The sequence below is a fragment of the Musca domestica genome, unplaced genomic scaffold (genome assembly GCF_030504385.1).
Source record: "Musca domestica strain aabys unplaced genomic scaffold, Musca_domestica.polishedcontigs.V.1.1 18, whole genome shotgun sequence".
In the NCBI taxonomy this organism is placed as follows: Eukaryota; Metazoa; Arthropoda; class Insecta; order Diptera; family Muscidae; genus Musca; species Musca domestica.
The window spans coordinates 12,411,631-12,483,719 of NW_026712238.1; the positions used below are offsets into that span (position 1 = coordinate 12,411,631).

General features: G+C 36.4%; 1 protein-coding gene across 7 annotated transcripts; it reads left to right on the forward strand.

Annotated features, from left to right (window-relative positions):
• Positions 1-19,772: 19,772 nt before the first annotated feature.
• On the forward strand, positions 19,773-25,742 carry LOC131801866 (uncharacterized). Of its 7 annotated transcripts, none has more exons than XM_059120942.1 (7): positions 19,779-19,895; positions 20,734-20,855; positions 20,919-21,011; positions 21,074-21,286; positions 21,559-21,921; positions 22,037-22,196; positions 22,335-25,733. In XM_059120942.1, the coding sequence occupies exons 1-7, from the start codon at positions 19,781-19,783 to the stop codon at positions 22,364-22,366; spliced, it is 1,098 nt and encodes a 365-aa protein (XP_058976925.1). In that variant the 5' UTR covers positions 19,779-19,780; the 3' UTR covers positions 22,367-25,733. The 7 variants fall into 7 exon arrangements, with proteins under 7 accessions (XP_058976920.1, XP_058976925.1, XP_058976923.1 ...); XM_059120940.1 differs by having other exon boundaries at positions 22,261-25,731; XM_059120937.1 differs by lacking the exon at positions 21,074-21,286 and having other exon boundaries at positions 19,773-19,895; positions 22,261-25,742.
• Positions 25,743-72,089: the final 46,347 nt, after the last annotated feature.

Genomic DNA, 72,089 nt, shown 5'->3' on the forward strand with positions numbered 1-72,089 from the left:
TGACGATGATTATTCATAGTTTTGTTTTGGAACGACGACTACGGCGACGACAATTATAACGACTGCTAAAGCAGTCACATGAATAAAAAAGGAATAAAAAGGGCGTTAAGTTCGGTCGTACCGAAATGTTGATACCTTCCAACATAGGGGAATAAAACCCATTTTTATATGAAATTTTGTAACTACTTATAATTATAATTACCAATACTGTTATAATATGTCTTTAAACCTTTAAAAACTCCGAATTTCGGGTTTTGTCGTAATATGAGGACTATATCGTAACATGGGTCGAGCACTTCATGCTACTTTGTTAAATATCAATGAAGTCAAAATTCAGATTGTAAATAAATTTTGGTTCGAAATGAAAAGCTACCCTTAAAAATACTTATAGTTGAGAGAAGCCTTCAAAGTACTTAAATCTGACGTAATCGGTCTATTTGGGAGCCATACCGAAATGAAAATCAATTTCAAGTTGACGTTCTCAATAAGAACCTAAAATGTCAAATTTTCAATTTAATGTTCTACAATTTTATGCCATTGAGTACTTTTGATTTCGTACCTTTTAGTAATCTTTGTACTCGTAAAGTACAATGTTCCGAAAATCCCTCCGTATCTCACATCTTGACACAAAGAGTGACCATCATACAATTTTCCAAAAATCGACGAATAACAGATTTGTACCATTTTGTAATGTTTAGTAAATTTCATGACATATTTCACCCCCTGCCCCAAAAGTCACCCTCACACAAAATTTCAAAGCTTTAGCTCTAATTTACCTTCAATAATAGAAAACGTAACGTACGTAGATTAAGATTGAAGATTGCTATTGAAAATGGGTTACATGGGCCACGTTTTGGTATAGCAACATATTTAAGGTATTTTGGTTGTTTTATTCACAATTGGCAGCATGTAAATCCATTATTTAAAAAAATCCTTGCATAGAACTGCCAATATAGCTCTAGGTTTTGATATAGCCCCCATATAGCTGTACCTCCAGATATTCGATATTTTGATGAATTGTGTCAAACTTTTCACCGAAAATGTTTCAAATTTGGAACTATATATAACGGTGGGTACTAAAGCCTATGCCAGAAAAACGGTCATGCATGTCTGGCTCTTCGTATATCCCCCATCGATTTGATGATTTTAATGATATTATTCACCAGAATTGATATACCCTACACCACAAGGTGGTCAGGGTATTATGTCTTTGTGCATTTGTTTGATGATCTGCATAGAATCACAATTTGAGTCGAGGTCCGTCCGTCCGTCTGTCCATGTATTTTTGTGAACAAAGTACAGTTCGCATTTAATACCCGATCCAGATGAAATTTTGCACAAACCATTTGTTTTGCCCAAGAACGAACCCTATTGAAATTGAAGATAATCGGTAAAAAATTAGATATAACTCCCATATATATCTTCGTCCGATTTGCCTTTTATTGTGCACCAAACGTGTAATATCAGCCAGAATAGAATGGAATTTTGCAAATTAGGCCTGAAAATAAGTATGCCAAATTTGATAGAAATCGGTTCAGATATAGCTATAGCTACCATATATATTGTTCATCCGATTTGTTATTTTTGTCCTCCACAGCCGTAAAATGCACTCTGTAACAACAATATTTGGGGAAATATATCAAATATAGCTCAGAAATACCTTTGCTAAGTTTTATCGAGATATATCTCCCATATATAACTTCGTCCGATTTACTTTTATTTTGTGCACCAAATGTCTAATATTTTTCCAAATGGGATGAAGTTTGGCACTTACGATCGTATTGAGTTTAGAAGCTAGTCAAATTTGGTGATGATCGCTTCAGATATAGCTATAGCTCCCATATATATTGTTCATCCGATTTGTTATATTTGCTACCCACAGCCGTAATATGCACTCCGTAACAACGATATTCAGGGAAATACATGAAATACAGCTCAGAAATACATTTGCTAAATTTTAGCGAGATCGGTCCAAATCTGAATATAGCTCCCATATATAACTTCGTCCGATTTACTTTTTTTTGTGCACCAAACGTCTAATATTTGTCCAAATGGGATGGAATTTGGCACATACGACCGAATTGAGTCTAGAAGCTAGTATGTCAAATTTGGTGAAGATCGGTTCAGATATAGCTATAGCTCCCATATATATTGTTCATCCGATTTGTTATATTTGTTACCCACAGCCGTAATATGCACCCCGTAACAACGATATTCAGGGAAATGTATCAAATACAGCTCAGAAATATTTTTGCCAAATTTTATCGAGATCGGTTCCGATTTGGCTCTCGGCTTTTGTACAATATCAAATTATGTTGCAAAGGTACTTTTCGTACCTTTACGAACTTCCAAAAATACTCTCACGCGAATAGTAATCCTCGTGCAAAATTTCAAACTTCCAAAAGCTTGTCTCACTCGGTCCTGGGGTTGATCCTCATATTTTTAAAAAAGTGGGGTACTTTCCTTTACTTTTCGTACCTTTAAGTGCGAATTTCCAAATAAAACACTTTTAACACATTTTATCGTTCTCACGCCTTCAATAACTGGCCCAAATGCCAAATATGAAGTTTTTAGCTCCTTCCGTCATTTCATCAGGGACCTGTTACCTTTATCTGAATTTCAGCAGAATTGTGTTCTGATCAGGAAAATATATATTTTATGGGGTCTCCATTGGATATATCGAGCCGGTGCAAATGGAATGACAATTTAATATAGCCCCCATCTTATGGTGGAGGTCATAAACATTTAGTTGCTACAAACTGCGAGCTTTGTGATATTTTTAACTTCCAACCAAATCTTAGATTTAGTGTATACTTTACTGGTCTCCTTTTTGTTGTTTTTGTTGTACTGGCTGGCAGCCACGACACTGTTGTTGTTCTTGCTGGCTCTGGCGGTGGTGGTGGAGTTTTAATTCAAAAACCAAAGAAATATAACAAAACTCAACTCCAAAAAGTAGGTATCTTCTTTGAAAACCGAATTCTTCATAGAAAGCAAACTTCTACTTGTGAATAACATTTTCTATAGCATGAGAGAGGTGTAAGAGGGGGGGTCGAGACTACATTTTCTACAGCAACAGCTTTGTGCCCAAGTCTGTTTGTTTGTATCCACACACAGAGAACAGAAACTTTGTGCGGTGGGGTTGTCATCAAAATCGTCGTGGCATTCGTAATGGTGGTTTTCTGTACGCTTCCACAACCAGTGAATTCTTTTTATTTTATTCCTCTTTGTTGTTGTTCTTGCTTTTGTTGTTTTTGCTTCTTATCACAAAATAGCAACAGAAAAATGCATTTTCATAATGTGCTGTAATTTAAAAACTATAAAAACGCAAGCAGGCTAGATTTTAGTGTTGCGAGTGAGTGAATATGTATGTGTGTGTGTAAGTATGTATGCGCGGACGCTCGTCTGTCTCCCCGACCCCATTTAGTTGTCCTATTACCGTTCGTCTGACTGCCTGTTATATCTATTCCGATTGTCCGTCCGTCTGTCCAACCATTTATTGTGCACACAACACTGGCTGGCTGGCTGGCTCTAACTAAGAGCGTCGTCATCATCATACAAACAAACAAACAGACAAACGTAGTGAGCTAGTCAGGCAGCCAGCCAGCCATCTAGCCACATTTGCCAAAGAGCCGCAGGCGGTAAACAATGGAAAAACGAAACTGGGGACAACTACAACAACAGTCATTCAGACAAGCTAGCCAAGCAATGGCAACAGCAGCACGGCAGTAGAAAATACAAAACTAAACAGCACCGCCACCACCACCACCGCCCGCCATCGCCGTTGAGAGACGACGGCATGATGTGATGACGATGGCAATTACAACGTAGCAACAAATAAACATGTTCGATGTTCGTACTACTACTACTACTGCTTGCTAGTCGATGGCGGCGTACAATCGCACGTACCCACTTGTAATTGTGTAGTATCCAATTCGTGCTATGTATTACTCTATCATAAAATAGGCGACTACTCTATAATTGTAGTGTTGCCAAGGCAGATGAATTATTGCAACGCAGGGTTGGAGCTGTGGGAGTCCTGTTGGTAAGGTCCTGGAACGACTTTAATTAATTATTTAAGAATGGAGTATTTCTAAAGTCGGCAAAACTTAAGATGTAAAAGTCGGTCAGGGCAGACCATGTGATACCCTAAACCCATCTATCTAAATGAACTCCTTGGGAGAATATCTCCAGACAAAAACAAGTGAAAAAGCATTAAGTTCGGCCTTTGAATACTCTCCACCATTTGAAAAGAACTGGCAAATTTTCGAGAAAGAAAACAAGTAAGGAAAAGTCAAAAGTCGGGTGGCGTCGACTATATGATACCCTACACCACTATGCATATTTAGTAGAGCTGCCGTAACAAAAGAATTTATTAGATGTAGATCATACCACCTATAAATATTTGGCTTTAGAGCGATTATGGTTTAGTGTCAGAGTGAACTAATATATGGGGGGCATATCCAATTCTTAATCGATGTTCACTAAATTTGACGGAGACATTTTATTCTTTTATACCAAATAACATTGCTATAGACTGCATGATATGACCTCGAGAAGGATTATATTAAAGAAATATATATCGGAGCCGAGTTCCACAAAATGGAAACCAACGTCCCTAAATTCACTCCATTTGGGCTGATATAAGCCATTATTTGCACAATAAACCTGAAATCGGATTTAGGATATATATGGGAGCTATATCTAAATCTCAGCCGTTGTCGATGAATTTTGGCAAATATTTTTCGGAGCTCTATAAGATATCTGTTACCAAATATAATTGTTTTCGAGTGTAAAATCGGATGAAACATATATGGAGTTATAGCTATATCTGCACCGATTTTCTCCAAATTTGATGTACTTGCTTCTAGGCTGAATTCGGTCGGATGTACCAAAAAATTAGGACTTATTGACAGATATTTGCCACTTGGGGCACAATTAACCCGAAATCAGTTGAAGATATAAATGGGAGCTATAACCTAATCTGAACCAATCTCGATAAAATTTGGCAAAGGTATTTCCAAGCTTAAAAACCAAATCGGATGAAACGTATATATGGGAGCTATACAGGGTGAAATAAAAAACTTCATCAAAGTCAAACGCCATAATTTTTGCATTTTATTTAAATTTTATTGAATAAAAAGAACCAAAAATGTCGGAAATAGCATCAAATTTTTTTTTGTTCGAATTGGTCACCTTTGGCACGAATTATGGCCTTCAAACCACCAATGAAACCGTCACATTCTGCCCTAATGTTGCTCTGCGGTATTTTGGCCCATTCCCGGCGAAGCGCCTGCTTCAGGTGATTTTGGTATTTTTTAGTGCCAACCTTGCTTTCCAAAATACTCCAGACACAATAGTCCAACGAATTGGTATCCGGAGATTTTGGTGGCCATTGTGCGATGTAAATGAAGCGAGGATCCTCATTTTGTAACCATTCTTGGGTGGCGCGTGCTGAGTCCTATTGGAATGTCAAAGGTCTGCGGCCAAAATATTTGCGTGTCCAAGGCTTTAATACATCCTCCAAAATATTTTCGCGATAATATAGATAATAATACGAGCGGAGAGCGACCATCGGATGTTATGGCGGCCCACACCATCACCATGGCCGGCGCTTGAGTTCTGGTGGCCAACCGAAGGTGCACATTTTAAGCTGACCTATTTGGCAAGTAAACACGATCATTTAGTTTGCTTACAAAACTGCTGGACAACGAATGTTTTCTCATCGGAGACGGAGAAAACCAAATTCGGCAGTTCACCACTTTCGGCCAAGCGAATCAACTCTTTAGCTCTTTTGAATTTGTTTTCTTTATGTTCTGCTGCGGTGTAAGTTCATGCACTTTTTGGAATTTCAATGGCTTTGCCCCAAGCTCATTTCTCAATATTTGCCGAATGGAATATTGCGATATGTTCAGCTCACGAGCCATTTTTCGGCACTACGGCGAGGTTTTCGGTCAAGTCGCTTCTGTACTTTTCGAACCATTTCTGTCGATGTTGCTATTTGCTACCGTCCATTTCCTTGACGTTGGGCTACGTTATCAGTATCAAGGTGACGATCGAGGGTACGAGACAAATTTAAATGCTGGAGTGCTCTAACAATAGTCACTTGTGGTTTTCCTGCCAAATATAAAGAAATCACACTATGACGCTTGAATTCCATCACGAATATCTTTTTTTCTGGATAATTCCCACCAAAATGCTTTTACACGCGGGTAAACAATATAATATGCTTTCACTGGAATAATTTTAACAGCTGTCGGACGAGTGGCTTAGAAATGACAGCAGTCTGAAGTTGGTTACAGTTTTTTCATCTCACCCTGTATATTTCCTTCACTACTTCTCCTTTTAACAAATATGCAATTTTAATTCCATTTTTCAAAATTATTGCGCTATTATGGGGCCGGTTCCAGTAGAAGGAGGAGGCTGATAATTACCTGATTCGAAGGAGATAGAACGTTTTATATTTTAAAAATGCTGGCGAGAAGGAGTGAACCAATTTTGTCAATTTTCTAAGCCTACCAATGGCTAATTCTAATATTAGGATGTTTAACATTTGAACAAAATCGGATACTTTTATGCTTGTTATAAAGTACATTATTTTCTTTAAAAATGTTGACCAATTATGGGAGAGGTACCAGAAAGAGTAGGTCGTCTATGCCCCTGAATGAACTAGATCTAAGTTTAATAGGAATATAATGATGTATCAGCCCGATTTCTTCGAAAGTTATAGTACGCACAGCAGATTATTAAGGCCTATGCAATGAATTATACTCTCTGTAGTCATACAGGTGAGGGTATAAGAATATGACTAAATCCCCAAAAATGCCTTGGACCTGTATCACTTGGTTGGGGCCCCTCCGAAATGGTAAATTCTTTAAATATTTTTAGAGGATTTTCGATTCAAATTTCATATTTTTGGTTGAAGTGATTTAAAATGATCATTTTTGGCATATGGGCACCGCGGCAGTTCTTGACGAAGTGCATTCTGGACGTCCAATTTTTGGCCACTTTTTGGAGCACTGCTGGCCGTATGTCACGAATAACACGAACAATGCTGGCCTCCAAGGCGTCAATTGTTGCTGGTTTATCAGCATATCCCAGTGACTTCACGTAGCCCCACAGGAAATAATCGGGAGGTGTCAAATCGCACGACTTTTGAGGCCAATTGACAGGTCCACTTCTCGAAATCAACTTATCGTTGCGTTCGCCGTATGGCACGTAGTGTCATCCTGTTGAAACCACATCTCCTCCGGATCAATGCCATCCACATTTTTAAACAAAAAATCATTGATCATGGTAACGCTTGAAAACCGCACCATATGGTGGATGATTTTTCAGAGTATACTGAAACAAATAAAAAAAGTTTCATCAACATTTAATTTTTTTGTGTTAATTTTTAACAATTTAAAGTTCTATTTAGCTTGAAAAAACACCCTTTACATTCCAAAGGAGACTGTTCCGATCATTCTTTAATACCCCAAATAGAACTCAAAATGTCACGATCATCATAATATAGGATTCATAGCCAGAAAATAATCTTTAGATCACACCCTGGAAGGAGGAGGAAGGGAAAATTGTAATGAGAGCTTCAGGCCCATGATAACTTTTGCCGAACAGGCTGCACTTACCTTCTTTATATTGCAAAAGTCTTCTTGAGCTTTTTTCCTCTTCCATCAACCTGTTGTGAACCTTGACTCTTGATTTTAATTAGAAATATAAAATACGCATTTTTTAAAACTCGTACTTCATTATATCTATTCAGATGGCCAGCCACCGAGGATATTATCACCAGCAAAATCTGGGGATCGCCTGCAGTAAAGAGGGGTCTTATGGATTAAATTAACTGTGGTTTGAAAAGGTGCTGGCTGACTATAACTTTTGCATCGCAACCAGCAGTTTACATCCTCACATACTTATTTGAATCTACCTTGAGATAGGTATTGCGCAACTAACAAAAATTACGTTCTCAGTTAGTTAATGGGGTTCGACACAGTTGGAACATTCGCTTAATTGAGAACTAACATCATTTTGGTGTCTAACAAAATTGAGCTTCTGATAAATCTGGTGATCTTTCACAAGCGAAGAAGAACAATTTTACTTTCCTAGTTGTAGTCTTTTACCAGTTTTACATTGTAACTTTGGACAGTACATTCTTCGTGCCGGATACTGTCTTCTTCAAAATTTGCAGGATATATAAAATAGAAATTGGTTGTACCGTCATCAAGAACTCCCAACAATCGTCTCCTTTCCGAATTTTTTGAAAATTTTCAAATTCCTTTCAAATGGTGTAGGGTATTTAAAGTTCGGTCAAGGCAAACTTAGCTACTAATCCTTGAGAAGCTCTGAGACACATTTCGAAACAAAATCCCTTTTTTTAATTCCTATTCAGGTTGCATTCTCTTGATTTTATTCTATTTTGTTCAGAACATCTTCTCCCAGCAATTCTACAACAAAACTCTAATGGTAGGGCGTTATTAAAAATATAGTACCTAATCCATTTTCCTCCCAACATGGCAACTTTCGATTCCCAACAAAACCAACTCCATTGGCAAGTGTACAATTTGGTCTATGCCAAAGCCAAAAAATTGTCCAAATAAAGCTCGTCTTTAGCGAGAAATGGTTTCGGACGAAAATAGTACAGCGAAAAAATAAACAATGTTTATAACTGCGAAATACAAATACTGGCTGGCTGACTGGCTGGCTGTTTGGCTGACTGACTGACGCTTGTTTTCTATTTCGTTGTTTTGTTTTTCTGTTTTCGTAGCTGGGCTGTTTTTTTTTTCTGTTTCTGTTCAATATTCATTGCAAAAAAAAATACGTAGGTATATGTATATAAACATTGTATAAATAAATCGTAGTATTATTCACAATAATATTGTCACAAACAACAACAAATGACGACACAGCAATAACAAAACGTCAATAGGTGGCAAGAGATTTTCTAAGTTATTTACCTGGTTAGATGGATGGATCGATCGATGGTTGGATGGATGGTTTGTTTGTTGGTTGGTTGGCTGCTTGTTTTGCATGCCGGCTATTCCCCTCCCACTAACGCTGTACTGCCGCTACCACTGTAGCTTGTTAATTGATAACAACCAAGTTGACTTAGATACAAATGAAACAAGACATCGGCAACAACTAACTACACTTGGCCTGTAGTAAAATTAATACCAAAACAAATAAACAACAGTAACATGTCAGTAATAAACAAATGTATGCCTCTGTGTGTTTTACCTCTGAGAAGAGGGAAATTTTTATTTTTTTATGGCCTTCTGTCATATATTGAATCGATTCCGATTATAATCCGGGATTTTTGGTTCGATGAAAAAAGAAACAACTTAATTTGTCTGTCCGTGTATGTTTTTTTTTATCCAAAGGTTTGACATTCTGGGGAATCTATTGTATCAACGTCAATTGCATAAATTAATGAAATTCGAATTAAGTGCGCTGATGAAATTGCGTCACTTATTTTATTTTACTTCTTTTGTGGTCATGAAATCGCTTGAAATGTAGAATATTATATTAAATGTTATAAATAAATAAACCTTTAATAGAAATAAAATAGATAAAAATCCACGATTATTGTTTTGAAGTTTCATTGCAGGCAAAAACGTTGTAAAACTACAGGAATTTTGAAAAAAATCGTATTTAAAGATATCACAATTCAGTTTTTGCAAATTTTCACGACTATACATTTTTTAGAATTTTATGAAAAAAATTTACTCTGATGAGATTTTTGTAGGCATTTCATGCCAATGGAATGACCTGAACAGCTTGAGCCTTCTTCTAAGCCAGCCAGTATCCTATAAAGATAACCTATATTCGGTATTTTGACGATTTTAGGTATTATGTTAACCGAAATCGAAATTTCGTATTTGTGCAGGTCCAGATCTTCGTTTAGCCCCGATATAACGGTACCTCCCTATATTCGGTATTTTGATGATTTTAGCTACATTATTCTCCGAATTTTTTTCAAGTTTCGCATTTGAATACTGTAATGGCTTACGACAAAAATTACCTATGCAGGTTCACGTCTTTGCATAGAACCCAAATTTAACGGCTATATTCGGTATTTTTAAGAATTTAACAGATTTTTTAATGGATTTAATTTTTTTGAAAAATTCCAAATTAGTTCCCAATTATGGACGGTATTTAAAGTTCTACCCGGCCGAACTTATTGCTTTTTTACTTGTATACAATTCATAAATATCAGATATTGATGGGGAGCCAGCTTAGAGCCAGGGTGATATGAAAAAACTGCAACCAACTTGAGACAGCTGTCATTTCTAAGCCACTCGTCCGACAGCTGTTAAAATTATTCCAGTGACAGTGATGGTTTACAAGCGTGCAGAAGCATTTTGGTGAGAATTTTCCAGAAAAAAAGTGATGGATCTCGTGATGGAATTCAAGCGTGATAGTACGATTTCTTTATATTTGGCTGGAAAACCACAAGTGGCTATCGTTAGAGCACTCCAGCAAATAAATGTGAATACATCTTTTGTGTCTCGAAGCATTGCTCGTTACCGTAATACTGGTAGCGTAATCCGACGTCAAGGGAGTGGACGGAAGAAAACAGCAACATCAGTAGAAATGGTTCGAAAAGTAAAAAGGCAACTTGATTAAAACCCCCGTTGCAGTGGCTGAAAAATGGCTCGTGAGCTGAACACATCGCAATATTCCATTCGGCAAAAATTTAAAAATGAGCTCGGGATAAAGCCATTGAATTTCCAAACAGTGCAAAAACTTACACCGCAACAGAAAGAAAATAGAATCAAAAGAGCTAAAGAGTTGGTTCGCTTGGCCGAAAGTGTTGAACTGCTGGTTTTATCCGATGAGAAAACATTCGATGAGATTAGTTTTCAATTGTGGCCTATAGAGCGACTACAAATTAGAAAAAAATATTTTTTTTTAGTGCATTTGCACCTCTAAATATACATCTTACCCTAACCCTACCCCCATGCAAAATTTCGTAAGAATCGGACGATAATTGCGATATGCATATAATACCCTCAGAACGTAGTGTTGAGGGGAGTAAGAATTTAGAAAATTTACAATTCAAAATTTTAATTTTTTTTGTCATATTTTTTATCGCATCCGATTTTGTTCAATTTGACTTAAAATTTTGAATTGTAAATTTTCTAAATTTTAAGTCAAATTGAACAAAATCGGATGCGATAAAAAATATGACAAAAATTGCAAAAAATTCGACAAAAGATTTTCACTTTTTTATTGGTATATTTTTTCGCGATTTTCTTAGATTTTATCGTTTTCTGGCAAGAGACCATTCCGAATTGATGGGAATTGTGTAAATCGGCCCAGCGGTTCTTGATTTATAAGAAGAATAAATACGATCAATTCGTTTAAAATATATATTGCACCTATTCTTCTATGTATCCGATTTCTTGGCTATTAGCATCACTGTAATGGTCAGGGCTGGGATTGAAAATATTCGCGGTTTAGTGGACGTATTCCTATTTTCTTACTTAAAAGTTAAAGTCTATTTTACCCGATAATTATTGTCCGACGGATTTTTGGGCCAATCAAACTTAAAATGCCCCCAACACATATGACGTTTGACTTTGTTTTTTATCTCACCCTGTATACCCTCTGTAGCCATATAACCGAGAGTAAAAAAAAAATAAATAAATTGTAATTCAAAAAAATCCTCGATTATTTGTCTGAAGGTGCGGAAGTGTTTTGAAAATATATTTTGTATAAATTCCTAGTCCCAGCATCTTAAATATTCTCAAAGTTTGCGATATTGAAAACTCCCACATTTGGCATTTTTAATCTGTTGTCCCACTCATTTTCTTAACCACCCATGTGAATTGATAATTTTAAAAATCTATACCAAAATAATGATAATATATAACTTTCTCACCTTCTCCCCCAGCTAAAAATATAACAACAATTGTAAATATCGATAACATTTAAACTAATTTAACTACCATCAAATCGAATATTTGTCCTATTTATTTATCAAATTGATATTAAAACATTGTGACACACCGAGAAAAAGTGTCAAGAAATATTATTTCACTATGTAAATTTGTCGCCACATTAGTTAGATATGTAGATAATATATACATACATACATCCATATGTGTATGTATGTATATATATTCAACATTTACCTACCGGTCCATCTGTGTGTAGCATTATGTCTTTATATGTCAATGTCTCTTGGTTTGCAAGGCAAAATGATTTTTTTCTTTTTTCGCTTTTCGTTGGTGCGAACAATATTTACTTGTTGTGTTTATAAAACAGCAGAATATTCGACCGACCAAGAAGAGACGAATTCGATGATTATGCTTCGCTCTCTCAGAGAGAGAGAGAGAGCGCGCCCCCAAATGACGAGGTACTACATAGTAAAACGAATTTGCCAAAGTGAATGTAGTATTGAAAACGTCATGAACAAACTCTGCGAACCACAAAAGACTCTCGGAATTGTGTTCAGACTAAAACGGCTTATCAAGGTTTTTTTCGACATTATTATTGTTATTATTATTTAAAAGTCATTTACTTTGGGGTTTCAATAGAATTTGCTATTGTTGTTGTTGGTGGTTTTTGTTTCAATTTCTTATTTTTTTGCTGGGGTAATTTAACTTGGTATGTCAACAAAAACACCCAACGACTAATCATTCCCAAACATAACCCGCATACCTACAGACATACCAACATACAAAAACAAAAAATCACACGGCATATTTATTTGCTCACGTATGTAAATACGTAAACGCAGACAGTATATGCGTACATACTGTCATACATAGGTATGTATGTACACTCGTGCGTACATAAATTTCAATGTTTGTTTGCTGCCTATAAGTCAACAGATTATTTGTTACGAGGTCTTATCAACCATCCAGAAGTTGTTATTGTTCGATGTATTGTCCCACGGAACAATTCGTGGAAACCCCTTCTTCCTTTCGTTCTGCCTTTTGTCATCTTCCAAACAAAAGGTCTGTCGTCTTTCAGCGATAATTAAGGGATGAGATTTTATTGAGAGTAGAGAGCTACAATTTGGTAGCCCATCCGACCATAAGAACCTCAATTGATGTGTGTGCGTTTTGATTCTTTGTACGTCTGTGTAAACACTTCAAAGTCATAAATAATCTCAAGATATTCAGAGATCACCAATTAATAACATTTTATCCCTAATAAATCGTTGAAATCTCCAACATACGTTTCTTTTTGGCTATGATGATGAGAATGGGAGAGGGAGAGATGGAAATCCTCTTAGCCCGAGGTTCTGTCTGTCAAGGTTGAAAAGTTGACCTACAATTGATTTCTTTGACATTTAACTATTATTTTTTTATTTTGTTACAATGGGAGTATGTACAAAGTAATTAGTTGTAACAAAAAGCGAGTTAAATAGACAGGCATTATTTTTTTTGTTAACAATAATGAGTAAATAAATATGCGGAAACATGAAAGATCAACTGTGTGAAAATGACATATTCGAGATCAAATTGTATAGAAAAGTCAAATGTAATGACTATAAAATATCAAATGATATACTTAGTTGGTATAGGGTTGTGTCGCATGTCTTACAAATCAAATCTTATTTTCAATATATTCTGAATTTTTAAGGAATATTTTTTCAAATTCTATTCTATCTAGTCAAGCATTTTCTACGACGTAACTTTATGGACATTTTACAACCAAATTTTCATGGTCTGTTCGAGATTGCAATTTTGAAATTTTTAAAAATCTTAACTACAATTGTAGCTGGAAATCGGTATCATCGATTATTTTAAAGACTTTTTAACAACCGATTTCTCTGGCAAAAATGGAAGTAGATCCAATATTCAATCCCAATACATATACCTTACACAACATAGTGGTAAGGGCATTATGTCTTTGTGCATTTGCTTGTAACATGGAGAAGGAAGCGAGATAGACCCATAATTACATTTGAGGATCTTCAAAGAATCACTTTCTGAGTCGATTTATGCATTTCAGTCCGTCCGTCTGTCCATGTATTCTTGTGAACAAAATGCAGGTGGCATTTATTACACGATTAAGATGAGATATTTGTTTGGTCCAAGGACGAACCCTATTCAAATATGTGAGAATCGGTTCAATTTTAAATATAGCTCCCATATATATCTTCAACCAAATTTGGGTTAATTGTGCACTAAATTGCCAATATCAGTCCGAATAACCTGAAATTTATCACTTCACTTGAATTCAGCATAGAAGCAGGTACATCATATTTTTAGAAAATCGGTTCAGACATAGCTATACCTCCCATATATATGTTACATCCGATTTGGTGTTTAAATTCCTCACATGCGTAATATGTACTCCAGAAGAATGATATTTGGCACCAGATATCAGATAAAGCCCAGAAATACATCCGCCAAATTTTACCCAGATCGGTTCTGATTAGGCTCTAGCTCTCACATATATGTTCAACCGATTTCAGGATAATTGTGCACCAAATGGCCAATATCAGTCCAAATGACCTGAATTTTGGTACATCCGACCAAATTCAGTCTAGAAGAATTTCAAACGCCATAATTTTTCCTTTTTTTGGTTTTTTTTGGTATTTTGAGCCATTCCGGGCGAAGCGCTTGCTTGAGGTGATCGACACTTTGGTTCTTTTAGTGCCAACCTTGCTTTCCAAAATACTGCAGACCATATGTCCAACGGATTGGTATCCGGAGATTTTGATGACCTTTGTGCGGCCAAAAAGCGGCCTCTTTTCGCGATAATATTCGGAATTCATTCTGATGCCACAGTCGATTAATACGAGCGGTGAGCGACCATTGGCTGTTATGGCGACCCACACCATCACCATGGCCGGCACTTGAGTTCTGGTGGCCAACCGAATGTACATTTTCATCTGACCTCTTTGGAAAGTAAACACGATCATTTTGTTTGTTTACAAACTGCTGGACTACGAATGCTTTCTCATCAGAGAAAATCAAATTCGGCAGTTTACCACTTTCGGCCAAGCGAAGCAACTCTTTAGATCTTTTGAGTCTATTTTCTTTCTGTTGCGGTGTAAGTTCTTGCACTTTTTGGAATTTCAATGGCTTTACCTCGAGCTCATTTTTCAATATTTACGACATGTTCAGCTCACGAGCCATTTTTCGGCCACTGTGACGCGGGTTTCGATCGAGTCGCTTCTTCACTTTTCGAACCATTTCTGCTGATGTTGCAGTTTTCTTCCGTCCACTCTCTTGACGACGGGCTACGCTACCAGTATCACGGTAACGAGCGATGATACGAGACACACAAGATTTATTCAAATTTAAGTGTTTTCATCTCACCCTTTATAGTAGAATTTTATGACACATAATTTTGTAGATTTTTGGACGTTCAGTGGGAGATTTTAGCAGAATTTTCAAAAATAGGACCAAAAAGACACATATGGTGACTCCCTTGAGGGTTAAATTATCTTAAAAAAATATTATTCTTGTTTCCTTCTTTTTTTGTGTTGGACAGTGTAATTTTTTTCTCTTTATGTAAGGAAATCCAATTTTCTACCCATGTCCTTTTCATACATGGCACATACACATGCTGGCAGAGGAACATCATCAAGGACAATTTGTGATGTTAACCTTAAAGAGGTAAGCAGATGTTTCCCAACGAGTAACCAAGTAGTACACACAGAAGATACGCCAAGTGTGTGTGTGTGCTGTCTGTCGTTCAAACATAACCAACAGCAACTTACTATCAATCAGCAAGTTGTCTATGAACGAACCACCTTTTTGGGATGCCCACAAATCCTAATTGAAAATCTTGCTCCTTATATCTGAAAAAAAAGAGGCACTTTTCACCTTTCAAAATTTACCTGTCAAAGTGAGTGTGTGTGTGCGCCGCAAAAGGCCAAATGAATTATGAAAAAATATATGAACAAAAGATTTTGAGCAGATTCCTTTTTAATTTTCCTGAGAATATTCTTTTAAATGTGCCTCCTTCATTCATTAATAATTGAAATAAATATCTGGGAAAGAAGAACAGAGATAGGGATAAAGGAAAAGAAGAAAAAAGTGCAAAAACAAAGGCAAAGAAACCGTTTGAGGAAAATTTTAGTTTTCGGTCGTTGTTTTTTTGGCAAAGCCCCTCACACACTCGCAAACAATTTCCACAAAGGGAAAGGCAACAAACGACCAAAAAATTGTAATAGAGACGGACGGACAGGCGTGTTGAGAGCTCACTTGTAATTTCATTAAGTGACTCAAATTCAGATGTTCAGTGGCCAACAGACTTTGAGTATCCTTAAGTTACATTTTAAAAGGCCATTTAAAGTCAGTTAAATTTCATAAGGCAAAGCGATTCAATGGTGCTGGCTGGCTGACTGACTGCCTGTGTTCACCTTTGTGTACAAGGTGGCGGTGGTGGTGTGGATGGGGTGAGTATATCATACTCAGAGATAAACTACCGTTTATCCCTTAGGAAACAAACAAAAATCCGGTAGAACCACTATTGTGTGGTGGCCTTACTCAAAACTCTCGAAACCAAACAAGTTTGTTTTCTTTTTTTGAGAGAGAGAGACTCTCTTAATTTTCGTTTCTGGCCATGGTGTTCATTAAAACAATCTCATGGATACATTTCTCTTAGTTTGAATCCATAAGTTTGTTTGGACAACCTCACGGATACATTTATTTCTCTTCGAGTGCATCCGTAAGACACAAGAGCAAATTGTTTCCCACAATTGCATTATTTGCTCTCTCTCTCCCTCTCTCATTCTAATTCTCAATCTCTTTGTTAAAGCGGCATATTGGGGGGTTTCCTTAGGTTTTGTTGTTGCTTGTGGTGTATTCTTTTAGCTTGGCAGAGGTTAAAATACTCTTATGGTATGAAGGAAATTATAGGGGCTCTTTTCATTGGAATTTGTATTTATTTGCTGCTGTTTTTTTCTGTTATTTCTCTGAGGTTTTATTTTTCGGAATAAAATCCCCACTTTTCACTTCTTGCCCGCACCCTCTTGAACATATTGATTTCTCTGTGTGTAAATATGCCTTTGAGAGTATCTGTTTCGTTTGTATGGATGTGTGGCTGGCTGTGTGTTGATTTTTTTTTGTTTGGGGTTTGAAGCTAACTGAATTTAAACAGCAACAAGAACAAGAGAAAAAATAAACTAAATGACCCCAAAGATGTACCATATGGGACAACAAATGAAACCGTTTTGGAAAGGAGAGAAAAAAATACCAACAGCAAAAAAAACACTTGATGGTTACACGATTTTGAGTGGCTTAATTTTTTTATTTGAAATAATTATTTTTTAAAACGGTTGCAGTTAATTCATGTAAAGAGATTTGTTGTTGAGTTTTTCGGTGGTTTCTGTTACAATTTGATATTAAAGGATAATAGAGTGGCTGTAAGGATACATTTCCTTCCACCCTTTCTTATCACTCCTTCCTTTTAACCTAGATAAATGTAACAATTTTTGTGGTGATGTCAAGGTAATTGTCAGTAAAAAGGCACAGATAATTTTCAGTGGTTTCTATTACAATTTGATTTTAAATTGACAGACGATTGGCTATAAGGATACATTTCCTGCCAACCTTCCTTATCGCTCCTTCCCAACTCTTCCTGAAACAGATAACAATTTTTATTGCGATGTTACGATAATTCTCAATATATAGGCCTGTATTTTGGCAAATATAATGAATACATCAAAATCGATTACAGTGCGAATTCAAAAAAAAAAAAAAATACCGTTTCAAATAACCTGATGCAGGAAAAATACCTGAAGCTGTCAGCAGGTTGTGAGACATATTCATAATGTACTTTAGGAATATTTTATATTAAAATGGTTTCATGACTGTTGCCTCATTATTTCCAGTATTTAAGTCAAAGAAGGCATGAGCATTCACGAATTTTTATGTCAATATATTTTTTTTATTTTTTTTTTTTTTTTTCAAACCTTTAACACTTCAACTACTCTGCATTTTTTATTAGTAAATTTTAAAAAATTTATTTAATAAAATAATATTTAAAAATGTAAATGGACCAGAAATATTAAGAAAAATCCCATTTTAGTTCATCCTAGAATTTTTTTATATGACTCAAAGGCATTTATTTATACCCTACAACACCATGTGTTTCGGGGTATAGGTACATAAGTTTGATTGGCCAAAATATGATTTAACACCTCGAAACATTGGCCCTGCACGATCTTGCTATGTGTGTCCGTTCGTCTGTCCATGTTAATTTGTAATTATGCAAATATGGTGCGATCCTCCCGAAATTTAACATACAGGGTTAGGAAAAAAACTGCAACAAACTACTGGACAATGAATTTTTCTCATCGGAGAAATCCAAATTCGACAGTTCACCACTTTCGGCCTAGCGAAGCGAACCAACTCTTTAGCTCTTTTGAGTATATTTTCTTTCAGTTGCGGTGTAAGTTCTTGCAATTTTTGGAATATCAATGGCTTTTCAATATTTGCCGAATGGAATATTGCAATATGTTCAGCTCACGATCTATTTTTCAGCCTCTGCGCTTCTTTACTTTTGGAACCATTTCTACTGATGTTGCTTCCGTCCACTTCCTTAACGTCGGGCTACGCTACCAGTATCACGATGGCACGAGACACAAAAGATTCATTCACATTTAAATGCTGGAGGGCTCTAACCATAGCCACTTGTGGTTTTCCAGCCAAGTATAAAGAAATCACACTATCACGCTTGAATTCCATAACGAATAACTTTTTTTCTGTAAAATTCTCAGCTAGATGCTTTTGTACGCTTGTAAATAATATAATGAGCTGTCACTGGAATAAATTTAACAGCTGTGTCAAATACCAAAAATTGGGGAAATTATATTTTCCAATAGCTTATAATTTTCGATTTTTTATATTTTTCCAAAAACCACCAAAAAATCGTGGATTTTTAAAAAATATTATTCCATTTGGAACGAATTTGGAAATTTTAAAATAATAAAACCCGTTAAAAATTTTGTTAAAATCTAAAAATATTGGGGTTCATTCGACGACGTGGACCTGCATAGGCAACTTTTGTCATTAGCCATTATAATATTCAAATACGAAATTAAAAAAAAAAAAAAAACGGCGAATAAGGTAGCTAATATGGGGCCAATACGAAGAACTGGAACTGCATAAATAATTTTCTGACATATACTACATTTCCCATTACAAACTCTAAATACGAAATTTGAAACAACTCTGGTGAAAAATGTCGCTAAAATCATCAAAATACCAAATATTGGGATGTACCGTTATATGGAGGCTATACACTGATAGAAAAATGGCATTTAAAATTTAAGCCGAATACACTCAGATTTCACTAAAATCGCACTTAAAAAATTAAGTAAATTTCGTACTCAGATATTCTTAAAATTAGTAAAAATTTGGATAGAATTATAAAATCAAGTACGGAATATATAAGAATAAGTTTAGAATTCTTGACTAAAGTAAACAAGCATGATATTAAGTGAAACTTCGTACTTCATTCAAGAAACAATTTCTTATAATGAAGAGTAAGTCATGTTTTACTTGAAGTTAAAAAGAAAATTCTTAAAACAAGCTTTGAGAGAAGAACTTGAGCGCATAAAATTTTCACTCTCTCGGTCACTAATGAATAGTAAGCCGAATGTGACTTGAAGTTAGAAGAAAATTCTTAAAAGAAGCCTTGAGAGAAAAAAAGATGGAATACAAAAACTCTCTCGGCTGTCGTTTGTTCTTAGTTTGCCTTTGTCCCTTTCTAGCTTTGACACCGACAAATTTGAAAAAATAGAACTAGTCTGATTTGCGCGTGCCTGTGGTCGGTTGTGTTTAAAGTATTGATTGTTTTTTGTGTAAAAATGAGTGAAAGTGTTTTTTCAACTGTGGATGAGACGCCTCCCGTGGACGACGACTCCCGCCTGCGCAAATTACTCCAGGAGTTTCAATTGGAGTCAGTCTTTGATTATTTGAAGGGTGAGTATATAACAAAGATGTAAGTGAAAAAAGTAACAAAAATCGGTTTCGAATATTATCAAGTGATTATAAAAGTGTGCGCACGTGTTCTTTTTTTTTTTTTGTTATACGCATGAAATTATTTACTCTTGTTTCAAATTCATTGACGCTAGATACACATGTTCATAACGGTATTTTCTTGAAAAAGTGACAACAAAATGTGCAACGCACAAATCTCAACAACATCTGTTTGGCTTCGCAAACAGTTTGTGTGAAATATATATGTATGTACATACACACAAACCCCTACTTAGTATACACACATTTCCACACAACAAAAACGCGATCTTCAAAACGATAAGCAAAGCGCATAAATTCTTAGATAAAGAATAAACTTCTTGCATTTTTAACGCGCATATATTGTAAGTACTACCTATACTAAACATAAGTGAAACATACTTAATGTAAGTGGGAGAGACCGAGTTGAAGCCAACCCAAAATATTCACTCTCAATCATTCTCATTATATAGTTTTCGTTACCGTCTGTTACATAGGTTTTTTTCTTAAAGCTAGGAGGGGAACAGGGTTAAAGAAAACGCAAATTTTACACTCTTGTCTTTTCTCATTACATTTATTCGTTTGCGTGCTGGCCTCTTCGTATGTTTTTCTGTTCTGAGTTGTAAAATGCTATCAGTTATGTAGTTTCTTGTGTATTTATTAATATTGTGTCAAAGTGCATAAATGGTTTTAACAGAATTTCTTTGATATTGTTATTTGTCTTATCGTCGTTGCGCTTTATGACAATATTTGCATATTATCTTTTTCGTTTGACAATAACTTGATACCTTTTTGTATTTAGCTGCTCAAGTGTCGTATAGAAGTTTGCAATACATGCAAGCGGAAGACATAAAGGAAGCAATACCTCCTCTTGGTCTTCGAATTGAATTTCGAGAAAAACTTTTCACTTGGAAAAAAGTGCAGGTAAGAAGATTTAATAAATATACATTTTGGCGAATTAAAGTGATTTTTAATATTAAATCATAGTTTGGTATCGATGACGAAACAATTTCTGTGCAGTCCAAAGTGGACAATTGGTTGAAGGAAAAAGAATTCCATGGCAAACATGTTTTGAATAAGGTAAGATAAAACAAAAACGTATTTTATTATTTCGCTATCATATTATTATTATTATTCTTAAGAGTTTGGTCAATATTTTGAAAGAATATCCAAGCGCAAGACCCTTATTAGAACACAAGAACAAAAATAAGAATTTAACGACCGATCATAGGAATTCCCTTATAAAGATAATAGTCGAAGAAGCCGTTTCCAACCAAATTCCGATTAGAATTCAAGATTTTCCCATATTGTTAAATGAAATTGTGTCGGTATTTCCATCCGAAAAAGACGTACAGGTAAATAAATATATTGTTGTGACAGGTAGAATTTTAATAATTTTAACAATAATTACAAAAGAAGCGATATCTCATGAGCTTGTTCTTAGCAGTGACACAGAAAATTCAAACAATTTTTAGAATTCAATATCCAGTTAATAAATTGGTAATAGTTTATATTTTAATACTTTTTTGTAAAAACTCCGTGTCATATGTTTTAAGATAGTCAAGCTCTGAGGAATGCTTGCGCATTAATATAATATATTATAATTTATATCACTACTTTTTTATAGGATTATTATTTTATTCGGAGAGGTGAAAAGGGAAGTCCTAGCGGAAAACTGTACTCCAAGTATAAAAACTTCCGAGCTAAGCGATTAAAATATGACAATAAAGCTTCGATTGGGGATGCAAGTAATGAAAGAAAAAGCTCATCTGACCAATTAAGCAGCCAGATATATGAAAATATTGAAGTAGACGAATCGATTGCTTCAGCTTTAAAGGTTTCTTTGAATAGGGATTCGGCTGATTGGTCCGATGTTTGTGAAAAGTGGAAAAAAACTTTTCATCTTCGCCGCCAAGAATTGTCAGAACTAAACAGTGGGGCTTTTTTGGAATCTTGGTCTAAATTTTCTCACCAAAAAGCTGCTGATTTGGTAAGCATTTAATTAAATAGTGATTTGCAATAAGAGTAACAATTATTAAACTTCATTCCAGTTTAATTTGATACATTTACCACTATAGATTTCATACTCCGTATTATCCTTTCAGATCCAGATTGATTTCGAGCTTTTGTATCCAGGCAAGAGTCATATGTTGTTTTCCAAGTGGCAAAATTTCAAAGGAAAAATTCTGGGATACTACGAAAGAAACGTCACCAATGAAGCATGCAAGCAGCAAATTTCTAAAGCGAAGGAAACACAACAAATAGGTAAAGATCAGATCAGTTTTTATTTTTGTCTAAATTGTCCCTGATTTCATACCGATTCTTCTAGATTCCGAAGACTATCTGATAACAATTTTATTAAATTCAATATTTCCATCCTCCGCACGATTTAAAAACAAACAGGGCAAAAAAACTTTGAAGGTAACAATTGTTGACTCCCAGGATAGTTTCGTACTTCGCTTAACAACACTGAACGACTATCAACGGAAGATTGAAGAAACGGTAAACAAATACTATTCCGTAGGACTTACGCTGCAGCCATTCCTCATTTTGGAAGGTAATGAAATGGATGTAAAAGGTTTTTATATTTACTTTGATAAAAACTTAATCAAATTGGAATCATTTTTACAAAGCCTAGATGTGTGTTTCAAAATCTTTCATGTTCTCTCGTTAAAATATCCTATTGCATGTGAACAGTCTTGGCTTTTCATTCAAAAGTATTTTTTTGAAATTGAAACAGAATTTGATTTTAAGTCATCAAATGTTACATCAGTAGTTAACTTCCTGAATAACAACTAAAATAACCACAATGTATATTTGCTTTAAATGCCGAAAAGAACTTGAAACTCCAACTATCTTAATAAGACATTTTAAATCTAATCATTTGTTAACTCGACAATCTCTAAATATTCTTTGTATGCAAAATTCTTGTAAGCAAACTTTTACGAACTTTTCTTATTTTCGTATGCATTTAGAAAAAGTGCATACGAATGAAAGCAATACAAATAATTTTTCTGAAACTCCTAATACATTTTCTTCTTCCGAAACTGTGGCATCTACGAAAACACATTCTGTTATTACTGAAAAAATAACTCACGTTCCATTTACTATACAGGAATTAAAATATAAAGCGTTAGATTTATCCTTAAGCTTATACGATATGAATTCTATGCCAAGAAACCATGTTATTACAATTCAAAATACAATTTCTTCCTTAGTCTCATCTATCGCAGCTGCAGTTTCAAGTTTAGTTAAAGACGATCAAATTCAGAGCGATATAAAAACAATTATAGATTTTTGTAAAAATCCTTTCGAAGATATAGCCACAGAATATAGGATGATTAAAACATTGAAAAACCTAATGTTATATGAGGATCCAAAATTAATTGCAATTGATGAAAAAATCGCTGAAATAATATGCCATGGAAATCCCACTTTAGGAGTGAAAACATATGACGTTATTGTCATGCCTTTACAGTTTATGATCAAATCTATTTTTGAAATTCCCGATTTGTTAAATCAAACATTGGAAAATATCCAAAACAGTTTATCTGATAGCAACTATACCAGTCTGGCTAATGGAGAGATTTTCAAAAAAAAGGTAGAACAATTGGGGTCTACTTTCGTAATTCCTTACATATTGTATTTCGACGACTTTCAGATAAATAATGCTCTTGGCAGTCACACGTATTCCATATGTGGTTGCTACATACATTTCCCTTTAATGCCGAAATATTTATTGTCGAAGATTCAGTTTATTTTTTCCGCAGCTTTTATATCCACATCAAATCTTAAGGAGTGTGGCAATGAACGCTCGTTTTACCATTTCGCAGAAGAATTAAAGCAATTAGAAATGGGAATAGATGTCCTTGTAGGTGGTAAAATCCGAAAAATTCGCTTCATTTTGTGTTTAATAGTAGGGGACAATTTGGCCGTTAACAGTATTTTAGGCTATGTGGAGTCTTTTAACGCAAAAAGATTTTGCCGAACTTGTAGACGTCTGAAATCTGAAATGCAATTTGATAGCACTGAAATACAAGAAAGTATAAGAACTGATGTAACCTATCAAAACGATTTAGATGAAGGCAATTACAAGGAGACAGGTTTGAAAAGTTCATGTATATTTAACGATTTAGAATATTTCAATGTCGCTGACAATTTTGCGTTTGATATAATGCATGACGTGTACGAAGGTGTGTGTGAATACGATGTTTGTAAAATTTTAGTTGCGCTAATTAATGAAAATATTATATGTTTAAATACAATAAATAGCAGAAAAAAACTTTTTACATATGGAGAAACAGAAATTGGAAACACTTCTGCCCCATTAAATTTAAATAGATTAACGTCATGTAAGTTGAAAATGACTGCTAGTGAATCAGCATGTTTTGTGCATTTTTTACCACTTATGATTGGGGACTTAGTGCCTCCTGATAATCAAAATTGGCTTCTCTTACTTTTGTTGTTGGATATTATTGATTTATTGTTCAGGTCAAAGTATACGTCTAGTGACTTAGATAAACTGAAACTGTTAGTAAAAAATCATCACACCTTGTACACAAAACTTTTCGGAGCATTAAAACCTAAACATCATTTCATTGTCCACTACGCTACAGCAATACAAAAATGTGGACCATTAAGATACATATGGAGCATGCGCTTTGAAGCAAAACATAAGGATGCTAAAATTTATTTTAATAGCATTACATCTCGGATAAATCCACCATATTCCCTCGCAATTAAAAATGGATTAAAATTTGCTAAGTTTTTACTAGAACGCAGAACAGGCTTGGAGCCTATTTATGAATGTTCGTCTTTCAATACTGATACTACAGTTGCTACTAGCGATTATGTAGATAAAATTAATAAAATAGAAGATCTTTGTCTTGGTCGATACAAAATGTGTGCTGATTTAACATTTAAAGGGACGCGATATAAATCCTCATATTATTTAGGAATTGTATCAACTGATTTTGAACTATACAAAATCATTCACTTAATCGTAAGTTACAACGATAAAATTTTTATAATATGTAAAAAGATAAGACTTATACAATTTGATAAGCACTTTCGAGCATATGAAATTGGTTCCGTAACTAATGACATAGCCATAAAAAGTATCACAGAATTTAATACTCCTCCATTACATCTATATCCACTAAATAATGGAAAAACATATATCCGAGTAAAACATTTGTAAAGTATTATTTTGTAGCATGTAATAATATATAGATCTGAAAATGAATTTTGTTATTTTATTTATTGTTTGTAATTCTGTATAATTTTCTTTAAAAATCAAATAAACCATGTTTCATGTATACAAACTCATGTTTTATTTCATATCAAGCTCGGAAATGAGCTCGGAAAACTCAATTTAAAATCTTATAGGATCATTTCAATAACTGCATTTTCTTAAATCAATCTTATTTTTGAATTAAATCAAGCACGGATTCGGCTACCAATCAGAAAAAAAATCTTGAACCATGAATATTGTGAGATCATTTTGATCTATATAATTCTTAAATCAAGCCCACGTTGCTGTTGAATCAAGTTTTACTAAAAATTAAATCAATCCTAGCGATCTTTTTTGAAGTATATTTCGTACTTAGATCTAAACTTTTAATAACTTAAATTAATTCAGATTTTCTTAAATCGAGATTTTTTTGAGCTTATATCAAGCACAATCCGGCTGAAATGGGGCTAAAATTAAGAAGTCCACACTAGAAAAAACCGTACTTAAATCAAGTTTTTTCAACTTGGTGCAAGAAAAACCGCACTTACCGTACTTTTGACACCGCTCCGGCTTCATTTAAGTACGGATTACTCAATTTTTTTTATCAGTGTACGAAGACGTGGGTCTGCATATGCAATTTCTTGTTATATTACGAATTCTAAATACGACATTTGGAACAACTCCGGTGAATAATGTCCTAAAATCAAAATTTCGAATATCGGGGGTTACCGTTGTATATGAGTTATACGATATCGTGGACCTATATAGTCGTTTGTCTTCTAGGGATTATAGTGCTTAGAAAGAACTTCTAGTATGGATTTCTAGACAATTCCATTGAATTATGTAGCTAAAATCATCAAAATACCGAATATAGGGAGGTACCGCGGGATGTACAATATAGTGGTAACGTACTCCGAAGGTACTCATTTTGTGGACTTTCTGAACATTTTATTGAAAAAATTGGCTGCAATCATCAAAATTCCGAATATCGGGTTAGTTTGAGGGATATACAATATCGTGGACCTATATAGACAATACTTTCCCAGGGGGTAATGTACTCAGAAGGTACTCCTTTTGTGAATTTTAAGGCAATTTCCTTCGAAAATTTTGGCCACAATCATCAAAATACCGAATATAGGGGGTACCGTTATATGGGGGCTATACGATATCGTTTACCGATATAGCCCATCTTCGAATTTGACCTGCCTGCAGGCAAAAGTCTGATCTGTGAAAAATTGTAGCTTCGTATCTCTATTCGTTTTGACTCTAGCGTGATTACAACATACGGACAGGTCTAAATCTTGTTAGAATTCTATGCTGATCAAGAATGACGAGCTATGTATGGTGGAGGGTGTAAAAATAATAATAACAACAAAAAATGTGCCAAATATGACTGAATTCATTGTTCTCTTTTCTTCTTTCCCCTTTGCCCCATTATTATAATTTTTCAGGTATTTTTGTACGGAGAGGGCTAAAATGTAGTATTTTGTGTTCGAAGAAGGTATAAGTCTATCGTGTAGAAATATTTAGTATTTTTGTCCTTTCTCTGGGTAATTCGACCATTAGAAGATCAACTGCTTTGGCTTTGTTTAAGTTTTCATATGAGGGGTTTGTCATTGAAATAATGTATAAAATGTCCGTAATTATTGTAAAATATATTGACTCAGCTCTTAGATATATCGGTTGGCAAAGCCTGTTCCAAGGCCATAATTTAGAAATGCTACAAATTGTTATATCAAACCAATGTTTTTACTCAAAGTGCTTCCAAGTTTATTATTTATGTGTAAAACCCCACCACAAATTACATACGATAAGTAGATCATAAGAAACTTTCAATATTTTCACTTAACCACATAATAATTTCGGAACCTTGCTAATTTCCCCTTAAACCTTCAAATGTCCCCGTAAAACATTTGCATCATAATTCCACTGGTTTAAGTGATTTTTCTGAATAAAACTCTAACCCACACACATATGTACATACTTATCATCATTCCTACAAAAAATGCAAAAATTATTCCCCCCTTCTAGACATTTGACATGGTTTGACATGCTGTATAAATTTCAATCTAACGGGATAAATGAATGAAATATATAAATTAACAACATTGCAGAAGTAATCTGAGATAGGAGGCGCTATCTCTTTTATTTATCAGGTAACAACAAATTATGGCAACCTCAAAAATGAGTGCTAAAAACACTTCTTAAAATGGTAACAAACAAGCACACACACACAAACGGCAATATGCATACACACAGAGGCACGCACGCTCCCAAAAAAAAAAAAAGCGACACACACACACACCGACTACATATTTGTGGGGTCTTTTGTTGTTTTGTTTATTGTTTGCAATGTGAGAGCAGCGGAGAAACCGAATAAAAACTGCCTACAGCCGACGTTGATGTTGTGGCGTTGTTATTGTTTTTTTGTTTCGTGTTTGTATAATTTCATGAGAGCATAACAGAGAGTGTGGTGGAGATTCACAGATACATTTCTGTGAAATCCATAGGAAATGTATCTGTTAGTACGTGCTCTTTGCCTTATGGCGGAATTTATCAAAGAGAATGTGTGTGTGGACAGTGGCAGATACTTGGGGAAAAACAGATACTGAGACAGAGAGTAATGAAATTTCATTATTGAAAATAATACTGAGAGTTGTATTACTGTTTGCTCTGATGAGAGATTTTGGGGGGGAAATCTCTCTCCTTTTCTCTCACTCTCGTCGGCTAATGTCAACAAACCACCAAACAACAGTTCATTTTATTTTGCCATACTTCAGTTTGGTTCAGTTCAGTTCAAATGGCTGACAACCAACCGACAGACGTCGAACGACCGACTTTTTGTGTATGTATCTCAGAAAAATGTGCGATACGAAAATACGACAATGATGATGATGGTCGGTCGGTTGGTTAGCTGGCTGGCTGGTTGTTTCGTACTTATGGAAGCGGCAAATGGTTGCGAGTATTTTTTTTCGTTGGGTTTTGGATTCCCTCCTGATAAAGTGTGTGGGGAGAAGGGGGTAAATTTGTGTGTCGTCGTTAGAAACTAAGTAGGTAGGTAGGTTCATGCATGAAGAGCAACAAGGGCAACTGAGAGAGTAAGAGGTGCTATGGTAGAGGAGAAGAAGTTGTGGAATTGGGAGCCCTATATATCTTTAATATTTTCACACAAGTTACACTATTTGCTTAAAGTGCCGCACATTCTGAACTCCCTTTCCCCTCCTCCTCAAACATTTTTCCTGTGTTGTTGTTGGTTTTTCATGGGGTTACAGTATGTTTAATGTAGAAGATACTTGTTCTTGTTGCTTTATAAAACCGAATAGTAGTTAGTGTTTTTATACCCTAAACCCCATTGTGGCAAGGGTACTATGTCTTTGTGCATTTGTTTGTAACATGGAGAAGAAGGAAGCGAGATAGACCCATAGTTACTCTTGACAATTTTCATAGATCCATGTATTCTTGCTAACAAAACGCAGGTCGCATTTATTATCCGATTGAGATGAAATTTTTCAAACAATATTTGCTTGGTCCAAGGACGAACCCTATTGAAATTGGTGAAAATCGGTCCAAATTTAGATATAGCTCCCATATATCTTCATCTAATTTCGGGTTAATTGTACACTAAATGTCGAACATCAGTCCAAATGATTTGAATTTTGGCACATCCAACCTAATTCAGGCTAGAAGCAAGTACATCAAATTTGGAGAAAAAATATGTATCTTTATCCTGTTAGAACGTCCTAGGTCTGCGCCAAAATGTTTGCGTGCTCAAGGCTTTAGTGCACCCTCCAGAATATTTTCGCTATAATATTCGGCATTTATTCTGATGCCACGGTAGATTAATACAAGCGGAGAGCGACCATCGGCTGTTATGGCGGCCCACACCATCACCATGGCCGGCGCTTGAATTCTGGTGGCCAACCGAAGGTGCACAATTTTAGCTGGCAAGTAACCCCGGCCATTTTGTTTGTTTACAAACTGCTGGACAACAAATGCTTTCTCATCGGAGAAAACCAAATTCGACAGTTCACCACTTTCGTTGTAAGCTCTTGCACTTTTTGGAATTTCATTACCCCGAAATGATCATTATCAAGATCGGTTCTGATTTGGATATAGCTTCCATATTTATCTTCAACCGATTTTGTGTTAATTGTGCACCAAATGACTATTATCAGTCAAAAACTCCTGAATTTTGGTACATCCAACCGAATTCAGACTAGAAGCAAGTACATTAAGTTTGGTGAAAATCAGTACAGATTTACCTGTAGCTCCTATATATATGTTTCATCCGATTTGGTTTTTAAGTCCCCCACATCCCTGCATTCGGTCGGATGTACCAAAATTCAGGACTTTTTGACTGATATTGGCTATTTGGTGTACAATTACCCCGAAATCGGTAGAAGATATATATGAGACCTATATCCAACTCTGAACCGATCTTGATAACATTTGGCAGAGGAATTTGTGGGCTATTTCTGATAACTGGTACAAAATATCATTTTTTTGGGGGGCATAGATTCTAGATTTAACCAAATCTAGAAGCAAATACATAAACTTTTGAGAAAATCGGTTCAGATATAGCGGCTATAGCCATTTATATGTTTCATCCGATTTGGTGTTTAAGTCCCTCACATGCGTAATATGCATTCGACGACGATAATATTTTGTGCCAGTAATCAGATACAATCCAGAAATACCCCTGCCAAATTTTATTGAGATCGGTTCAGATTTGGATATAGCTCCCATTTATATAGTCGACCGATTTCGGGTTAATTATGCACCAAATATCCAATATCAGCCCAAGTGACCTTAATTTTCGTACATCCGATCGAATTCAGTCTAGAAACAAGTACATCAAATTTGGAGAAAATCGGTTCAGATATAGCTATAGCTCGCATATATATGTTTCATCCGATTTGGTGTTAAAGTTCCTCACATGCGTAATATGCATTCGACAACAATGATATTTGGTACCAGTTGTCAGATACATCCCAGAAATATCTCTGCAAATTTTTATCAAGATCGGTTCAGATTTGGATATAGGTCCCATATATATCCCCAACCGATTTCGGCTTAATTGTGCACCAAATAACCAATATCAGTTAAAAACTCTTGAATTTTGGTAAATCCGACCGAATTCAGTCTAAAAGCAAGTACATCAAATTTGGTGAAAATCGGTTCAGATATAGCTATAGCTCCCATTTATTTGTTTCACCCGATTTGGTGCTAAAGTCCCTCACATGCTTAATATGCATTCGACAGCAATAATATTTGGTACCAGATATCTTAAAAGGCTCGGAAATATATATAGTGGTGGAGGTTGTCATATAGTCGGCCCCGCCCGACTTTTGATTTTTCCTTACTGGTTTGAGGGATAAAACCAAGGAGCCGACCCCATGACTACAGGGTCCAAAGTTTATCATTCTAAGCCGATGATTTTTCCCCAAAAGAAATAAAAATCCCACCATATGTTTAGTTGTTGGATGATAGCCCCGGTTATTTTATTTGGTTATGGATACTTTGAGGGTGTTGTCGTTATTGTTGCTCTTAATGATTTGTGATGAGGTGTTGTTTTTGTTGTTGTTGCTATTGCTGTTGGCTTTCAGTGCTCTTTATTATCATTATCATCAAAACAGAGGATAATGAGGAAGAAAAAACAATATACCGCCAACACCACTGCCGTTTTAATGCTTTTGATTTCAGTTTTGCTTTGCGTGAGGTGTTTGGCTGTCTGTCCGTCTCTGCCAAACAAACGTTTGTCTGGCGTTTTTGTTTTTTTCCTCGCCTTTCTACTGTTTGCATTATTCTCTTAGTTTCTTTGACTTTTCATCGTTGTCGTCATCATGTGTTTGTATGTATGTAGCCAGGCTATGATAATCATTTTTGTGGCAACGACAAACGCAACGTTTCATTTTCACAAAAACTCACAAAAGTAATCCAATTAAATAGCGAGTATGTTATGATTCTTGGCTGCCTGGTTGGTTGGTTGGTGGCTCTGTTAGCCGATTCTGTTGCCGCTATTATTTATTGCTGCCACTGCCTCTGCTGCTACTGTCAGTTGTGTTGTTGTTTTTTTGTTGTTATTAAGTCTCAGAAAAGATACTTGTTAACAGTTTCATGCCTTGTGGATTGGCTGCATATCTGTCGGTGCATCGGTTTCATCTACTCTGCATTATGTATGTATGTATGCAGGTAGCTATTTTGTATTTCTCGCTCTCTTTGACTCAACAAATCTGCAATAATCATGGGCTCTCACTGTGTGTGCGTGTGAGCCATAATTTTGTTGTTGGTTTTATATTTTCAAATGTAGAATAAATACCCTGCTACCCCGAACTAATAATCAAATGCTGAACTCATACAAATCATTTATTGTGTTTTTTTGTGTCTGTTTGTTGCAACAAATTTGCAAACTCATAATTGCTCGTTCGCATTAGCGTTTATTCAATTATCATATCAAGTGATCTGAATTATAAACGGTATTATTTCTTTGACTTATTGTGGATCGAATAAGTGGATTGAAAGAAGTATGGATTTGAAGTTGTAAGGAGACAAAATTAGTTGGTATTTGCTTGCTACGCTCGCTAAAAGTATTCAAAAAAGGGGATAAAAGATTTACCTTTTATAACCAAAGAAAAAAAAATAAGAAATAATAATAATTACTGGAAAATAGAAAGTAGATTTTGAAATCAACCAACTTGAAATGAACTAACAACTAACAAGTAAAAAAGCTGTAAGTTCTTTGAATACCCTCCACCATTTGGAACGAATTTGGCAATTCTCAAAAACAATAAAATCCGTTAAAAATCCTGTTAAACTCTTACAAATGCCGATTGTAGCTGTTATATTAGGGTCTATACGACGACATGCAACTGCATAGGTAACATTTGTCATATGCCATTACAATATTCAAATGCGAAACTTAAAAAAAAAAATCGGTAACAATGTAGCTAAAATCATCAAAATACCGAATACAGGGAGGTAGCGTTATATGACGGCTATACGAAGACGCCGACCGGCACAGACAATTTTCTGTCATAGGCTATAGTATCCATTACGATCTTCAAAAAACAAATTTTAAAGAATTCCGGTAAAAAATGTCGCTAAAATCATCAAAATACCGAATATCGGGACGAGGACCTGCACAGACAATTTTCAGTTATAGGCTGAAGTATTTATTATGAATTTCAAATACAAAATTTGATACAATTCCGGTGAATAATGTCGCTAAAATCATCAAAATACGTCCATGCTATGGTGGAGGGTATAAAAAATTAGCTATTCCTGAATAATTTCCAAAATTTGGAAGAAATTTGCAAAATTAAAAACAAAATCCCTTACAATGATCGACTATCGGGTGCTACAGTGATATGAGGGCTATACGAAAAATGCGGTACTGTATACCCAGTTATGCGTCAGAGAAGGGGTGAGTTTTGCGAACTCCAAATACCAGTTTAGAGATAATTCCTCTGGAAAGTGTGAATACATTCGGCAAAATGGTGAATATCTTAAGGTACCATTATATAGGGGATATACCAGATTTTCCATCGTGGGAAGTGGTACCTATTACGAAATCGAAATACCAAATTTTAAATAAATCTGTCGAAAAATCTGACATAAAACATCCATATAGAGAATTTGTAAGGTCAAGTTAAAGGGGGACTATACGAAAATGTGGACCTATATGGATAATTTTCCATCAGAAAATATAATGTAACTACTGTTTGAGATAATTCCGTTGAAAAATGTAGTAAATTTCATAAAAATAACGAATAAATGAAGGTACCATTATATGGGGGCCATACGTACAAGTGAATATGCATAGGCAAATTTCTGTCACAGATGGTAGTACTAATTAAGCACTCCAAATACGAAATTTTATACAATTCCGGTGAATAATGTCGCTAAAATTATTGAAATACCGAATATTCGGAGGCACCATCATATGGGGTCAACAGGAAGACGTGGGCCTTTATAGGCAATTTTCTGTTCTAGGAGGAAGTGCCCATAACGAACTCAAAACACACAAATATGAAATACAGGATGAGATGAAAACACTGCAACCAACTTCAGACTGTTGTCATTTCTAAGCCGCTCGTCCGACAGCTGTTAAAATTATTCCAGTGACAACTCATTATATTGTTTAGAAGCGTACGAAAGCATTTTGATGAAAATTTTCCTGAAAAAAGTTATTCGTGATGGAATTCAAGCGTGATACTGTGATTTCTTTATATTTGGCTGGAAAACCGCAAGTGGCTATCGTTAGAGCACTCCAGCATTTAGATGTGAATAAATTTCTGTGTCTCGTACCATTGCTCGTTACCGTGATACTAGTAGCGTAGCCAAAGAAGTGGACGGAAGAAAATTGCAACATCAGCAGAAATGGTTCGAAAAGTAAAGAAGCGACCTAATCACAACCCCCGTCGCTGTGGCCGAAAAATGGCTCGTGAGCTGAACATATTGCAATATTTCATTCGGAAAATATCAAAAAATCAGCTCGGGATAAAGCCATTGAAATTCCAAAAAGTGCAAGAACTTATACCGAAACAGAAAGAAAAAACAGACTCAAAAGGGCTAAAGAGTTGCTTCGCTTGGCCGAAAGTGGTGAACTGCCAAATTTGGATTTCTCCGATGAGAAAATATTCGTTGTACAGCAGTTTGTAAACAAACAAAATGATCGTGTTAACTTGCGAAAGAGGTCAGCTGAAAATGTGTAGCTTCGGTTTGGCCAACAGAACTCAAGAGCGGGTCATGGTGATGGTGTGGGCCGCCATAACAGTCGATGGTCGCTCTCCGCTTGTATTAATCGACCGTGGCATCAGAATAAATGCCGAATATTATTGCGAAAATATTCTGGAGGGTGCATTAAGGCCTAGCGCTTGCAAACATTTTGGCCGCAGACCTTGGACATTCCAACAGGACTCAGCATCATCGCACTCAGCACGCGCCACCCAAGAATATTTACAAAATCTCCGGATACCAATCTGTTGGACTATTGTGTCTGGAGTATTTTGTAAAGCAAGGTTTGCACTAAAAAATACCAAAGTGTCGATCACGTCAAGCAAGCGCTTCGCCTTTTCGCACCGTTCTACTACCAATTTCCAAACATCCAGCCTTAATCCAACATAGATAAATTGAAAGAAAGCTCAAGATATTACCCGGTATGAAACGGTTAAGCAAATATCTTTATCTGTTATAATTTTTTTAGAAATAACAGATTTGAAAGCACCTTAATTGCTCATCAATCACAGCAAATAATTTTGATTTGAATTTCCGTAGCGATTGCAATTTATCATTAACAAGGTCACCGAAAAAAAGATTTTTGACAGTACATTGACTTCCTCCAATTGTTGTGTTCTCATTAATACTTTTTTTGTTGAAAATAGTCAATGTCATTTCATATGTGAGCGGAGAGAGTATTGTTCGTATTGTACATATACTCATACACAAATATGCACAAATGGGTGTGTACCTCTGGCTATTATATGACAACCTTGCCCCACATAGGCAATTCTGTTATATTTAGTATTTTCTCCAATACCCAATGAATTTTGTTGTCCTTCTTCCATCTTTTTTTCTTATTCCAACTTTCCGATTACAAGACTATCCCCCTCCAAGATCCAAAAATCCTCCAAAAAAATGTCACACACAATAAATAAATAATAATTTCAATCGTTAAACGCATTATTTAAATGTGACCACAATAACCCCCCCTTCCCTTCTTTCCAACAAAGAAAACTATGTGGCGTTAACATGGCCATGGTTCGTTATCAATAGTTTATTACAACGTTTTCCCACCAACCAGACAGATATCGATAAGCAGGAGCTCTCCGATGGGCTTGTTTTCTAAGGCATTTTTCTTATCATCGTGTGGAGCCCTGGTTTGTAAACGATTCTTATCGCCACGCTTACCATATATCAGAGAACAGAGAATTTTTTGACAAGCAAATGAGGAGCGAGGTTCGTTGACTTGCCGCGGAAGGCAAATGAAATGAAATTTAATTAGAAGAAGGCGGATGAATATGTCACCGCCGCCACCAACACGACCACCGGTTTGTTAGGCTGCCCAAAAATATGCCGCACACACACTCTCTCTCTCCCTCTCTCACACACACCCAGCCTCTAGCCATTCATTCACGCTAAAGACCTAATACACGCTAATCATTATCCATCAAATAATTTGCCCACAAAATTATTTCGAATATTTTTCTTTTGTTGTTTTTGTTTTTCGACCCGTTTTTTAAAAGAAATTAATTGAAAAACGACCACGAAAAGCAGCAGCAGCAACAGCAACTACAACAACAACAGCAATGCCACAGAGGCATTCAGAAGTGGCTACGAATTATATCCGATAAAAATACCACCAAATGAATGAAAAAACAACAAAACAAAACACCGATATGGTAGATACAACCCGGCTACAATAACAACATCAACAAGACATTACAAGAACATCAACAACATCATATCACAAAACGAAAAAAAAAAAAAAACACAACAAATGCCAATAAAACAAAAACAATCACACACAACAATCTCTTGTTGAGTGTTTAACGAAGAATAAATATCCCCCAACCTAACCTAAGAGATCGATCCCCCCATAATCATAACACAAGCAATGTGAATGGAAGAGTACTCATTTTGGGGGCCAAAGAGACTCATACCACACACACTCGCGCACACATACGCACTCATTGCAACTGTGAGAAAAGAGAATTAATGAAAACGAAAAGAAATCTGAACCACAAATCCATAATGATAATAACAACACACAATGAATTACCCAACGACCAAAAGGCAACTAGCCGGCCGGTCGACCGGCTGGCCGGACAGTCAGACAGCCATCCATCCAGCCAGCCAGTCACTAAGACACAGCCAATGTATGGGCCCGTTATATGGTTAAATGAAATACCCACTACTCGCAATCAGCCACTAACCTCAAATAAACTACGGCGTCCATAATCGCCGACTGTAATAACAAAAGAAACTGGTGTCTCTAATTTTATCATCGTCGAAATTGAATGAAAATATTTTCAGTTTTTTTTTTTTTATTTTGAATGCCTAGTACCTAAAAAACATGCAGAAATACACAAGTACACCATACAAGCCTGTGGTTTTATTATGTGCGAGGCACAGTGGTTTTGTAGGAGGAGAAATTGATTAAGAATTTTTAACTCCTGGAGTGTACACTGTAGATGGAAGACCTTGTAAAAAAATACTTCAGCGGGTCTCCTATACGCCGGAGACATTCTACTATTGGATTTACATCAGATATACCATTTAAATGGATTTTAGAAGCAGAACACATTTGTTAGATTTTCTAGAGACAAAAAACCTTTTTAGGGTCTTTTACAGATGGAGGGTATTATGTTTGGCCCAAAGATCGTCAATAGGTTTTCCATCGGCAGAAGTTGCTCTAAAGACCTCTTATGCATCGACGTCACACCATCTACGGATCTTTGATACCCAGATGAGCTTTGGAAAAAGTCTTATACGGATAAAAGAGTTTTAACGGCCTCCTACATACATGTAAATCCCTAAATAGCACACCATCTACAGATCTTTGATACGGATAGAAGGGTTTTTAACGGTCTTTTATAGACAGAAGAATTTTTGTCGGTCGCACACAGACGAAAGACTTTCTAAAGGCTACAGACAGAAGACCTTCTACAGGTATTCGTTGGACAGAAGACACTATTCACCGGAATTGTTTCAAATTTGGTATTTGACGTTCGTAATGAATACTACAGCCTTAAACAGCAAATTGTCTGTGCAGGTCTACGTCTTCGTATAGCCCCCATATAACGGTACATCCCGATATTTGGAATTTTGATGACTTTAGCTGTATTATTCACCGGTTTTTCTCTAAGGTTCGCATTTGAATATTGAATGGCTTATGACAAAAGTTACCTATGCAGGTCCATGTCGTCGTATTGACCCTAGTATAACAGCTACATTATAAGATTTTCAGAATTTTTAACGGATTTTATTGTTTTTTGCAAATTGCCAAATTCGTTCCAAATGGTGGAGGGTATTCAAAGTTCGGCCCGGCCTAACTTACAGCTTTTTATTTGTTAAATTTTATTGAATGAAAGCAAAAAGTGTCGGAAATAGCATAAAATTTTAGAATAAGTTTAGATTTGTTCGAATTGGTCATTTTTGCACGAATTATGGGCTTCAAACGGTCAATGAAACCGTCACACGTTGCCCGAATGTTGCTATGCGGTATTTTTGACCATTCCCGCGAAAAGCATACTTGAGGTGATCGACGGATTGGTATCCGGAGATTTTGGTGGCCATTATGCGCTGGAAATGAAGCGAGGAACCTCATTTTGTAACCATTCCTGGGTGGCGCGTGCTGAGTGCGATGGTGCTGAGTCCTGTTGGAATGTCCAAGGTCTGCAGCCATAACGTTTGCGTGCTCAAGACTTTAATATACCCTCCGGAATATTTTCACGGCATTTATTCTAATGCGATCATTGGCTGTTAAGGCGGCCCACACCATCATCATGGCCGGCGTTTGAGTTCTGGTGGCCAACCGAAGGTGCACATTTTCAGCTGACCTCTTTGTCAAGTAAACACGATCATTTTGTTTGTTTACAAACTGCTGGACAACGAATGTTTTTTCATCGAAGAAAAACAAATTCGGCAGTTCTCCACTTTCGGCCAAGCGAAGCAACTCATTAGCTTCTTTCTGTTGCGGTGTAAGTTCTTGCACTTTTTGGAACTTCAATGGCTTTACCCCGAGCTCATTTTTCAATATTTACCGAATGGAATATTGCGATATGTTCAGCGCACGAGCCATTTTTCGGTCACTTCGACGCGGGTTTCGATCAAGTCGCTTCTTTACTTTTCGAACCATTTCTGCTGATGTTGCTGTTTTCTTCCGTCCACTTCCTTGACGTCGGGCTACGCTAGCAGTATTTCAGTAACAAGCGATGATACGAGACACAAAAGATTTATTCACATTTAAATGCAGGAGTGCTCTAAAGGTAGCCACTTGTAGTTTTACAGCCAAATATAAAGAAATCACACTATCACGCTTGAGTTCCATCACGAAAAACATTTTTCTTCTGGAAAATTCTAACCAAAATGCTTTTGTGCGCTTGTAAACAATATAATTTGCTGTCACTGGAATAATTTTAACAGCTGTCGGATGAGTGGCTTAGAACTGACAACAGTCTGAAATTGGTTGCAGTTGTTTCATCTCTCCCTGTACAGCAGAAGATAATATTTCCCCCAAATTTACTAAAAACCGATTCTGATCATAACCATTCTTTTATATATAAGTTCCATCCTATTTTGAAGTTCGAACGCTTTGTGGAAGTAGTATCTATTCAATAAGGATCTTTATTGATACGATTTGGTTCAAAAAATACTCAATAGAAACATTTATTTGTTCCGGATACATTTTCCAAATTTGCATAGTTGTGTAGGGTGTCATACAGTCCACACCGCCCACCTTTTGACCTTTCCTTGCCGGTTTTCGAATATGACCCAAATAAAAGCAACTGTCTGTGAAGACACTCAAGATTATGGCAGTGGGCAAAGACAAAAATCAAAGCCAACTAAAAAAATAAGCCAAAGAAGAACGTTAAAATTGAAAAGAAAAAAAAATATATCGTCACAAATGCGAAATGTGAAAACGTATTGTCGGACAGTCAAGTCTGTCTTGCGTACATACCAACATACAGATGAAGAAATACGGTAAGATAAGTAGACGACGAAACTTAAACCAAATGAAATAGAGAGTGAAAATGCGATTTAACATTGTGATATGCGTGATGAATTCAAAAAAAGCCAAACAAAAAATTATTATGATCATCAACATTTCGACATAGCTACCATGCATACATACATTTAAACACAAATGTTGATGGTACCCACAAATGTACATTCAATTAAAATTAGGTACATCTCTTAAAAATAAAGTACTGAGCGCGAGTAATTAAATTTTGAGTAATTTAAAAAAATATTCCTCTAACAAATCAAACTCTTCCTCTCTAACAGTTGTTTCTCACAACTTCTCTTTTCTTCGTCTAGAGTTGGGTATTGGTTTTTGTTTTGATAACATTTTCAATTTCAAGACACAAAATATACTCCCCCCTCCCCACCATAACAACAAATTAATTTCTGTGTTTTTGTATTGAGTTGCAAAAACAAAACACACACACGAGCCCATCAAACACCCCCACAACCCCATCACCCAAAAAGCAAACCAAAACACAGAGAATAAATAAACACAAACTTTTGAACAGATTACTTGGGCTCTGTGAGTGAGCGAGAGAGAGAGAGACTGAGAGAGGAGTTAAGTAAATGAATGGTCGAATAATGAGGTAATTAAGTGCGAATAAACCGTAACGTAATGTAAGTCAAACAAACAAACAAACGAATGAATGAATCGTCAAGCATATATCCACCGAGCAACAGCAGCAGATGATGGAATGTGTGTCGTTCGTTTGCATGTTCGCTGCCTTATTGTTGATGTTGTTGTTGTTATTATTGTTGGTATAACCCCGAGTTAGTTCATTTCCTTGTTTATCGTTTAATGCTCTCTGTGGGTAAAAACAAAATATATTTTTGTGTAGGTATGTATTTACTGTTTTCAAATTGAAATACTTTTTTGGTATTTATACACTTGACGCTTTATTGATTGACATGCATAGCTTTGTAGATGTAAATAAATACAAATGATAGGATACATTTAAAAAAATATTTAATAGAGAACATACAATATCCTAACACACATTTAACGTTAAAGAACAAATAAAAATTTTTCTGAGTCAAATGAAAACCAGTAACGAAAGGGCTAAAATAATTTAAGTCATAAAAACTGCAATTCTTGCCTAAAGATTTATTTTATTTATTTAATGTTTCAAGGAGACTCTTGCAAATTTGTTAATTTAAGTATAGTTACAAGTCCTTCAAATTCCACTGCTCCACTATTTATACCCTACACCACATAGTGGTAATGGTATTATGTATTTGTGCATTTATTTGTAACATGGGGATGGAAGCGAGATAGACCTTTAGTTACTTTTGAGGATCTTCGTAAAATCACTTTCTGAGTCGATTCAGTCAGTCCGTGTGTCCGTCCGTCCGTCTTCATGTATTTTTGTGAACAAAATTGAGATTGAGATTTAATTTTCCAACAATATTTGTTTGACCCAAGGACGAACCCTATTAAAATTTGTGATAATCGGATCAGATTAGATATAGCTCCCATATATCTTCAACCGATTTCGGGTTAATTGTGCACCAAATAGCCAATATAAGTCCAAATAACCTGAATTTTGGCACATCCAACCGAATTCAGTCTAAAAGCAAGTAGATCAAATTTGGTGAAAATCGGTTGAGATATAGTTCCTATATGTATGTTTTATCCGATATGGCGTTTAAATACCTCACATTCGTAATATGCAATCGACAACAATGATTTTTGGTACCAGATATCTGATAGAGTTCTAAAATACCTCTGCAAAATTTTATCAAGATCGGTTCAGATTTGGATATGGCTCCCATATATATCTTCAAACGATTTCGGGTTAATTTTGCACCAAATGGCCAATATCAGTTTAAATGATCTGAACTTAAGCACATCCTATCAAATTCAGCCTAGAATCAAGTACATCAATTTTGGCGAAAATGGGTTCAGATATATCTATAGCTTCCATATATATGTTCCACATTTGGTGGTATTTAGTTCTTTTCGAACAATTATAGCACACATTTCCAAAACTATCTCCATATCTCAACTTTAGATTCCAACCTGACCTTAATATCAATTTTCATGAATTTAGCACTGTAATTTCTCCCATTACCAAAAATAGGTTATCCTCTTATTCACGTATCGGCTGTATGAGAAATATTTCAGATCAGTAGGTGCTGGATTAACTGAATTAAAATATGTGGACGTTTTTGGCAAGTGGAAACCGTATTTATAAAATGTAGGATATAATAAATTTGTCATTTCGTTGGTAACACCTCAAAATATTCGTTGGAGACCCCAAAAAAAAATATATATTCCTAATCTGATATAAATATTCCTAATCCGATTGTCTGTTTGTTTAAATCACGATAGAGTCCACATTATTTAATCTAGATTTGGCACAAAGTTTTGTATTATATGCAGACTAATTGATATTGAAAATGGGCTATATAGGTCCACCTTTAGGTGTAGTTCCTTATAAAAGTACCTCATTATTTTCGGTATTTTGAAGGTTTCTACCACAATTTTGAACCAAATTGGATGAAACTTGACATTTCAGGTAGGTCTATTCTCTCCTAACAAAACATGTTCGATTCAGGTCCACTAATTGGTATGTCCATATAACGGTACCTTCCCAATTTTCGGTATTTGGAAGGATTCTGCTACAATTTTTAACCAAATTAGCCGAAACCTGATAATTCGGGTCCTTGAATGGTCTATTCTCTCTTTGAGAAAGATGTTCGATTTAAGTGCAGTAATTGATATAACAGTACCACAATTTCCAGACAAATCAGTTGAAACTTGACTATTGGGGTTCTCAGTAGGTCAGGTTAGGTTGTAATGAAATATTCGCTCCAGATCCACATATAACGATACATCCGAATTTTCGATATTTTTGAGATTTGTGCCACAATTTCCAATCAAATTAGCTAAAACTGGACTATTTGGGTTTCCGGTAGATCTGTTTTCTCCTCGCAAAAATGTTTTATTCAGGTCCACTAATTGATACAGCCGGTACCTCCCAATATTCGGTATACAACACTCTAGACATTTTTATACGTATTTTAATACATAATTTTATACCAATTGTGGATTTGAACTTATTAAATCCAAAATTGAACGAAATATAATGCTGGAAATATTTCTAAATTTAAGTTGACATTATCATCATTTTTTATTACCGTCGGGTTCTGGGGTTAGTCCTGTTCCTTTCCGGACAGTAAATCGAGCTAGTTTGCTGTTTTTTTTTGTATTGAATGTCGATTTTGTCTTGTATCAAAAAAAAAAAAAAAAAAAAATCCAATAAATCCGTGATCAACTTTAAACCTGATTAATTTATTAATGACAACAGAATGTTAAAGGTTATTTAAACTTTTGAAGAAAGTACGTATTTCTCATAACTTTTTTTGAAGAACAATTCAAACATTTTCAACCCAGTTTAGAAAAAAGCAATGTCAATGCACAAAAGCAACTGATTTGGAACTTGTTGAGCCGGCAAAGCAAATAATAAATTAAAATAATTCAATTGTGATCAACTCTTAACTGCTTAACGAGTGAGTTTTAGTTCAAAACAAACACACACACAGAGAAACAAACAACGCTTGTTAGCTCGATAGCCAGCCAGCCAGCTAGCAAGCTAGCTAGCTTGCTATTGTGTGATAAGTTAAAAGGCAAATAAATAAATTAAACAAGTCCATTATGTGTGTGTGTGTGTATATATGTATTAATTAAAAGCCCCACCACGTAGTCGGCATTAATGGGCAACAATAGCGACAAAAGCTACAACAGAAACAACAACCAGTAAGGAAAGCTCAAAAGTCGGGCGGGGCCGACTATATGATACCCTACACCACTATGCATATTTAGTAGAGCTCTCGTAAAAAGGTTTATACAGGGCATTTCAGAGCTCTATGATATTTGGTACAAAATCAAAATCTATCTAATTTCATCGTGCATTTTACGAACTATAGCTATCTCTGAACCGGGTTTCTCCAAATTTTACGTATTAGCTTCTAGACTGAATTCGGTCTTATGTACGAAAATTCAGGTGATTTGGGCTGATATTGACCATTTAGTGCACATTTAACCTGAAATCGGATGAAGATATATATGGGAGCTATATCCAAATCTAAACCGATTTCGATAAAATTTAAAACAGCTATTCCTGTGCTCCATCTAATACCTGGTACCAAATATCACGGTAGTGGAGTGAATATCACGAATGTATGGGACTAAAACACTAAATCGGATGAAACATATATATGGTTGCTATATCTATATCTGAACCGATTTTCACTAAATTTGATATACTTGCTTCTAGGCTGAATTTGGTCCGATGTACTAAAATTCAGTCCATTTGGACTTATATCGGTCATTTGGTGCACAATTAACCCGAAATCAGATGAAGATATATATGGGAGCTATATCCAAATCTGAACCGATTTCGATAAAATTACAAACAGCTATTCCTGGGCTGTATCTTATATCTGGTACCAAATATCATTCTTGTGGAGTGCATATTACGAATGTGAGAGGCTTAAACACCAAATCGGATAAAACATATATATGGGAGCTATAGCTGTTTCTGAACCGATTTTCTCCAAATTTGCTGTATTTGCTTTAAGGCTAATCACATGTGCCAAAATTCGGGCCATTTGGGCTGATATTGGCCATTTGGTGGTCAATTAACCCGAAATCGGATGAAGATATATATGGGAGCTATATCCAAATCTGAACCGATTTCGATAAAATTTAAAACAGCTATTTCTGTGTTCCATTTAATACCTGGTACCAAATATCACGGTTGTGGAGTGCATAGTAGGAATGTGAGGGACTTAAAGATCAAATCGGATGAAAGATATATATGGGAGCTATAGCTATATCTGAACCGATTTTCTCCAAATTTGATATACTTGCTTCTAGGCCGAACTCGGTTGGGTGTACCAAAATTCAGGTGATTTGGACTGATAGTGGACATTTGGTGCACATTTAACCCGAAATCGGATGAAGATATATATGGGAGCTATATCCAAATCTGAACCGATTTCGATAAAATTTAAAACAGCTATTTCTGTGCTCCATCTAATACCTGGTACCAAATATCACGGTTGTGGAGTGCATAGTAAGAATGTGAGGGGCTTAAAGATCAAATCGGATGAAAGATATATATGGGAGCTATAGCTATATCTGAACCGATTTTCTCCAAATTTGATATACTTGCTTCTAGGCCGAACTCGGTTGGGTGTGCCAAAATTCAGGTGATTTGGACTGATAGTGGACATTTGGTGCACATTTAACCCGAAATCGGATGAAATATATATATGGGAGCTATAGCTATATCTGAACCGATTTTCTCCAAATTTGATATACTTGCTTCTAGGCCGAACTCGGTTGGGTGTGCCAAAATTCAGCTGATTTGGACTGATAGTGGACATTTGGTGCACATTTAACCCGAAATCGGATGAAGATATATATGGGAGCTATATCCAAATCTGAACCGATTTCGATAAAATTTAAAACAGCTATTTCTGTGCTCCATCTAATACCTGGTACCAAATATCACGGTTGTGGAGTGCATAGTAAGAATGTGAGGGGCTTAAAGATCAAATCGGATGAAAGATATATATGGGAGCTATAGCTATATCTGAACCGATTTTCTCCAAATTTGATATACTTGCTTCTAGGCCGAACTCGGTTGGGTGTGCCAAAATTCAGGTGATTTGGACTGATAGTGGACATTTGGTGCACATTTAACCCGAAATCGGATGAAAGATATATATGGGAGCTATAGCTATATCTGAACCGATTTTCTCCAAATTTGATATACTTGCTTCTAGGCCGAACTCGGTTGGGTGTGCCAAAATTCAGCTGATTTGGACTGATAGTGGACATTTGGTGCACATTTAACCCGAAATCGGATGAAGATATATATGGGAGCTATATCTAAATTTGATCCGATTCTCACCAATTTCAATAGGGTTCGTCCTTGGGCCAAAAAAATATTGTTTGGAAAATTTCATCTCAATCGGATAATAAATGCGACCTGCATTTTGTTCACAAGAATACATGGACAGACGGACGGACGGACGGACGGACGGACGGACGGACGGACGGACGGACAGACGGACTGACATGCATAAATCGACTCAGAAAGTGATTCTATGAAGGTTCTCAAAAGTAACTACGGGTCTATCTCGTTTCCTTCTCCATGTTACAAACAAATGCACAAAGACATAATACCCTTACCACTATGTGGTGTAGGGTATAAAAACTACAAAAACAGAAACATGCGAAGAAAACTGAAAATGAAATATTTAAAAACTACTTGAGTCGGAGGAGTAAGAGAAGTGTTAAAAATGAAGTAAAATGGAAATGAAAACAATCTCAGCTAAAGAGGATTGCCGTTTTAGATTTTGTTTTCTATGAAATTTTTATACCCTCAGCCATATGTCTGGAGAGGGTATATATCATTTGATACGGCCGCAAATGTGCCTCATTGAACTTGCGGTTTTGGCCTCTTTGGAAATCCGCTTCAGGACATTTGGAGTGGATCTAGTGATGTCCGTCCGACCATAGCTCCCGATTTGTAATATTACTATCAAACTTAGAACGAGTCAGCATTTTTAATATCCATGACGTCCCATTCCATTCAGGCTTGACACATCTCAATATTTCTATCATCACAAGATCTTTTAAAAAGATACTAGAGATAGGTTCTTTCTTTCTGATACATCCCCCACAAAGGATTTAAGTTTTGAATAACCAAAACAATTGAAAAATCCGAAATAAGCTTTCGGTTCTTTTCATATTTCACACTTTCCATTGTTTTTGCTAATACAAGATCTGCTGTGAAGATGGAATATATTGATCCACTCCTTCTGGTACCTCTCCCATAAAGGGTGAACATTTTGAATGTCCATGAAGCTCATAAATCCTCGAAATTAACAATCGATTCCATTCACATATTGGTACATCTCAATATTTCTATCAATACAAGATCTGTTATAAATATGGTAGAGATCGGACCATTTCTTCTGGTATCTCCCCCCACATAGGGTTCAAGATTTTGAAAAATAAAACGTTTGGCCCAAGGACGAACCCAATTGAAATTGGTGAAAATCACTCCAAATTTAGATAATGGCCAATATAAGTCCAAATGAAGTGAATTTTGACACTTCCAACCGAATTCAGCCTGGAAGCAAGTACATCAAATTTGGTGAAAATCGGTTCAGATATAGCTATAGCTCTCATATATATGTTTTATTCGATTTGGTGTTTAAGTCCCTCATATTCGTAATATGGATTCGACAACAATGGTATTTGGTACCAGATATCATGTAGAGCTCTGAAATACCTCTGCCAAATTTTATCAAGATTCGTTCAGATTTGGATATAGCTCCCACATATATCTTCAACCGATTTCGGGTTAATTGTGCATCAAATGACCAATATCTGTCCAAAAGTCCTGAATTTTTCAGAAATACATTTGCTAAATTTAATAGAGATCGATTCAGACTTGGTTATAGCTCCCATATATATAGCTTCGGCCGATCTCAGGTTTGTTGTGCATGATGTGCAGATGGTTATTATCAGTCCAATTGGAGTTGGTCACCTTTGGCACGAATTATGGCTTTCTATCGGCCACAGAACCCGTCACACGCTGCCCGAATGTTGCTCTGCGGTATTTTGACCAATTCCCGGTGCTTGTTTGAGGTGACCGACACTTTTCTGGAGTGACCGACTCCAGAAACAATAGTCCAACAGATTGGTATCCGGTGATTTTGGTGGCCATTGTGCGCTGGAAATGATGCGCGGAACCTCATTTTGTAACTATTCTTGGGTGGCGCGTGCTGAATGCGACGGTGTTGAGTCCTGTTGGAAAGTCCAAGGTCTGAGGCCAAAATGTTTGCCTGCTCAAGGCATTAATACACCCTCCAGAATATTTTCGCGATAATATTCGACATTTATTCTGATGCCACGGGCGATTAATACGAGCGGAGAGCGAACATCGGCTGTTATGGCAGCCCACACCATCATCATGGCCGGCGCTTGAGTTCAGGTGGCCAACCGTAGGTGCACATTTTCAGCTGACCTTTTTGACACGTAAACACGATCATTTTGTTTGTTTACAAACTGCTGGACAACGAATGTTTTTTCATCGAATAAAAACAAATTCGGTAGTTCTCCACTTTCGGCCAAGCGAAGCAACTCTTTAGCTCTTTTGAGTCTATTTTCTTTCTGTTGTGGTGTAAATTCTTGCTCTTTTTGGAATTTCAATGGCTTTACCTCGAGCTCATTTTTCAATATTTGACGACGCGGGTTTCGATCTAGTCGCTTCTTTATTTTTCGAACCATTTCTGCGGATATTGATGTTTTTTTTTTCGTCCACTTCCTTGACGTCGGGCTACGCTACCAGTACCACGGTAACGACCGATGGTACGAGACACAAAAGATTTATTCACATTTAAATGCTGGAGTGCTCTAACGATAGCCACTTGTGGTTTTCCAGTCAAATATAAAGAAATCACCCTATCTCGCTTGAATTCCATCACGAATAACTATTTTTCTGGAAAATTCTCAGCAAAATGCCTTTGTACTCTTGTAAACAATATAATGAGATGTCACTGGAATAATTTTAACAGCTGTCGGACGAGTGGCTTGGAAAGGACAGCTGTCTGAAGTTGTTTGCAGTGGTACCAAATGTATCTAATTTTGTGAAAATCGTTCAGAAATGCCGAAACCGATTCGCAGTAGAATGTGCGCTCCACTATAAATTGCTCTAAAGTCATATAATATGCATACAAAAACGGTAATAGTTGGTATGATCTACATAAGTTCCTTTTATAAACGTTTATTTATATTGTGGATAGCTCTGCTTAATAAGCCTAGTGGTATAGGGTATCATAAAGTCGGCCCGAAGCCGCCCAAATTTTGACATTACTTTGGTGGTTTCCTATTAAAATATAAAATAATACAAAATTTTTTCTTGAAAAAACAATGAAAAGTCAATCAAATCGAATGAGTTAAAATTGTATACCTAGAGACTATAGTCTTGAGATCAACATGGGGTATTTGAAATCGAAAATCGTTATTTTGATACATTTGCCATATGATTTTTGAATGAGTCTATATAGCCACGTCGGAGTTGTCATTATTTTTAGCCTACTTGTACGTAGCTAATGGTATGTAGCTACCATTACTAGTAATGCTAAAAGTGACACATGTGCTTTCGATTCATTTTTTGTGTCGATATAGGAGGAGCTCACAACTCATTTTACTCCTTCTTGGCAACCCTGTCCGCCTGGCAACACTCGCCAACTTGTTTTGGTTCGATGCTTCTTAACACACATTTCATAGATGCATGGCAATGATTATTCATGAGTTTGTGGTTACTTGAGCAGCAACAAAAACAAAAAAGATAACGATAAAAACAAAACACACAATAATATATTTATTTTTTCAAAACTTGTGGAAAAAAAGAGAGAAGGCGATACATAAAGTGAGCTCCAAAATATTGGGGCTTTCAATTGAGAGAGAGATACTCAAGAGAAAAAATGCCTCATAGAAGCCAAGCTTGAATATCTCTTTATTTATGATTTTCTTTTGTGGCGGATTTTAAGGGGCCACCACAACCATCGATCAAGCTAAGTGGAACGAACACACACAATCGAAACGTTTACATTCATAATTATAGTTTATCGATGACTTTGTATCAGCATATCGCTCTCGTTCTCTCCTTCTCGTTCAATATATAGCTAGGTAGTTAAGTCTGCATATCGTATCAAGTGTTTTATCGCACCGGCGCTCGCCGAAAAAAATTGATCGTGCGAATGTTGATAATACTTTAATGACATAACACGCACGACAAGAAAATAGCATTGCAAAGAGCGTTACAAATGTGTATATATCCATAGATATTCATGGTTGAGATATGTTTCCTTCGATTAGAAGATTAAAACAAGTGACATTGATGACTTACTTACGGGTAATGAATGTGGTGAGGTTTTCATAGTTGCAAATTGTATGGGAACGGAATTATGTTTATTACATTTGAGGTAATGTTAAGGGGTCATGGTGTTGGAATTTAAGATTGATAGCGCCACGTTTGGAGCGGTGAATTGTGAATTTCAAGGCTATTGGCAAGGGACCTCCCTTGCTTTACATGGCGACTTAATATTACTCTCGAGAATTGGAGCATTAGAGCAGGGTGATCGTAGCATCTGAGCCAAATAATTTACGAAGAACCTCAACATTGTTATATCATAACTTTTGACTGTCATGTAACAGAAAGTTGATAAATGACGACACCCATACTCGGGTATATTGAAGCGTTATTATTATTTCAAGGCCAACACCAAATTCAATTTTTATAACCTCTTCCATACTACGGAGTATGGAGTATATTAGGCAACATTTTTGCACATATGTATATTTTGTCAGTAGTCAGGTTATGTTTGCGAGGCATTGGGTATTTTGACCACTTTTTACCAACCGATTTCAGTAGCAACCAGTAAAGAGGGTCAAATGTCGGGCGGAACCGACTATATGATACCCTTAAACACTATGCGTATTTTGTAGAGCTCCCGTAACATAAAAAGTTTATTTCGGGAATTTATGTGAAGTTGATCATACAAACTACGAACCTTATTTGAATGGGTAACATGGCTTTGGAGAAGTCACAATTTGGGAGTTTCAGCAAATGGAAAAATACGGTTGAATATGAAAAAAACTTTCCAATTTGTGATGATATTACATACATGGTGAACAATAACCGTAAAATTGGATAAAGCTGTATACCGAAGCTATAAAAAATCTGAACCGATCTCAGGATCGGGAATTTTAATACCAAATCGGATGAAACATATATGGCTATACCTGAACCGGTTTTCACCAAACTTAAAGTACTTGTTTCTTGGATGAATTCAATCGGAATTGCCAAGACTCAGTTAATTTTTCCTGATATTAGCCATTTGTTGCACAATAATGCTGATATCTGATAAATATATAAGGGAGCTATATCCAAATCTGATCCAATCTCGATGAAATTTGGCAAATGTATGTCTGGGCTGTATCTGATATCTGGTACCATATATCATTCTTGTGGAGTGCATATTATGCATGTTAGGGTTTTAAAACCCAAAATCGGATTAAACATATTTATGGCAGCTATAGCTATATCTCAACCGATTTTCATCAAATTTTGGTGCACTTGTTTCTAGACATGATTCGGTCGGATGTGCCAAAAGTCAGGTCATTTGGACTGATATTGGATATTTGATGGTGCATTTCGGGTTAAATCGGTTGAAAATATATATGGGAGATATATCTAAATTTGTACCAATTCTCACCAATTTCAATAGGGTTTGTCCTTGGGCCAAACAAATATTGCTTAGAAAATTTAATTTCAATCGTATAATAAATGCGACCTACAGTTTGTTCACAAAAATACATGGAAAGACAGACGGACGGACGGAATGACATGCATAAACCGTCTCAGAAAGTGATTCTATGAAAGTCTTCAAAAGTAACTATGGGTCTATCACGCTTCCTTCCTCCATGCTACAAATAAATGGACAAGACATAATACCCTTACCACTATGTGGTGTAGGACAATGGACGTGGACCCGATTCAATCCCAATATTTTTACACCCTCCGCTATGGAGTTATGGTTATTAAGTTTGTCATTACATTTAGCCGCTGGAGTCTAGGGTCCAACAGCATGTGTCAGAATGTTTAGATTTGAAGATGAGCTATATCGGTCAACATTTTCGTATAGCACCGGTATAATTATTCCCCACCTTCTTTAGCATAATATTGTCTATACAGATCCACGTCATCCTATGGCCCACATATACCTCTACCTCCCAATATTCGCTATTTTGAGGATTTAGATCACATTTTTAAACGAAATTGTTGAAAATTTTTACTTAGAAGTACTCAGAGGGAACTCCTGGTATGGTTTTTCAGACAATTTTATTGAAAAATTTGGCTACAATTAACAGAATACCGAATATCGGGAGGGACTGTTACATTAGGGATTTGTGATATCGTGGGGGGGGGGGGGGTGGTAAAGTACTTAGATGGAACTCCCTGTGAAGAACTTCAGACAATGCCATTGAAAAATATGACAAAAAAATCTTCAAAGTATCTAATATCGGAAGGTACCGTTATATGGAGCTATACGATATCGTCGACCTAAAATTGCCACGAAGAACTCCTTGTGTAAAATTGCAAATTGAGTTTTCGGCGTTTTTAGCTATAATTTGTGATCACATTTTAAGGCATGAATTATTGGAAATTTTAAAATGGCCATAACTCCTTAAATATTGAGCTGTCTGCGTTTTTAGCTATTATTTGTGATCCCTTTTTAAGGCATGAATTATTGGAAATCCTAAAATGGCCATAACTCCTTAAATATTGAGTTTTTGGCGGTTTTAGCTATTAATTGTGATCACTTTTTAAGGCGTGAATTATTGGAAATCTTAAAATGGCCATAACTCTTTTCAAGGGCTAAAATTGCCACGAAGAACTCCTTGTGTAAAATTGCAGACAATTTCATTGAAAATGTGGCTAAAATGATCAAAATACCGAATATCGGGGGTACCGTTATATGGGGTATATACGATATCGTGTACCGATCTTCGGACTTGACCTGCCTGCAAACAGAAGACAGATAGGTGCAAAATTTTAGCTTCCTATTTTTATTCGTTTTGACTGTAGCGTGACTACAACAGACAGAAGTTTATAAAAACTTTGTCTCCACAGTGTGATCTATACCTAACTAAGAGCCTAAAACCGCTAGTACATATATTAAAAAATGGAGCGGTATTGAAACGCTTCTGAATTGCTGTCCCATAAAAAAAATAAATTATCAAAGCCAAATTAAGGACAATTCTGGCAAAAACTTAAAAAAAATAAAAATTCAGCAATTTTTTTTTTTTCGAAAATGCGTCTGTATCCCTGAGATACTTACCTTAGCTCCATAAATAGTATTCCAGTTCAATTTGCCTATAGAAACCTATTTTATCTTAAAAGAAATCTGTCTTCAGTGGTAATGTGTCAAGTTTGTATTCTTTGTTTTATTAATCCGACTAGCATTAATGTATCTAAATCTGTGGCTACAGTTTTACACATTTTCTTGATAAATTTTCCTATTTCAAGAGTAACCCTAGCTTACTTTGTATGTCTTGTATTTGTATTTGTATTCGTATTTGTATTGTTTCTTCTATTTTTACTTTGGCGTGGAGGTTGCTTGGCTGCTTGCGTTATCTTCAATTGTCTAAAAATAAGTTTTGTTTTTATGTGTTTGGATTTTTTCGAGTTTGTCATGAGTTCATGGACACAAAATGTAGATACAGAGGCTTGCTTCGTGCACATTGGGGTGCTTGGGGAGATATGGTGAGATGGGAAATCTAGTTTTGAACTATTCAATGGATTTAGCTAAAGCATGGTATCTGAAAATATTTTATTATGCCCTCCACCATAGTATGGAGAGTATATTAAGTTAGTCATTTCGTTTGTAACACCTCGAAATTTACATTTTAGAGCCCACAAATTATATATATTCTTGATCAGCATAAAATTCTATGTCGATTTAGCAATGCCTGTCCGTCGGTCCGTCTGTGGAAATCTCTATAGCTTCCGAACAAAAAGAAGTAAGTTGATAAAAATTTACTCAAATGTGTATTATGTCTGCAGGACTTTGGGTATTGAAATGAAATGGACCATGTAGGTCCACGTCTTCGTATAGCCCCCTTGTAACGGTACCTCCCTATATTCTGTATTTTGATGATTTTAGCGACATTATTTACCGAACTTGTTTCAAATTTGGTATTTGAAGTTCGTAACGGATACTACAGCCTAAAACAGAAAATGAGCTATGTAGGTCCACGTCTTCGTATAGCCCCCATATTACGGTACCTTCCGATATTCGGTATTTTCATGATTTTAGCTACATTATGTACCGAAAATGTTTCAAATTTCGCATTTGAAGTTCGTAATAGATACTACAGCCTATGACAGATAATTTTCTGTACAGGTCCACGTCTTCGCATAGCCTCCATATAACGGTACCCCCCTATTTTCGGTATTTGGATGATTTAACCGACATTGCTTACTGGAATTGTTTCAAATTTCGCATTTGAAGTTCGAAATGGATACTACAGCCTATGCCAGGAAATTATCTGTGCAGGTCCACGTCTTCGTATAGCCTCCATATAACGGTACCCCCCGATAATCGGTATTTTGATGATTTTTGCAACATTACTTACCGGAACTATTTCAAATTTGGTATTTGAAGTTCGTAACGGATACTACAGCCTAAAACAGAAAATGAGCTTTGTATGTCCACGTCTTCGTATAGCCCCCATATAACGGTACCTTCCGATATTCGGTATTTTGATGATTTTAGCGACTTTATTTACCGAACTGGTTTCAAAGTTGGTATTTAAAATTCGTAATGGATACTACAGCCTATCACAGAAAATTGTCTGTGCAGGTCCACGTCTTCGTATAGCCCCCATATAACGGTACCCCCAATATTCGGTATTTTCATGATTTTAGCGACATTATTTACCGGAACTATTTCAAATTTGGTATTTGAAGTTCGTAATGAATACTACAGCCTATGACAGAAAATCGTCTGTGCAGGTCCACGTCTTCGTATATCCCCCATATAGCGGTACCTCCCTATATTCGGTATTTTGATGATTTTAGCGACATTATTTACGAGAACTATTTCAAATTTGGTATTTGAAGTTCGTAATGAATACTACAGTCTATGACAGAAAATTGTCTGTGCAGGTCAACGTCTTTGTATAGCCCCCATATAACGGTACCTCCCGATATTCGGTATTTTGATGATTTTAGCGACATTGTTTACCGGAATTGTTTCAAATTTCGCATTTGAAGTTCGTAATGGATACTACAGCCTATGACAGATAATTGTCTGTGCAGGTCCACGTCTTCGTATAGGCCCCTTATAACGGTACCCCCCAATATTCGGCATTTTGATGATTTTAGAGACATTATTTACCGGAACTATTTCAAATTTCGCATTTGAAGTTCGTAAAGAATACTACAGCCTATGACAGATAATTGCCTGTGCAGGTCAACGTTTTATAACCCCCATGGTACCTCCCAATATTCGGTATTTTGACGATTTTAGCTACATTATAAACAAATCGTTTTTTTTTCGCAAGTTTAGCATTTGAATATTGTAATAGCTTATTACAATGTTACCTATGCAGGTCCACGTCGTCGTATAGAGCCCTATATACGGCTACTTTCGGTATTTTTAAGATTTTAACAGAATTTTTAACAGATTTAATTTTTTTCATAATTGCCAAATTTGGCCCGGCCGAAATTACAGCGTTTTTACTTGTTTTTAAAATAATAATGATGAATGTTATAGATCTGAGCCAGCTGAGATATGTTAGCTAAAATGTGTGGTTTTTTGTGAGCATTGCTTCGAGACACCCCAATAAACAAATGTATGCGATATTTTAATCAACATTGAAATTAAATGAAACTTTAAACGAATCAAACTAATACCATTCAACAATGGCCGACCAGCCAGCCGGCCGCTACAAAAAGCCAAATGAAAACCAAAATTACCACTATGCATTTCATCGAACTCACTCGCTTCGGTACTCATTCGACCGAACGACGGACAGACGGACGGACAAATGTTCGCTCTCAAATATGCAGCCAAATTCATACATTTTTTTCTGTGTTTTTGTATTTCACACGCACTTCGACCGAACCAAGCAACACCAACAAATTCAATAACAAGTTCTTCATTCGATACCGATACTTTGAGTATTTGTAGTGTGTGCCTGCCGGCTTGTCTCTCACTCTTTTTTTTTTTTTTTTGGTTTTTTTGTTGTGTCAGAAGATAGCCGTCACTGTTCGAAAACAATAACAACAATGATATTAAAATACTATAGTAACGTACCACAACATAAAATATCAACAACAACAGCAGCAATCCAAATTAACAATTATTGAGGTATGTTGAGGCATACAACATGGATGATACTACATGCATCATGCGGCCATGCCATACCATACCGTTCCATGGAGTGTACTCATCTTCACTGGCCATGGTGTTTCTTCTTCTTCTTCTTCACCAACAACAATGTTTGTTTTTCGTTGTTTTTGCTGTTGTTATTTCCATGCTGGCGTTGACGGTATTGCCCAGCTCACGCACACACACTTCCAGTAATCCAAGATAATCGAATAAATTGTTTGGCTTTATCGACTAATCTGTTTTAACACAATTTCCAAAAGGCGGTTATTATCGGAATTGTATCTCATTGCGATATTTTGCGAGATATTTTAAAATTGTAACAAGGTTGATTACCGGCTAAGCTTCAGAGATATTAGAATGATGAGAGGTATTTAACATGAATATCCACGCGCTAATTACAGTTTTAATACGTTGGCATAGAAAATGGTCGTTTCACAAATAGAAGATCTTTGGGGAGAGTACCGCCCAAGGAGCTGTCTTGGACTTCATAATCGGGATGTAATTATTTTTTTAGAATTCTAGCAATTTTTCTAAGATTATCTAATCGGAATTATTTCCGCGTTTTATTAATTTTGAACCCTCCATCATAGTATGGAGGGAATTTTGAGTTTGTCATTCTGTTTGTAACACCTCGAAATATACATTTTAGATCCTACATATATTCCTGATCAACATACATTTTTTTCTCGACTTAGCCATGTCTGTCCGTCTATCCCTCTGTCTGACTGTGGAAATAACGAAAGAAATAAATAAAGTTTATTTTTTTCAGAAAATGGCCTTAACAGATCCACATTTTGGTATAGCCCCATATATCTGTACCTTTCGATATTCGATATTTTTATTATTTGTGCCGCATTTTCACCATTTTTATTACAAATTTAGAATTTGAAGTTAGCAATGGGTACTACCTCCTAAGAAAGTTGCCCTTGCAAGCTCACGTCGTCGTAAAGCCACCACATTACCGTTCTTCGACATATTCGGTATTTTGACGATTTTGCCGACATTGTACAACGGATTTAAAGTTTGGAATTTGACAATAGCTACTATATTCCCCGATGGAAAATTATAGAACTAATCATATATAGTCCCACATTTTCGCATAGCCCCCTGTACCTAACGACATTCGGTATTTTGATGATTAATATCACATTTTCGACGTAATTGTGTCAAATTTGGTATTTGGAGTTCGGAATGGGTACCACTTCTTATGACAGCAAATTACCACTGAAGGTCCATATCTTTTGTATATTCCCCATATAATAACATCTTCCGATATTCGGTATTTTTCTGTTTTTTGAATGATTTTTGAATGAAATTATCTCAACGGTATATTTGCTTTCTGTGAAAAAATATTGGCAATACAAAATCACGCTTTCGTATATCCCCAGAAGGTGTGGTCCTATATTCGCAATAGATCTTGTATTGGTAGGACTATTGGGATGTCCCCTTTTACCCGGCAATAGTAAGACCACGAACACGCTACTTGAGCAATGAGAATACTATCACCAACCAGTATTCTACTATGGCTGCTTCAGCTTTCAGCAATATTCATTACCGCATAAGGCAAATAATTCTCATTCACTCGGTAATGCCAGTCAGATATGGGGAAGGGTGTGGCCTACAAAAAAAAATATAAAAAATATAATAAAATATAAAAAAAAAAAATAAAAAAATAAAATAAAGAGTGAGAGAGAGGCTTTCCAAAGAGTAGTTAGTGATTTTCTGAATCATTTTCTGTTCTCCGACTTTCGCTCGCTGCTCCACAGGAACATCGGAACGTTGTACCGTATCATAGCCAAACATTGATAGTTAATAAGAGGTTGCCATACACTGTAGTGCTACCTAGAATAGTTTCCATGGAAGAGGACTCAAACGGCTAAACCCGAAAATACCCAGAGTAAGCTGCCAACCCCAAATGAGCCTCAATCTATTTTAGAAGGACTGGACATCTGCTCCCGAACATACTCACATTGGGCTGCCGAATGATTTCACATTGGATGCCAATGACGATTTACGGAAGTTTCCAATTACCTTCAACATACTGAACACTCCGAGCACCTACCTCGTTGTTCCTGATTACATTCAACTCTTCGACAACTGACATTTTAAATTCTCAATTACCTTCAGATCGTCACCATCCCAAACCCCGACGTCACTACAAGCAGATCTCCCGCACCAATTAAAATCAGGTCACCATCCATAAGTTCCTGATTTCCCTCAAATCGAACACAAACATCATCCTCACTTGTCAACATACGACGACCAAGCACGAGTACCCGAACACCGTCGAATCAGCGGCTAATCACACTTCACGTCAACCACCCCAGTACCAAACGTGACAACCCTATATCGCTACATCATAGTTCGTGATTATTGCCTACAAGACATCGTAAACGTCGAAATCCCGATCATCAACTGAACAACTCTACTTCAAATTCCCAACCACCTTCGAATTTAATTTGAAGACAATCGGACTCTTCTATCAAATTTTATAAGAGTTATGATAATTTAAAATGTTGGTCCAATGTGAGGGAGGTTCTAGAAGTGGGAGTGGTATCCATTTTCGCATCTGATCTAGCTCCGATACAAATATTGGGATTTGCTGTATTAACACATTATCGGAGATTCTAAAAATTACTTTTTATGAAGGAAGTTCCACTTTTTTTATCGAAAAATTGAGTTCGGCGATCAAGTTTATTTTGGCTCAATAAGTACGCAAATAAACAGAATTGTCGATTTTGGAATAAAGATCAGTCAGAGCCATTGCAAAAGCTATCAATACATCCCGGAAAAGACATAGTTTGGTGAGGTTTATGGGCTCTTGGGTTCATTGTACCATATTTCCTCAAAAGATACTGCGAATTGTAACGTGAACATACTTCACTTGCATGACATGTTGTTTCAACAAGAAAGCGTAGCAATGGCATTTTTGGTTCTAGATCCTCTAAGGACAATAAGAGACCTATAGGTCCACTATGAACATTACAAGACTTCTATGGACAAGAGAAGTCATCTAAGTGCTCTTTGGACAATGACAGAACTCTATGTCCTTTATGGACAATATAAGACCTCTTGGCCGTCTATGGAATATAGAATACCTCTGGGTACTCCATGGATAATAAAAGACTTATATGCCGTCTATGAGCAAAAAAAAGACCTCTAGGTCATCTATGGACAATAGAAGACCTCGACATATTCGTGTTACACCTAAGTCTGTTTCTCTTAAATAGCAGGAAGAACACATAAGCGTGACATCGGTGAAAATCGAATGTACTATCAAATTCTATTATGTATTTTATATACTGTTTCTTACTATATAAAATTTTGAAAAATCGAAAATCTGACTAGGCTTTGTGATGAAAAGGGGGAACTTCAATATCCAATTATAAAAAATGGAGCATGGCGGTTTCAACCGTGCTCCGGAAATTCCAAATTGGATACATTTTGATTATTTAAAAATAAACCATAGAGTTTATCGTTACTTGGAATCCGATTCGCCACAGCCCAGAGTTATGGCATTTACGTCATAGAATTAAAAAATAATGTTTGAGTTGTTGTTTGTTTTTTTTTCTTTTCCGTCGACAACAAATATTGTTGGAATTTTGCAAAATTAAAGACACACTTTTTTATGGCGCAGGGGCTTTAAATTTGAAACACTTTATTGACGTGCGATGGCATGCGCTCATGTTTGTATGCACATATGTATGTATTTACATACATTCGTCTCTCGGCATGTACGAGCTTATGTGTGTTTGAATGTCTTTAATTAGTTTGTTTTTGTTTTCTGCGCTTAGCCTTTTTTAGCTATTTGTGTTTTATTTTGCCTTGATCTTGTACGTCTATTTACCTTTTACTTTTTTTTTGCTGCTGCTGCTGCTGCGGTTTCTGATATATTTCAAGTAAAAAAAAATATTTTGTATGCTCGTAAGTACCCCTACATCGTATTGGATCATATTTTCGTTCCAAGAGACAAGAGAAGAGCGTATGGTATTTAATTAATTTTCGTCTTCTAAAGCCAATAGAAGACCTCTGGATCTCCTATAAACAATAGAACACATAAATATCTTTAATATATAATATAAGATCTCAGGGTCCTCTATGGACAATAGAAGGCTTCAGGGTCCTCTGTGGACAATGTCAGACCTACAGGTCATCTATAAACTATAGATGACCTCGAAGTCTTATATGGACTATAGTAGACCTCTAGGTCTTATATGGACTATAGAAGTCCTCTAGGTCTTCTATGGACAATAGAAGACCTCTATATCTTCTACGGACAATAGAAGACCTCTAGGTCTTCTAAGAACAATTGAAGACCTCTAGGTCTTCTATGAACAATTGAAGACCTCTAGGTCTTCTATGGACTATAGACTATATAGGTCTTCTATGGACTATAGAAGACCTATAGGTCTTCTATGGACTATAGAAGACCTATAGGTCTTCTATGGACTATAGAAGATCTCTAGGTTTTCTATGATCAATAGAAGACCTCTAGGTCTTCTATGGACTATAGGAGACCTTTAGGACATCTAGGTCTTCTATGGACAATAGAAGACTTCTTGATCTTCTATGGACTATAGAAGACTTTTAGGTCTTCTATGGACTATAGAAGACCTGTAGGTCTTCTATGGACTATAGAAGATCTCTAGGTTTTCTATGAACAATAGAAGACTTCTAGGTCTTCTATGGACTATAGAAGACCTTTAGGTCTTCTATGGACTGTAGAAGACCTCTAGGTCTTCTATGGACTGTAGAAGACCTCTAGGTCTTCTATGGACTATTGAAAACCTCTAGGTGTTCTGTGGTCGTGGTCGACCTCTAGGTCTTCTGTGGACTATAGAAGACCTCTAGGTCTTCTGTGGACTGTAGAAGACCTCTAGGTCTTCTATGGGCTATAGAAGACTTGTAGGTCTTCTATGGACTATAGACGACCTCAAGGTTGTCTATGGACTATAGAAGACCTCAAGGTCTTTAATGGACGATAGAAAACCTCAAGGTTATCTGTAGGCAATAGAAGACCTCAAGGTCTTTTATGGACAATAGAAGACCTCCAGGCCCCCTATGGACAATAGAAGACCTCTAGGTCTTCTATGGATTATAGAAAACCTCTAGGTTTCCTATGAACAATAGAAGACTTCTAGGTCTTCTATGGACTATAGAAGACCTTTAGGTCTTCTATGGACTATAGAAGACCTTTAGGTCTTCTATGGACTATTGAAGACCTCTAGGTCTTCTACGGACTATTGAAGGCCTCTAGGTCTTCTATGGACTACAGAAGACCTCTACGTCTTCTAGGTCTTCTATGGACTATAGAAGACCTCTAGGTATTCTATGGACTATAGAAGACTTCTAGGTTTTCTATGGACTATAGAGGACCTCGAGGTCCTCTGTAGACAATAGAAGACCTCCAGGTCCTCTATGGATAATAGCAGACCTCCAGGTCCTCTATGGATTATAGAAGACATTAAGGTCCACTATGGACTATAGAAGACCTTATGGTCCTCTACGGACTATAGAAGACCTTAAGGTCCTCTATGGACTATAGAAAACCTTAAGGTCCTCTATGGACTATAGAAGACATTAAGGTCCTCTATGGACTATGGAAGGTCCTCTATGGACTATAGAAGACCTTAAGGTCCTCTATGGACTGGAGAACGTCTCAAGGTTCTCTATGGACCATAGGTGGCCTCAAGGTCCTTTATGCACTGTAGAAGACCTCTAGGCCTTCAATGAATAGTGTAAGACCTAAAGGCCTTCTATTGATCTCTTAGCATGTCATATAGCATGTATCGCTGTTCGTCTCTTACCGTACGACATTTTATGGTGATATTGTTTTTATTGCTTTCTGCTTTTTTGCACTTGGTTTTAATATCTCAGATAAGGTAATGTGTTTTTGCGCAAATTTCATTTCATTGCGTTGCTGATGTCGGCTCTGCCGCAGCAACTACTACCTGTTGGTGTTGTTGTCGTCTTGTTATGCGGTGGCATTTATGGCGGCGGAAGGTTATTTAACCGTTTTTTTATTCCATTTAGCTGTTGATTATTTCACTCGCAGAGAGAGATGAAGCAATCCATTCCATTTTTTTGTTGTACTTCAATCTATACATCCATCCATTCAGTTCGTCATTCTGTCACTCATTAATTTATTAAGAGCTCCTCTCTTAACTGAGCCACAGAGCAAATTCACTGCTATATCTTCTCCTTCTTCGTTTTGGTTTACGGGCGATGATGTTAGTGGCGTTTATTGTTGACCCACTCACTGTCAATGTCCGAAATAATTATTGAGAGGTTAAATGCGGCCCGACCAAGACCATTGAATTGAACCATAGAAGAAGCGAAGGTGAAACGATTTGTTTTTGTTGAGGGTATTTTTGTGAGAGTGTCGGGGTGTGTGTTCGTTTGTTGTTTTCGCTATAAAAAATTTCGAATGGTTGAAGGTTGGCCGGCCGGCCGATCATCCAAGTGCAGCCATAACCTGTGTCTGAGCAGGGCCTTCATTTGTAAGTGTTTGGTTGGGTTTGTCTCGGGTTCAATGATCTGAACAAGGTTTTATGTGTGTCGATCTCTCTCTCTCCCTCTCGCCTATGTCTTTGATTTCTTGAAGCAAATTATCGAAAAGATAATTTATCAAAGTCCTTCTAGCGTTTGCAAATAATTAATATCGAACGCAAAACATATAATTTTGAAAGTAAAGTATTTTTGCGAAATTATGGATGTGGGGGATTTAGAAAATATGTGGCAGCAATTATGTTGGTTTTATTGGTGAGGCTTTGAAAGATTATTTGAAGGTTTAAGACCGCTACAAAGAAATGTAGAACAAGTAAAATGGTTATTAAGATCTGTCGGGCTGGTCTTTTAAATAAATAAATAAATAAAATAAAATAACGTTATATCGGAGCTTTACGAAGATGGATGCCTGCAAAAGTAATTTTCTTCCATGGGCTGTAGTACCGAATCCGAACTTCAAATACAAAATTTGAAACAATTCCGGTGAATAATGTTGTCATAATATCGAATAAAGGGAGGTATCGTTAGGCCTGGACATGCATAGACAAATGTCTGGAATAAGTTGAAGTACTCATTACGAAATTTAAAATATGTAAAAAAAGACTAGCAAATACCCGCTATTTCGGCAGCAAAAAGTTTACCTTAAAATTCCGATTTTCCGGTTCAAAACTTTTCAATGTCCCATAGAAACCAACAGTGACCTCAGTATCAAATTTCAGAACTTTAGCTTTATCCCTTCACCCAATACCTATATTCGACTGACCCATCTGGCAACGCCATAACTTTTGACAGAGATGTCACATCGCTTAATGACATACCGCGTTTGAAGCGTCAGTCCAAGCAGATTTTTACCATGAACCAATACACGCCACGCGAGCGCTCTGAAATAGTTGAAATTTACATTCAACAGAAGAAGTCAATTGTGAAAACTCAACGTGCTTTTAAAACATTAAAAAATGTGAGAAATGCGCCTTCTAAGAACACCATTAAGCGTTTATACGAAAAATTTTCGACTGGTAAGGCTCTTTCTAATCCGAAGAGGCCATATAAAAGTCTACCAAGGCGATCGGCCGAGAATATCGCTGCCGTACGAGCCAGTGTTGAGAGGTCCCCAAGAACATCCCAAAAACGCCGTTCTCAGCAGTTGGGCATGGCTCGGTCCACATTACAACGGATTATTAGCATTGATTTGCATTTGTTTCCGTACAAAATTCAATTGACGCAAAGAATGTTGCCTGCGGACAAGCCTCGTCGTTGGAATGGGCCCATGGGTCCGTCGAATATACGCAACCCTGTATTTATCCTATCCTAGGCACCAACAGTAATCCAAAATTTGTACCATTTAGTTCTTTTCTGAAACCACCACCAGATCTCAACACCAAATACCAACGGAGGTCTCAATATCAATTGTTAGAATGACAGTGCTATCCTAAGAACCAAATTTACTAAATACTTTTCATATAGTTATGCTACGAATGTCCAAAACATCCTCTTTCTCTTCACCATGGACCTCAACACTGACCTTTTTACCAAATTTCCGGATTCCATTCGGAATATTATTGTGACATATTCCTAACGGAATGTTAAAGGGTGAGATGAAAAAACTGCGGCCAACTTCAGACTGCTGTCATTTCTAAGCCACTCGTCCGACAGCTGTTTATTTATTCCAGTGACAGCTCATTATATTGTTTACAAGTATACAAAAGCAATTTGGTGAGAATTTTGAAGAAAATAACTTATTCGTGATTGAATTCTGAATAAATATTTTGTGTCTCGTACCATCGTTCGTTACCGTGATACTGATAGCGTAGCCCGACGTCAAGGAAGTGGACGGAAGAAATGGTTCGAAAAGCAAAAAAGAGGCTTGATCGAAACCCGAAAAATGACTCGTGAGCTGAACATATCGCAATAACCCATTCGCCAAATATTGAAAAATATGCTCGCGGTAAAGCCATTGAAATTCCAAAAAGTGCAAGAACTTACCCCGCAACAGAAAGAAAATAGACTCAAAAGAGTTAAAGAGTGAGAAAACATTCGTTGTCCAGCAGTTTGTAAACAAAAAATGGTCGTGTTTTCTTGCCAAATAGGTTAGCTGAAAATGTGCAACTTCGGTTGGCCACCGAAACAGAATCGCCGGCCATTGTGATGGTGTGGGCCGCCATAACAGCCGATCGTGGCTCTTCGCTCGTATTATCGCGAAAATATTCTGGAGGGTGTATTAAAGTCTTGGGCACGCAAACATTTTGGCCGCAGACCTTGGACATTCCAACAGAACCAACAGCGCCACAGCGAGTAATGGCCATTTGAAGGCCATAATTCGTGCCAAAGGTGAGCAATTCGAACAAATCTAAACTTATTCTAAAATTTGATGCTATTTCCGACAGTTTTTGCTTTCATTCAATAAAATTAAGAACAAAAACAAGTAAAAAAGCTGTACGTTCGGCCAGGCCGAACTTTGAATACCCTCCACCATTTGGTACGAATTTAACAATTTTCAAAAAAATAAAGGGATTTTAAAATTCTGTTAAAATCATGTAGCCGTATATTAGAGTCTATATGGCGACGTGGACCTGCATAGGCAACTTTTGTCACAAGGCAACTTACATATATCACAATATAACTTGAAAAAAATCTGTTTATAATGTAGCTAAAATCGTCGAATATAGGGAGGTACCATGGTGGTTATAAAACGTGCACAGAAAATTTTTTGTCATAGGCTGTTATACCGTTATATGGTCTACGAAGACGTAGACCTACATGGCTTATTTTCTGTCTCAGGATATAGTATCCATTACGAACTTCAAATACCAAAATTGAAGCAATTGCGGTAAATAATGTGGCTAAAATGATCAAAATACCGAATATCGGGGGTACCGTTACATGGGGGCTATACGAAGACGTGGACCTACATTGCCCATTTTCTGTTTTATGCTGTAGTATCTATTAAAAACTTTAAATACCAAATTTGAAACAATTCCGATAAATAATGTAGCTAAAATCATCAAAATACCGAATATCGGGAGGTACAGTTGTATGGGGGCTATCCGAAGACGTTGAGCTATATGGCCCATTTTCAATACCAAAAGTCCTGCAGACATAGTACACATTTGAGTAAAATTTTATCAACCTACTTCATTTCGTTCGGAAGCTAAAGTGATTTCCACAGACGGACAGACGGACAGACATTGATAAATCGACATAGAATTTTATGCTGCTCAAGAATATATATACTTTGTGGGGTCTAAAATGTATATTTCGAGGTGTTACACACGGAATGACAAACTTAGTATACCCTCCATACTATGGTGGAGGGTATAACAAGTAAAAAAGCTGTAAGTTCGGAATACACTTTGACAATTTTCAAAAAAATAAAATCCGTTAAAAATTCTGTTAAAACCTTAAAAATACCGAATGTAGCCGTTATATTAGGGTCTATACGACGACGTGGACCTGCATAGGCAACTATTGTCGTATACCATTACAATTCTCACCTGCGATACTTAAATGAAAAAAAATTCTGTGAATAATGTAGCTAAAATCATAAAAATACCGAATATCGGGAGTTACCGTTATATGGGGGCTATACGAAAACTTGGACCTGCACAGACAATTTTCGGCCTGTAGTATCCATTACGAACTTCAAATACTAAATTTGAAAAAATCCAGTAAATAATGTCGCTAAAATCATTAAAATACCGAATATCGGAAGGTACCGTTATATGGGGGCTATACCAAAACGTGGACCTACATGGTCCATTTTCAATACCAAAAGTCCTGCAAACATAACATACATTTGAGTAAAATTTTATCAATCTATTTCAATTCGTTCGGAAACTAGAGTGATTTCCTCAGACGAACAAACGGATAGACGGACATTGCAAAATCGACATAGAATTTTATGCTGATCAAGAATATACATGCATACTTTGTGGGGTCTAAAATGTATATTTCGAGGTCTTACAAACGGAATTACAAACTTAATATACCCTCGATAATATGGTGGAGGGTATAAAAATATAAAAATTATGGTGCGTGACTTTGTTGCAGTTTTTTTATTTCACCCGTATAAATAATTCACTAAATTTTGGAGCGTTTTTTTATTTTAAAATATCTTGAATTTTCAACTAAATTGTGGTCAGTGTTCATGTGACAAAATAGTTTCAGATTGGAATGTAGCCCCCCCTGTATATGTGTCATCCATTTAGCTATCTGGTTGAAAAACCTTAAACTCTCGGCTAGCTCATATTTTCTATATCCTTTCATTAATATGGACAACAACCTAACCTGACGTAATAAATCCTCAACAAAGCCTTGACTCGCTCTATGGTTCATTTCCAATTGTTTTTTTAATATTTGTGTTATGACGATTTAATGTGAATTAAAAAAAACCAAGATAAGCTATAAATTAAAACCTAATAAAAAGAGGAGAAGAACACAAATAAATAAAAACGTAACGCTTAATGTGTCATTAATCATCTGAGAAATTATTTAGCATAAATAACTAAGTAGGTAGTAGGTAGGTATGGTGGTTGGTTGGTTGGTTGTTCGGTAAATAAGTAATCACAAACGCCGAACACGCCGAACAAACTAAATGGATTTATGGACGAACATTTTAAACAAAAGCCGGAAGGCAAAACGATTCTCAACGCTTAGTGGCACACAATTGTTTTTCCTTTGTGTGTTTTTTGATTTTCGTTTTGTCATGAAAGTTTTGCCGGTGCCGCCGATGCCACCACCATCATTAGCAGCAGCAGAAGCGTGAACCAAGTGATAGCTTCGCCGATACGACCTTTGTGCCTTTGTTGTAAGCGTAAGCGTGCAAACAAATTTAAAGCTGTTGCTTGGAAAAACGTATGTCTGTCTGTACGCGGAAAACACGGAAGCTTTTGAAAATAATTTATAGTTTGTCGAAATTTTATACCTACGTTTAAAAATCGTAATTAATGAACTTTAACCTACCGTAAATGTTTCTAAATGGCGTCGGAAAATGTTAGAATTTAGCAATATTTTGAATAAAATCTTTGCTTTACAAAATAGAAGTGTTCATAAAAATTAGTCATATTTGGTATCGATCAACGCTCTATGGAAGCTAGAGGAACTGGAGGATCTTAATTGACAATAGAACCACTTAAAGTTTTCTCCTGACTATAGAAGACCTCATGGTCCTCTATGGACAATAGAAGACGTCAAACAAAACAAAAGGAGGGTATATTAAGTTTGTCATTCCGTTTGAAACCCCTCGAAATATACATGTTAGACCCCACAAATTCTTGATCAGGATAAAATTCTATGTCGATTTAGCGATGTCCGTCAGTCTCTCGTTTTGTCCGAAAAAAACTGAAAGAGAGAAAGAACAAAAAAAAAACCTAAAAAAAAGTCAAACGCCATAATTTTTACATTTTTTTTTTAATTTTATTAAATGAAAGCAAATTATGTCGGATATATCATTAAATTTTAGAATAAGTTTAGATTTGTTCGAATTTGTCACCTTTGGCACAAATTATGGCCTCCAAACGGCCAATGAAACCGTCACACGCTGCCCGAATGTTGATCTGCGGTATTTTGGGCAATTTCCGGGGAAGCGCTTGCTTGAGGTGATCGATTTTGGTATTTTGAGCGGTATTTTTTAGTGCCAACTTGCTTTCCAAAATACTCCAGATATAATAGTCCGGATTGGTACTGGTGCTGAGACCTGTTGAAATGTCCAAGGTCTGCGGCCAAGGCTTTAGTACACTCTCCAGAATATTTTCGCGATATTAATCGGCATTTATACTGATGCCACGGTCGATTAATACGAGCGGAGAGCGACCATTGGCTGTTATGGCGGCCAACACCATCACCATGGCCGGCGCTTGAGTTCTGCCAATCGAAGGTGCGCAGTTTCAGCTGACCTCTTTGGCAAGTAACCACGATCATTATGTTTGTTTACAATCTACTGGACAACGAATTTTTTCTCATCGGAGAAAACCAAATTCGGCAGTTAATCACTTTCGGCCAAGCGAAGCAACTTTTTAGCTCTTTTGAGTCTATTTTCTTTCTGTTGCGGTGTAGGGTCTTGCCCTTTTTGGAATTTCAATGGCTTTACTCCGAGCTCATTTTTCAGTATTTGCCGCATGGAATATTGCGATAAGTTCAGCTCACGAGCCATTTTTCGGACGGGGTTTCGATCAAGTCGCGACGCGGGTTTCGATCAAGTCGCTTCTTTACTTTTCGAACCATTTCTGCTGATGTAGCTGTTTTCTTCCGTACACTTCCTTGACGTCGGGCTACGCTACCAGTATCACGGTAACAAGCGATGGTACGAGACACAAAAAGATTTATTCAGATTTAAGTTCTAATTTTTTTCTGGAAAATTCGTACCAAAATGCTTTTGTACGCTTGTAAAGAATATAATGAGCTGTCACTGGTATAATTTTAGCAGCTGTTGGACGAGTGGTTTAGAAATGACAGCAGTCTGAAGATGGTTGCAGTTTTTTCATCTAGCCCTATGCTTTGTGGGGTCTAAAATGTCTCTTTGGACGAGTTACAAACGGAATGAAAAACTTAATATACCCTCCCTATTATGGTGGAGTGCCTAAAAAGGCCTAACGCCTGTTTACGCCTTGGAATTTTCACAGTCGATGTAGCTTTGCATAGTCTGAATTTTAGTGATCAATAAATCCGTCAGAAATGAACTCTTTTTTTAAAGATGAAAATAGTGCAGTTATATATAGCCATGTGAAATTTAATTAAAATGACTTTAATTTATAGCATACAACTCAAATATTGACACATTAAAAATTTCTAAACAATTGAACCATAATTTTACCCCTGAAGATTATTAGACTTTTAAGTTTTTATTATTTATTTTCATTCTAGCTACGACACCATCTGATGGATAACGACAAAGCTGCTTTGACACAAAGACTAATGTGTATTGACTGGTGTGTCGTCTGATGAGGAGGGGAAAACATTGAAAACATAAAACCTATAAAACTCTCCCCAAATGAACTGTGAAAATGACACCAACAACTGAAGCAACTCCATGCCAATCAGTCTGCGTTGCGGTGCAACAACTTTCCAAAGAAATATCCAAACGTTTGTCTATGTCACTTCCTGTAAAGCTAAACAGCCGGCCGACCTGCCTGCCTGCCTATGATATGTGTAACGGCTGACAATGATGATGGCCGTTGCTGTGAAGCAATACATGAGCACATCCATCCATCCAATAGTCCGGCATCCAGATTTTGTGAGTGCTTCTCACGATAATCAACCTTAAATAGAAATGACATAATTGCATCAATCTTAACAGCCAACTGAAAACATAACAAAATGAATCGAAAAAAAAAACTGTTTCGATTGCTCCCCTACAGAAAAAATGATGAAGAAAAGAAAATGAATAAAAAAAAATAAATCAGAAAAAAAAACACACACTCACACACAGATTCCAAGGAATATCCTAAAGAAAATACTGATAAAAAATTAGGTTGCTGCTTTCCCTTCTCATCATCATCAACCTCAGCTGGGCTCTGGCAGGCACGTTCAACAACAAGACAAGGGATGGCAGCGGCGAACATGGTGGCATAACAAATCGTCCAATAAAGTTGGAAAAATATGTACCCAAACGACCGTAAAAGACCTCAGAATAGAAAAGAAAAAAATATGAAATGTTTGACACAAAACTGTTCTCCTCGAAAATGCAAAGCAAAGCACCAACAACAGAAAAGGAGAAAAGAAAATCCTTCATTGCCATCGTTGTCCCATCGGGGACAAGGGCGGCATCCACCATCTATCGAACCACTGCTAAACGCTTGGAGGAGACCTGAGTGGCGGCGGCGGTAAGTTAAACATTGTAAATACGCATTTGTCATACAATCGAGGGTTTTCCACGGGTCTTCCCTGAGCGTCTCTCGTCACCTTCCTCTCAACGATTGCAAACAAAAGTGGAAACATGCAGGAAGATTGTCTTGTTTGCCTTCAATTCTGAGGATGACGATGATAGCCTTACGAAAAAATACAAAAAATGTGGAGAAAAACGAAAACAATAAAAACGCACTGTTGTTTCCAAGGAAAATTTTTGGTGGAAAATCGAGAGAAGCATGGCGAGCTATGTGGAATATGTGTGTATGTTCATTGCTTGTTTATGTAGCAGATTAAATACGACGAACAGGGATTGTGTTGCGGTTTAATGAATTTTTCATGGTTCTCCTTCGTTTCTCCCCAGCTCCATTGAAGATAAGAAATTTTAATAGCAAAACATGATTTAGTTTTTAATTTTTAAATATTTTAAATGGGTGGGAAGTTTGGGGAATGGTTTTGAGGAATATTCCAGAAAATTGAAACATATGCCACCTAATGTAGGAGATATGGGTTACATTTATGATTCCAGGATGTGTGGTCATTAGAAGTGGTGGCAAATCTCACTAATTTTGGATTAAAATGTACATTATAATTATCCGTCGTTATATGGGGGCTATACGAAGCGTTGGGCCTGCATATACAATTTTTTGTCACAGGCTGTAGTATCCATTGCGAACTTGACACAAAATTTGAAACAACTCCGGTAAAAATTGTCGCTAAAGTCATCAAAATATCGAATATCGGGAGGTACCTCTTTCAGGTGGTAAATCACTCAGAAGTATCTCCTTGTGTTAATTTTCATGGACAAATTTGGATAAAATCATCAAAAAACCGAAAATGGGGGGGGGGGGGGTCTACACAATGAGTGGACCTATATACAAAATTCACTTTCAGGGGGTATAGTACTCACAAAGAACTCCTTGCGTAGAAAATTCAGAAAATTCCATTGAAAATGTTGCTAAAATCATCAAAATACCAAATATTGGGGTTTACCGTTATATGGGGGCTATACCATATCGTGGACCGATATAGCCCGTCTTCGAACTTGACCTGCTTGCAGAAAAAACTTATCTGTGTACAATTTAAATTTCCAATCTAACTTCGTTTTGACCGTAGAGTGATGACAACATACGGACGGACAGGACTAAATCGTCTTAGGATTTTACGCTGATCACGAATAGTTTACAGGGTGGCATAAGAAAAAAACTGCAACAAAGTCAAACGCCATAATTTTTTTTTAAATGTTAATTAAATGCAAAAAATGTCGGAAATAGCATCAAATTTTAGAATAAATTTAGATTTGTTTGAATTGGTGACCTTTGGTACGAATTATGGCCTTCAAACGGCCAATGAAACCGTCACACGCTGCTCAACGGTATTTTGACCCATTCCCGGGGAATCGCTTGCTTGGAGTGATCGACACTTTGGTATTTTTTAGTGCCAACCTTGCTTTCCACAATATTTCAGACACAATAGTCCAACAGATTGGTATCCGGAGATTTTGGTGGCCATTGTGTGCTGGTAATGAAGCGAGGAACCTCATTTTGTCACCATTCTTGGGTGGCGCGTGCTGAGTCCTGTTGGAATGTCCAAGGTTTGCGGCCAAATTGATTGCGTGCCCAAGGCTTTAATACACCCACCCGCGATAATATTCGGAATTTATTCTGATGTCACGGTCGATTAATACGAGCGGAGAACAACCATCGGTGTCTATCGGGGCCCACACCATCACCATGACCGGCGCTTGAGTTCTGGTGGCCAACCGAAGCTGCACATTTTCAGCTGACCTCTTTGGCAGGTAAACACGATCACTTTCTTTGTTTACAAACTGCTGGACAACGAATGTTTACTCATCGGAGAAAACCAAATTCGGCAGTTCACCACTTTCGGCCAAGCGAAGCAGCTATTTAGCTATTTTAAGCCTATTTTCTTTCTGTTGCGCTGTAAGTTCTTGATTTTTTTTAATTTCAATGGCTTTACCTCGAGTTTATTTTTCAATACTTGCCGAATGGAATATTGCCATACCGCTGAGCAACATTCGGGCAGAGTGCGACGGTTTCATTGGCTGTTTGAAGGCCATAATTAGTGCCAAAGGTGACCAATTTGACTAAATCTAAACGTATTCTAAAATTTGATGCTATTTCCAACATTTTTTGATTTCATTCAATAAAATTAAAAAAAAAAAAAAATGTAAAAATGATGGCGTTTGACTTTGCTGTAGTTTTTTTATCCCTCCCGGTATTTGTACTAGGATGTAAAGGTGTTTTGGGTGAAAAGCTAGACTGAAATTCTGAAATTTGATATTGATGTCATTGTTGGGTTCTAGGGTTTACATATTGAGATGTTAAAATAAGTATGACAGAAAATTGGAAGTGGGTCCATTGTGCAATGGTTTTACCTCGTTAACTTCAAAATGAAAGAATGTCAAGATTTTTTTGGTGTAAAAGGTAAACATTGTCATATTACTCGTTCTGAAGAAGAAAAACTTTCTCCCAAAACGTGCCTCATCGATATAACGTTTTCGGTCCACTCTATCAAGTATTATAACTCTTATAAAATGTGATGTAATAGTCCGATTGTCTTCAAACTACACACATCACAATATTTTCATTAAACCATGATCTGGTGTTTATATGGAAAATATCACGCCACTCCTTCCTGTACCTCCCCAACAAAGGGTGGAAATGTTGAATAAAATACGAAATTAACATACGATTCCATTCAGACGTGGCACATCTCATTAATTCCATTAACACAAAATCTCTTATAAAGACGATAGAGATTAGACAATTTTTTCTGGTACCTCCCCCACATAGGGTTCAAGATTTTGAAAAACAAAACGC

Coding starts and splice junctions, on each gene's coding strand:
- LOC131801866 (XM_059120937.1), top strand. CDS start 22,741: ATGTATATTTGCTTTAAATGCCGAAAAGAACTTGAAACTCCAACTATC.